Here is a 72,089-nt window from a genome sequence, read left to right as displayed (position 1 = left end):
TGTTCTACCAGGATGGCTTGATGGTAATCTTATTTCTGACATAAAGGATGATGGGGATAGAGCTGTATTTCTTGGTGGCTGTAGGGAGTTTGTTAGTTCAACGTGTGCTACGCTTACAGAAGTATTCGATGATGATGTTTGATTTGATCTTTGTGGTGTTGTGCTACTACTTGCGGAGTGTGGTGATGTTGCTGACCAAAGGGAACTATTAGGTGAGTGTAATGGCTGTGCTCGAAAATGTTCAAGACCAAAATTGAAGTCTTCTCTTTTTTGGAATGTGGGTGGTAAAAATGGGTTTGCATTTAATTCAGATTGTGTGGGTGTTTGGATGGTATTATTTCTAGAATGATTGCTTGGGGAACTTAATCTAAAATTGTGTAATGTCGGTGTTCTTGTTCTACTTGGTGGTTCTGAGTTTCCAGCTTCTATAGGTCTTATTATGTTAGATTCTATATCAGTGGAACCATATAAAACGAGTGTTGAATCTTTTGTTGGAAATGATAGCGATGATCGACGTCGCGCTCTTAGTAGTTCTCTTCTTTTCGGGCGGTCTCGTCGTACTGTATATGGATTTTCGTTTCCGGGGTTATCATCAATTTCTGCTGAAGTTGGTATATTTGTTAAATCTGTAACTTCGTTATGATGTGGTCTTACTTGATGATTATTGTTACTTTGATTATTGTTAGACGACGCAATTTTTGTTGGTTATTTTTTAAGCTCCTGAGCCAGGTCCGTGTGGTGGGACTTGGACAAAGGGTGGTGATAGAAGTATTAGTGGTGTTAATTCTTGTTCTGGTTGTTGTGTTTGTGCTCCTAGATTTGATACCCATATTTCGTTATTTTCAAGTCTGAGTTGTAATTGGTAAATTATGATATTGCCGTATAATGGTGAATTTTCAGGAAATCCTATTTGTGGGTAAAATTTTTGTGAGTGTAGTGTGTAGTATATTGACTCTTCTATATCTGGTAAAGTATCAATTTTTATGGAGTTATAAAATATTCTATTAACATTAAGCACATGCGTAAGAAGAAATAAATTATTATTGCAATTTTTATAAATTTAAAAATTTCCAGTTCTATTATATCTATATTAGACTTGCTTATATGGAATATATTGGAATGTACTTCATGCATTATTTAGTTTGGTTACTGGACTGGTGGACTGGCGTAGATGACTCTACGGTTTCGAATAACTTCGTATGTGGTCACTATAGCTAGATACGTTGAAATAACTACTATACACGGTACAAGAAAGATAGTTAAGAAAAATATTATTTTAGACAATATTAAATAGGTTGCTATTAGTGCGTTAGGGAAATCAATTGTTGAAACTGTACTATTGTTTTCGTTTATTTTTGTTTTTATTTGTATATGGATGTTAAATATTATGTTATCAAATTTTGTCCAGTGGAAATGAGATATAATGCTTCACTGAAGAGTGACAGTTATTTACTAATGTAGCTGACACTTAACGGTGTCGCACTATGAAAAAACTGTAGTTCGAAAAGTGTCTGTATTTTTATGTTATTGATATCGAACGATAACGATGATAGGTATCATTACTCATTTAGTTTTTCAACTTGTCGTCTGACAATGTTACAGCGTCTTCTTTGCAAACTACTAGGAAAACTGTGTGTAATTCGGTTATATTGACACACTTGTCTGTGTTAATTTGTTTTTTTAGTTTTTCGAATTCTGTAATAGTTTCAGTACACGGTGCCGTGTTCTTTAGTATTTCAAAATGTTTTTCTCCCCAAAAGAGTTTTACTTCTTGTCCGGTTTCTGTTTCTCCTTCTATTATGAGAAGATAGTTTTTAGGTGAAATTCTACAGTCTGTTATTTTAATACTGCCGTCATCGAAATGTATATGACAATTAGGGGAATATTCAAATTCAACATAATCGTCTATTTGAACAACTATTTTTATGCATAGTTGTTTTTTCTATTCAATGATTTCATAAACTCTGACACTGAGATCATAGGTGGTTGTTCATTACCATGTTTACTGTAATGATGAATTAGTCTATCAGAAATGAAAATAAAATAATTCAGGTTACCTGGTACTGATGGATTGTTTGTGGCTGAAATTTTGGTGATAAAACAGTTGAAGAAAGAATATTTATGTTCTGTTAGTTTTAATTTCTCAGTGAATATTACGATGTTTCACAAATCGAGGGAGAATGAGATTTGAGAATATTAGGACTATGGAATGAGATTATGGTCTTAGAGATGAAATGGAATGAAATGAGATTATGCTTTGAGAAATGAAATGAAATGGACTTAATGTTTGTATTGGAGACTATGTATTCAAGAATAGAATGAAGTTTTTGAGTAGAAGTTGGAAATTTATTCTGGCTGAAGATTTGAATTTTTGTTGTTATATATCAGTTTTACTGCAATTTTCAGAATTTTCAAATTTAGCTGAGGTTGTGATTTGTACGAGGCAGTTTCGGAGTTGTGATTTTTAACTCAACTGTTTGTTGCCTCTATAATATTCTTGGCATTTTCATACCTTCCGTTTTGTTTTCTTGGTTCTTGAAGTTTCCAATTTTACTAATTTACTGGGTCTAATTAGACTTTTGGATTCCGAGTTTTGGAATTATAAGATTCTTTCTGAAGTTACTTCGGCTTTGTTGCTATGATTGTCATTCCCTTGTAATTGGTATGTTGGTATGTAATTGGTATGTTTGATGGTAGTGTGACGTACTTATGTCATGGTATGTTAGAGGCAGTAATTAGTTACTTGATGGTGTTTTTGTCACTTGTTAGCATTTAGTTTCAAGTAGGTTTCTAATCAATGGGATAATTGATGTAGACGGTTGAAGTGGATAGTGACGCCTGTAGTTTATTCTTTTAATGATTTACCAAGTTGGTATTTGGTGCAAATGGTGGAAATGTCAAGTAGATGGTTGGCTTGCAGACTGCAACTGTTAATTAGTTGTTTGGTATCGACGTCATGTTGAGCGTGTTTGGTTATATTGATTGTAGTGCTTTGCAGATGAAGTGTTTACTTCAACTGTTAAATGATTTTTGTCAGATCTATCCATGGTAATCACCATTTCGTTCATGGCGTTGAATATGTTAATTGTTTTGGCATTTTCTTTTTGTTACTAATTGCGTCTGTAAAGGAACGGTAAGTCCCAGTAAATTCTTCATACTTCCCTTCATCTTATTGATGGAAGTATCGAATTGTTTGTTTCTTCCCTCTAATGGGGTCCTTGTAACTTTTGAACGTTGTTCTTATCTTCGCTAATGATAATACTAATGAGCAAACTAGTTGCCATACTAACGAGGTATCTGTTTACTGACGTCCTGTTTACTGACGTCCGTATTTTTAATAAGGGTTATGACGTATGCATGGGTTTGTATACAGGGGTATGACGTGTTACGAAAATGTCACGGGTAAATGTTACGTGTATATTCAGGTTTATGTCTATTTAGCCGAAGGTCGCTTGGCCGATTTATGAGCCGACGGTCGTTTGACCGATGAATGATCAATGTATTATCTGATAATATCGATGTGTACTGGGTTTCATGTGTTTCAGATATTGAGCCGTTGTGGATGTTTATTTGTCTAAAATATTGTGTGTATGAGTACCCTAGATTGTTACATGGGTTAATATTGAATTGTTGCACATTACTGAATTGTAAAACTTATAGGAGTGTTACGCGTATTAGATTGTTACGCGTATCGGATTGTTACACACATCGTTATACGCATTGTTACTCGTGTTTTATAGTTACTGTGTTCATGAAATAGAAAGTTACTGAAAAGAGGAAGTAATTGAAAAAGAGGAAGTTACTATATTTGTAACCGTTTATATTTATATGTACTGTGTTATTTTTAGCTTCCGTCTTGTTACGATTCAGTCTTGTTATTCCATTTGTTATCTTGTTATTATTTTTTGTTATTCCTGTTATTATTAATTGTTATTATTTTTTGTCCTTTTTATTACTTGTTGTTATTATTTGTCCTTTTGATGTCAATAAAATAAATGTTGATTTGTTATAAATGTTTTATATTAATTTTATGTCTTCCATAATTTTTATGTGTTCCATAATATTGGCCTCTACAAAATGTCTATTCCATTCCGCGAGTCCTCTATCGTTATAGCGGACATTGTTATTTGATTCTTGTTATTTGATTATATTGTTATTTGATTGATTTGTTTATTGTTTGATCGTCAACAAACTCGAAACGCTTATTCCAGTTCCAAACCTGTGAACATCAAAAACCGTTTGTGTTTTGGTCATATTGTGTTTTTTTCTTTGTTTACATGAAATTACCCTGTCTATTCATTGGTGATGGGTTCAAGGGCTACTATCAATACCTATTTGTATTAATGTATCCTGTTTGGATATTTTACTTGTTATTTTGATTGTTTTATTATTTGTTGTTTGTTTTATCCGTGGAATTAAGTTTTTGACAGTTATTTGTTACTGGCTGTGAGAAAGGCGTTGGCAGTGGAGAGGAGTGTGTAGATGGAGGTGACGGTGACAGTGAAGAGTGTGAAGTGTGTTGGTTACAGATGTGAACCTGAGAAAGAAAGTACGGTGAATGAAGATGGTGGAGAAGATGGTGTTAGAAGAAATGAAAGAAGTTGATGAGTATGTTGGTTTTGATGATAGTGATTACGTTGTTATTGTTCGTATATATTTCTTACTTTTATATATATTTCTTCGTTTTGTGTTCACTAGAAGGTGTTAATATTTAGGTATGGCTAATTTTGTTCATTTTCGGTTTGTAGTGTTTATTAAGACATTGTGTATTATTGGGTTCAATTGTAAACAGATAATGTGAGATAGTTACAGATAATGTGAGATAGTCGTAAGATAGTTAGGGGATATGTGTTATTAAGGTTAGTGGTTAGTTGGTTTATATTAACACTTTTTAGCTTTTGATGTGTGTTTAATTTCATTTGTGTCTTAATATTGATATTTTTATTTGTTAATATAGATGAGCCTTTTTATTCTGAGTTTTTTCTGTCCTGGTGGTATGCACACACGTTTCAGGTTAAGAGAGTGTGTTATTTCTTTGCAGTAGAAATACTGGATGTTTTCAAAGTATTAGAATACTCAATGTGTTCAAACTAGTAGAAATACTTATTTATTCGGAGTAGTAGGAATATTTAATACTTAGTATGCCGTATTAAGTTAGTAGGATGTGTAATAAATACGACATAGGATAGAGGACGTCATAGAATAGAGAATGGTATCATAGTAAATGTTATAATGGGAAATAGAGTTCCAGAATATAATACTAAAGTTTTACTGTAGACATAATATAAATACTGAACAGTGCGATATATGTAAAATACTGGATAGTAAAATATGTAAAATAATCGAAGGCTGTTAACATTCATGAATTTAATACAATAAAATAGTGTTATTATTATTATTATTATTATTATTATTATTAGTATTATTTTGGTTGCTGTTTGATTATTTTAATAGTGTTATCTTCCTTTTGCGAAGATTGTACTGCTGTGTATCTTCTTTATCCGATTGTTTTAGTTTTGGTTTAATTGCGGTTGTTCCAGTTGCTACATTAGGTTGTTTTAGTGTTGGAATCTCATTTGTGAGTAAGTAGTTTTTTAGTTCTAATTTGATATGTTTTTCTTTTTGGTAATATGGTACGATGTGATTTCTTTGGATTGTAATCTGTTCTTTATTGTTATCCTTTAATATGTATGTTGTTTCTGTAGGTTTATCTATGATTAGATATGGTCCTGTTTTCAGGGGTAACAGTTTTTTCGATACGCCGTCAACTTGTTGTTGATTTGTCACTAATACAAAAGTGTTCTTCTCAAGTGGTTTTGCGGTTCTGAATCTGAGATTCATTTCATCTGTTAGTTTTTTCCTGTTTTGTAGGATTTTTGTTATCTATTGATATGTGTCGTTATATTGTTCTTCTTTATCTAGGAACCATTTAGCAAATGTTCCTTTGTGTAATTTTGCAATTTTTGGATGCTTAAATTGTTTTTCCAGATGAGTGTGTGCTGGTTGTGTGTTACATGCACTTTTCTCTGTTGGATTACAATTTCCCATTTCATATGTAGTTGATCCGAGTTTTATTTTTGTTGGTTTTCTTGGTTTTTGGTTGAACACAACTTCATATGGCGACATGCCTAGTCGTGTTTGGTATTGTGTATTGTAAGCATATGGAAAGAATTTTGCTTTCCGTGACCAATTATGGTACTTTTCGTGTAGTAACGTTCTCATGAATTGTCCAATTATTCTGTTTGTTCCTTTTACTAGACCGTTCGTCCAGGGTGCATATGTGGTACTTGGTTTATATTTGATTTCAAAGTAGTTACATAAATGTGTTAACTCAGTGTTAATGTATTCCGATCCTTTATCTGATCTAATTTCTTCGGGTAGTCCGAATTTCATGAACCAATGTTCGAATAATGCTGTGAATGCATAGTGTGCATTATTTTTCGGTGTACACATTATCGTTTCGTAGTGTGAAAATAAGTCAACTATGACAAAGATGTAATTGTTTCCTTCAGATGTTGGGTGAATAGGTCCTTTTGTGTCAATCATTATCATTTCGTTGAAATATGTTTTTGTGGGTGCAAGTTGTTCTTGCTTGCTTTTTGTTTTTGTGTTTGCAAATACTTTGTTTGTTTGGCATTGTATGCAATCTGCTATCAGTATTTTGATCCAAATTGTAAGATTTGGAAAATAATATTTGTCCATTATATTTCTTTTTGTTTTTTCAAGGCCTGTGTGACCTACTAGGTCGATGCAATGGTTATTATAAAATGTGCATAGTAATAGAGCTAATGGTAGACAGATTCTTTGTATTGATCTTTTGTGGATATTGATAACGATTTTTATAATATCTGAGTTTTCATTAGTTATAATGGATTTGAATTTGCGAAAGTATGCAAATAATCCTTTGTTTCCACGTATCTCCATTGTTACTGAATGTGGTTTATTGTTATGTTTTTTCCACATTTTCACTTTGTGAAGTACAGAATCTAAGATGTGTGTTTCTTTGATTAAGTTTTCGGTTATTTTTGTTTTTTCGTCGTAAAAAAAATGTCTGAGATTTTTACACTTTCGTAATTTGTCTTTTGTTGTGTTTTTATGTTATTTATTAATCTAAGATATTCATCATCATGGTGTACTGTGCATGGTCCTCTTTGATTTCTCTCAATGATTAGATCATCTTTTTCTACAATCGGTGATTGCCAATTTTTTGTTTTGGGTTTATATTTTGGGATCAGATTCGTTTTTGTTTCTGTATTGTACTTCTCGTATGAGATTGGGTGATAATCATTTTTATCGATATTTATTTCGAAGTAGTTATTGTGTATGTTAGCTAATGATGGATAATGTGGTTTTTCTGTATTTTTGTCATTGGTATTGTTACATATGCTGTATTTGCATTCGAGGTTGTTTGTAAATGGTGTTTTTGCGAGGAAAAATTTTATGTTTTCTGGTATTTCTACTGTTATATCTCGTGTTTTTGTAAAATGTTCTTCGTCTATTGTTCTGCTTAGAAGGTCAGGGAGGGCTAGGTTTTTTCCCTCTGTCCAAATTATGTGTAAATTTGGGAATTTCATTAATATTATTTGGAATCTATAAACTCCATGATTTGGTTTGTTCTTTTGAGTAAAAAGGTAAATTATTGGTTTATGATCTGTGAATAATATAATTGGGTGGTTTGAACGGGTGAGTAAAAATTCATACTCTGTTAGAGCGAAAATGATCGCTGAGCATTCTCTGATTAATGTTGATAATCGCATTTCAATAGGCGTAACTAGTCGTGAATTTGCTGATACTAATTTCATCTTTCTTTCAGTTGGATGTTGCTGTAATAATGCTGCTCTGATGCCTGTGTTTGATGCATCTGTGATGATATAGAATGGTTTTGTAGTATCTGGCATTGTTAGTTCCAATTTGTGTGTTATTGTTCTTTTCATTTGTTCAAAATTTTGTTGATGTTTTTTTGTCCATTTGAACTCGTTCTCTTTGTGTAAGAGATTATACAATGGTTGTAATATTGGTTGCATACCATCAACGTATTTCGCAAGGAAATTTATTGTTCCGAGGTATCTTTGTAATGCTTTCAAGCTTGTTGGTGGTTCCAGTTTTTGGAAACCGTCAATTCTTGATGTTAGTGGTTTTTCTTTTTTGTCTACAATGATGCGTCCAAGAAATTTTATTTTTTTCAACATGAAGTATGTTTTATCAGGTGCTGCTTTAAAGTTTTCTTTTAATAATATCTTATGATATTCTATTAATGTTTCATACATTTGTGGGTATGAAATGGTTTGAATGAAAATGTCGTCGACATATGTAATTACCGTCCTTTTCCTGATTAAGGGATAGAGAAAGTGTGTTAATATAGATGCAAACGCTGCTGGTCCAATTGGGATTCCTTAAAAGAGGTGTTTGAAACAATATTGTTCGTTTCCAATTGTAAAATGAGTGTATCTCATTGATTGTTCGTCTAAAGGTATTTGATTATATGCACTATTGAGGTCAGTTGTCGTGAATATTGTTCCATTTATCCGTGTTAGGGCTACATCAACTGGTTCTATTGGCCAGTTGCATTTAGATTCGCCAATCATGCTGTTTAGGTATCGTGCGTCTAAAACTATTTTTAATGATTCTCCTTTTCGTAGAATAATTACTGGGTTTGTGAATGTGTTCCCTGTAGATAATTGTTCTTTGTTAACAGGTGCAATTATGTCGTATTTCTTCAATACATCTAGTAATTTTTGGATTCTTTCTCTGAGGTGTATAAGTACTTTGCTTATGCTTTGTTTTTTGAAAACTGCATCTTTTTTCATAGGAAAATTCAATTTAACTTTTGTTTTTCCAACGTCGAATTGTTGCGTGCACTTGTTTGTACTCTAATATGATTGTTACTATTCTTTCGAATTCTTCCTGTGTTAAGTGTGAATGTAGAAATCAAACATTTGAATGAATTCTTTTTCTGATCTTGTGTATTTGTTAATATCAAATTTACATTTAAAATAAGGTTTTCTTTCAAATGTTGCTACTTGTTCAATTGTCTCATTTTCTTGTATGTTTAGTATTTCGTTAATGTCATTTTCATTCTCATATGTTAAATGATATAATGCTGAAAATAAGTCTATCAAATTCGTGTGGTACAGTTCTTCTTTATGTTGTTTGAATGTAATGTTTTGATACATAAAATCAATTTGACCTACGTTAATTGTTACTTTATGTTAGTTTTTATTTATTAGGAATATGTCTATAAAGTGTTCTTTTTCTATCGATAAATCTTTTATGTCTGTAAATGACAGTTTTTGGTATTTGTTTATCGGTTCAAAATAGTGCATTGATTTGTAGATCCATTTGATTTTTCCATTTGATTTTTCCATCTGTTTAAATATTGGTATAGGAAAAGTTATGCATTTGTGTTGATCGCGTTCCAAGTATAATGGCTCTTTGTTAAAAATTGGGTATAATCGAGAGTAATAAGGATATCCCTTTGTACTGTTCATAAAGAAGGTAATGTCGTTATCCATAATTGTGTTTGTATTTATTGTTAGTTTGTTCGTATTTACATTAATTGTTTCTATGTATTCTTTGAAGAATGGAGTTCCAAGTATATTATGATTGCATTGTGTTACGTAAAAATGTATACTAGAGTTATGTTGAGGTTTATTTCTGCTGTTTGATGTTTTGTCACGTGTTAGGCTTAGTGTTACTGTTCCGAATGTTTCTATAGTTGTATTATTTGCTGCTGTTAGTGTTTTGTTAGCTTGCTCCAGGCATATATCCGGTGTGTTATATTTTATTTCGTTCCAAATATCTTCGTTCAGAAGATTTAATGTTGCTCCTGAATCTAATAGAAAATCAATTTTTAGTATAGGTCTTTGTTTTGTAAAGTCTTGTTCAATTTTGTTGCACTGGTACATTGGTAGTATCCATGTTGGATTATTTTCTAGTGTTTTTATTACTGTGTTGCACGTGTCTTCGTTAGCATTATAGAATTTATCTAATATTTCTTGGTCTTCATTTGATGATTTGGATGTGTATTCGTAATCCTCAATTCCAAGTGGGTCATCGTTTTGTCTATCTGTATCTATGTTATTTATTCTGTTTTTGTTGTTATTGTTGTATTTATTTCCTTCTGTTCTTCGGTCTTTTGAATGATATCTATCTTTTTGTTCTCTTTGCGTTGAGTGTCTTCTGTCATCCTTATTATTATTATTAATATTAGAATAATGTCTATTGTTACTACCTGATCGTTGTCTGTATCTGTCACTTTTGTTTGAATCTTCACTATAATGGCTTTGTCTATTATTGTTACTGTAACTATTATTATTAATTCTGTTGTATGGTGAATGTTGTCTTGATTGACTGCGGTTTGTGTATCTTGAACTCGATCTGCTATTGTTGTATTTGTTATTATTATTTTTTCTGTTGTAACTGTTAGTTCTACTTCTATTATAATTGTTTCTATTATAACTTCCGCTTCTATTGTTATAGTTATTATTCGAATTACGATGTCCTTGATGGTATCGATTATCTCTACTATATGGGTTATTGTTAGAATTGTTTCTTGATTGTGATCTGTATGTTGTTCTGCTTCTGAAATCGCGGTATACTGGTTATGTTGATGGTAATTGTCGTCCGTTGATGTTATTCGAATCAATTCTTCTATTTGGTGGATTTTGATTATTCCTCAAATGGCTATAAAATGATCTTTCTTTTGGTCGTGCTATGTTTTTTCTTCGTGGTCTTTTAAAGCATCTTCCTTTTTTGTGACCGCGTGAACTGCAATAGCTGAAAAAAGAGTGCAAACTTTGGTCTTCCTTTAAAGTTTTTTCTGTCGTATGTGTTATTAATTCCGTTTAGGACTTTACAGATTGTTCCTTCAAATTGTTCTAAATCATTTTGGTTAAGATCGTTAATGTTGTTACAAGCTATATTCATTTGTTTGAGATCTTCACTAATGTTAGTTTTGGTTTGGTTGACTTCATTTAGTCTTTTGTGATTGTTTGTTATTGTTCTTGTTAAATCCATTTGATCTATTTTCTCAACTAGTGCTTTGAATGGCATTTCTGGTTCTCTTGGCGTTTGTTTATGATTAGCATGCTTTTTCAAGGCTGCTGTTTTTAATTCGTTATCCAAGCATCTAATAAATGTTGGATTCATTACACTATTTCTAAAATCTTCTGTATATAATGAGTATGCTGTTTTTACAAGTGTTTCTATTCTTAGTGCGAGTGATCGTAATGATTCATTTGTGTGTTTTTGTGGCCGTTGTAACACTATTTTTGCTTGTTGTTTTGATTTCTCTGAATCAAACATGTCTGAGAATTCTTGACAAAATGTTTCCCAATCCAATTTGGTTTCACTTGGAAGAGTGGAATACCACTTTTGAGCTGGTCCTTGTAATATATGTAATATTAAAGCTGCTCTTTTCACTTTCCATTGATGGTGTCCTGTTTTATTTACTGGTTCTATGCCGCGACTAAACATCATAGCTGCAACTATACTGTTTAAATATTCTTTAACAGTATATGCTGGATCTGTACCGTCAAATGGTCGTATTGTTGTTAGTACTGAACCACTAATAAAATTTTGTTCTATTTGTGGCTCTTCGTGTACACCCATTGATGTTAATTGTTTATAGAATGGTAAAGGAGGTTCTGTTACTGTTGTTTCTCTTTCTTCTGTTGTGATTGAATTTGATCTTCTAGTACGATTTTCTTGTTGTCTATTGTTTTGAATATTAGTGTTTTGTATGTTATTAGTGTTTGAGTTTCTGTCATTGTTTGAGTTTCCGTTTTCTGATCTTAGATTGTTTTGTCTATTAATGTTATCTAATGTCCTTTCAAGTTTGTCGAATACCATTTCGATTGCTTCTTCTTGTTTTCTTTCTATGTTCTCGTTAATTTGTCTAAATTTGTTTTCTATATTATCAATAAGTTTATTCGTATGGTTTGTTACTTTTTCTGTTATTTCCTCTTTGAGATCTTGATAATCGTACATTTGTTGTTCCCAGGATAGTTCATTTTGTTCACGATTATCGTTCAATGAACTAATATATGTGTGATTTCTGTTATAATTATATTGTGTTGGGTTCTGATATTTTGATTTACTGATGGTGGTAGCAAGTGTCCGATTCTTGCATCTCTATATTCAGAATCAGATATATCTATTTCGTCTGCTATATTCTGTTGATTTCCAAATAAATCTGATGTTAACTGTTTATTTGGTTTTATTGTTGATTTTTGTTTTGATTGTAAATCTGTATTTATTTGGACATCTTTTGGTGTTGATGTTGATGTTAGACTTCTTGATAAGTTAAATGATGAAGAACCTGCTTGTCCTTGGTCCTCAATTTGTACGTAATTTTCTAACCCTTCTGTGTAGTTGAAGCTGTCTGAACTTACTTTTAGTGTGCTCTCAAAGTGTTGTGAATAGTATTCACTGTCCCATAAGTTTTTAAGTTCGTCACTTAAGTTTTCGATTTGTTCGTAAAATGTTTCTCCAAAATGTATTCGTTTGTCATTAATGTGTTCAAAATTATCTAACCAGAATAGGAATGTGAACTCTGAGATAACTTTTATTATGTCTGCTGTTGCTGTTTTTAGTTCTTGTTTTAGTTCTATGATTTTTGTTAACCAATTGTTATAATTTACTATGTCGTTCCTTAGTTTGTCGTTTACTGATTGTATTGGTTTCTTTTGATCGTTTAAGTATACGGTTGTATTTCGTAGCATTTCGTACGTTGTAGATGGTACTGCTGTTTCTTTTGTTCTATCTTGTGAATCTTCGTGTCGTTTTAAGAATGTTTTGAATATGTTAGGTAGTGGCGTTTCATTTTGGAAATTATAGAATGTTTTTCTATTTCCTTTTTTGTCTGTTAAGATAAATGTATAATGTTTATTAAGTTGATCTCTATCCGGTAGTATTACTGGTAGATAGTGTGCCAAGTGATTCCTATGGATGTTAATTTGTTGTATATGTTTTGTTTCTTTGAAGAGGTTATTCTTCAAATTTAATATTATTCTGTAAATAATTTTGCGATTTTCTTGCGGGCAATCGCTAGCAATTTTAAATGGTGTTAAGAAATGTTTTGTTATCGACTGTGGTTGATAGTTGGTGTCCATATTTTGTTTTTATTGTTTGTGATATATTACTGTTCGTTTTAATTGCGTTGTGGAGATTTGAAATTTGTTATTTTCTTAAGTTTAGTTCGGAACTGGTCGCACCAGATAAGACGTGTTCTGAGCTTACCTTTTTGTAGGTTACTTCTGGAACTGTCTTATGGTTGTCTCAAGATTATAGGATACTCTTAAGGCTTACCTGACTAACTAAAGTTCTAGATCTCTAGTCTGTTACTCTTCTATCTGAGCTTCAGTAGACAGTGCACGGGCCCCAATGCTAAAGTCTAACGCATATCTCAATACTAAACAAGAACGGAGTAGAGAGAGAGAAATATACTTTATTATTATATCAGGTCTGAGACTAGTACCGACTAACGGGGTTGACTAAACGGTTCTGAAGGGAAAACAGATAAACATTTAAGGAAAGGTATTTTCACTTTTTCAACCAATCAGGGTTGAGTATTTCAGTCTTTATTTTATTTAAATAAATAAAGTCTTCAAGTCTTTTGTTGGAAGTCAACATTGACTCCACTGTATTGCCTCATTGACAAACGGTATGCACTATTTCTATTGATTAATAGAGATAGCAACATTTTTTTTATGACGAGATGTATCCAATATCAGAGCCCTAGTCGCGATGATAAAACTATCTTGTAAATTCTTGCAATATTCTTGCGACAAATTGTTAACTTGTAGGATCAGTATCAAACATGATAAAAAGTTTACCTTGTAAGAAAAAAAGATTTTGCAAGATGTCATGTTATGTTGCAAGACCATACAACATGAAACCACTCAGGATCGAGTCAACAAAATTGAATAAAACATAAATCGACACATATTTGCAAAATGACAAAAATATCATGAAGAAAGTTAAGTGGAGACATAGAAGAGGAAGTAACTGAGAGCGATATTTTGAACTAGGGATTAAAAAAGTAGGCTCGATTATAAATCAGACTCCATCCGAAATAAAAAGAATAAAAGACGACCTTGCAATTACATTATCCAATTAGAGAAAGAAAATTTGGTACAGTGACTGTACAAAGGAACAATGAAAACAAAAATGGCAAAATTTCCTGTTTATTTTATTAGGAGCAGACCCAAATGACTTGAAAAACAACATTTAGATGTTAATTTTCATCTTGTGGACCTACTAGAGGACCTAGACAAATGACCACACACACAAAACCAGCATTATTGCAAGAAAAACAACTACCGAGAGTCTATCCGACCTTGTATTTCATACACCCGTACAAAACGGTTTACTAGATTATTGAAAAAAACATCCAGCAGTTTTAACATTTTCTTGGTTTTACATATTATCTGAGTTTATCATTCGCAAAAACAAACATTTTATACAACAATTGTCGCGAATTGCAGCTTGTTTGTCATCGTTGTTGTAAGTAAAATCTTAGAAGTATTGGCGCTATTCTGAATAATGCCCTCATTATCATCCAGGAAAATTGTCACCGTTCAAAATATCACCTTCAATTAGTTAGGTTTCTATGTCTCCAATTAAGTGTAACGTAAATGGTTTTGCTTTTTTGTAAATTTATGGCAATATACGAATTACACATTTTATATGGTCATATATATGGCTAAGTATTCACGATGGATTTAACTTTGTTGATTAGATAATTTTGGTTGCAATTTTTCTAAAGCTGATGACTGCATATCCCCCAGTTGATCAGATATTTATCGTGTTGACCTGCCATTTTTGTAAAATTAAAAACACTCTATGTAATGCAAAGTAAAAGAACACAAAAATTAGCTTATCTTGTTATTTCTATAGATGATATATTTGTTAATAACTTAGAAAATCACAATTTTTTTCTGAAACAAGCGATCTCCTGCTTTATTGTACTTGTAGGTTTCTCAGCTAAAATGCCCATCAGTTGGGCATTCTCGTGAAGTCTTCACAGATTCGTTCTTAGAAAATGACAGCTTTATCAACTTCTCGCCATTGAGCTTTGATTTAATGGACTTTCTGATATCCCCAAAAACATGAAGTTTCTCTTTAGCGGACAATTTCATGTTGCTTTGTGCATAATAATGATTAGCATAAGCCACGCTTAATGGGAACAAAAAAGTGTTAAATAAAAAAATTTGCTAGAGGTTTCCTTGGATTGCATCATAGTAACCTGTAATATCAATGAAAAGCTACACCATTTTGTGATCAGGTACTGTACTTTAGGCGTCCGAAAAATGGAAATATTTTTGCTTGACGTTAGCGTGCACGAAAACACAGCACAAGCATTTGCTTGCCGTTAGTACGTTCTTACCCTCTGTCCAAGAAATTAATGAGATTGGAAAAATATATGAAGCAATTGTTCACTAATACAAATTAAATCACATCGTCAGCTGAATAGATCCATTAATACTCAAAATAATAACAGTGTATAGTCAGTAAAGCGAAAACATGTATACAGATCTATAAGTTGGGTTTTGCTAATAAACCCATTGACGATTTTTATGCTGTGAGTCTCGGATAAGAATTTTTAATAAGTTTGTTTGGAGGGACCCCACCTTTTACAACTACTCTCTTCTAAAATACATCCAAGAAGGATGCATGATGAGAATTTGCTGTAAACGCATGTTCAAACTAAATGCAGATCCCTTGTGATCGTTTAAAAATAGCTTCTTGCTACTACAAGAGTGATGTGTATTTTGTTCACGCGGCGTTTTTGTGCACTTCTCGCAAGTATTCGAACCTTTGCAGTTTATACTGCATTCCAATTTTTTAATCATTTATATTAAACTTTTTTTTCAGCGGAGAAAACACATTTCTTGACCTTAATACAAGCTTTCAGGATGTTAAAAATCTACAAAGAGTTTAAAAATCTCATTGATAAATATTGTTTAGAAGCGAAGTCTACTTCTTGAGACCAAGTTTTGTGTTTGACCCAAAAAAAATTAGGAATGCCAATTCAAAGAAAACAAAAAAAATAGTTTATCTTTTTGTTTCAATTTTTAAAGATGTGTCTGAGTGCTGCAAAAACTTAAATTACAATTATTGTCTTAATAAGTATATGGGAGAGCAAAAGGGTAGACGTAGTTAATATTGAAATAGAAAATAAAAACACACAAATTCTCATATACTTTTTATATTTCTTAGTTGTTTTTTCCATAAAGTGATGAGGTACACCCAAACAAACCAATCAGACAATAATAATAATAATAATAATAATAATAATAATAATAATAATAATAATAATAAAAATAATAATAATAATAATAATAGAAATAATAATAATAATAATGATAATAATAAAAATGATAATAATGATACAATAAAAATGATAATAATGATATAATAATAATAATAATAATAATAATAATAATAATAATAATAATAATAATAATAATAATAATAATAATAATAATAATAATAATAATAATAATAATAATAATAATAATAATAATAATAATAATAATAATAATAATAATAATAATGATAATAATGATAATAATAATAATAATAATAATAATAATAATAATAATAATAATAATAATAATAATAATAATAATAATGAAATTTGAATCATTAGCACCCAAAACTGAACCCCCCCACACATTTTTTTTCAAAATCAGTGGCTGTTATCTATAAGAAGTCGACTCAGCAGTGTGTTGCTGTGGGGGCCGAAGTCCCACCGGGTTGAACAACTCTATCAGTCTCAAGTTTCAGATTCCCCGGTGAGATAATTCCAGTTTTTAGTACTGTGGCAGTCTATAAAGAGGAGATTTGGTATATTGTTTTCTTATAAACAGTTTTTCGCACGCTCAAAAATGAAGCACAATTTAGGAGCAAAAGAAGCTTTGACAATTGAAAATTCACCTAAGACAGAAATTTGTTCCGAAAGTGAGGTAAATCCCAACCCAAGCAGTGGTTTAACTCAACAGATGTCCAACCTTACAATAGAAAACAAGTTTCACATTTCACCTGGCTCTATTTTATTTATTCCTGACACAGCCGACGAATTATATAAGATCCAGGTATTAGAACATCTTTTGGAAGAAACGAAAGTTAGTTACATTGCATGGGGCCCTGATTACGACTCCCAAAGAATTAGAACAGATGGTATCTTTCCAGATACAAAAACGTTGCTCTACACTAAAGTCCCGACTATCCGCTATGTCCCTATCAATGTACGGTACAAATGGTCAGAGCTTTTCTCTGACGTCATTACTGATTGCATTGAAGATCCTAATACAGAACTAAACTGGAGAAAACTCTTCGGATTGTCTAAATGCATTTTACGGGCCAGTAAAAGAGGAGAGCAAAAACACAGGCGGAACAACGATCAAAGAATTCTAGAAAGAATTAATCGCTGGAACAGCGGAGACTTTGGACGGCTATGGAACGAAGCTCGCTCTTTGAAACAATCAAAACGATCAAACGATACAAACTCAGAAGAGATTATCAAACGTGCAAAAAATTTGTGTTTCTAGGGCCAATATGGCAGAGCAGCAAAAGTTTTGGCTTCTGATGGTTTTGAACCAGTCAACAAGGCAACTCTCGACAGTTTGAACAAATTGCATCCCCCAGAAAAAAGCTTATTGTAGTCCGAAGTTTTTCATCACAAGCCTATCAATTCAGTGAGGAAAAGGTTTCGGAACTCGTTTTCAAGATTTACAGCAGCTGGTCCTTCAAAAACGTTTCCCGAACATCTTTTGCATGCTGTACAGTGTACCGCTTCAGATCAGTCACAAATTGCTTTGAGAGTACTGACTAAGCTTGTAAACATAAGCTGCCGTGGGTAACTTCCCGAACTTGTTTCACAAGCTCTATGTAGTGCATCGTTTTCAGCGATGCTGAAAAAGAAAGGCGGTATTCGCTCTATTGCAGTCGGAGAAGTCTTGAGGAGGCTAATAGCTAAATGTTTAGCCAAGGAAGCAAATTTAGAAGCAAAGAAACTTTTCCAGAGCCTGGAAATGGGTGTGGGAGTGAAGGGAGGAGCGGAAGCCATTATATATTCGACTAAGATTTCGTATGAAAAAATACTCAGCTCGTCCAGTTCCACGGGTATTTTGCAATTTGACTTTTGCAATGCATTCAATTCGATAAAACGCAGTGAAATGCTGAAAATCGTTGCCAGTTCAATGCCAGGCATTGCCGTTTTTACTAATTCCTGTTATTCACAACACAGTCATTTATTCTATGACAAATTTGTTGTTAGCAGTGAAAGCGTATCCAACAAGGCGACCCATTAGGCCCTTTGTTTTTCTCTCTGACGCTCCGGCCCATTTTAGAGAAAATTCAGGAAACTTGGCCAGAGCTTCAGCAAAATTCCTGGTATCTAGATGATGGTGTCTTGGGGGGGGCTCAAAGGACGATCTCATCAGATCTTGGGATCTTCTATGGCAGCTCGGACCTGATCGCGGCCTCCACGTCAGGGTCGATAAGTGCGAACTTTGGTCCACTGTAGATTTAGACAGACTGGATATAAGAATATAACGAATTAATATTTCGGCTCTTGAGGTTCTTGGAGCTGCGTTAGGAACCCCAGAGTTTGTCTGCATAAAACTTAACGAAAGGGAAAGGATAGGGAAAACAAGGGTACTTTTTGATAAGTTGGACTATCTTGATGACCCTCAGTGCGCCCTAGGTATCCTACGCCACTGTTTTGGGTTCCCCAAAATGTTGTATTCTTTGCGTTGTCAAACGCCCGCAAGTCCAGTTATTAATTCCCTATTAAAAAATGATGCCCAACAGCGCGAAAAACTTGAGAATATCCTTGGAACTGTTCTTCCAGAAGAATCCTGGACTCAAGCCACCCTGCCCATATCCCTTTCAGGTTTGGGAGTTCGCCAATGCCAAGACCAGTAAAAAGCATCATACGTTGGTTCTGTTCTTTCCTCTGAAGGTCTTGTTTCGAAAATAGCCGGTGAAAGCCCAAAAAATTGCCAAGTTTTTCAGGACCTTTATTCCAGTATAGCACAACTGGACATTTCAAACCTCTGGACATTCAATACTGGACATTTCAAATAGAATATAGCTTGTGGGAGAGAATCCGCCCGACTTCTCTCATTGTCTGTTCGACATGCTAGAGCTTGGTTGTCTGCTCCCCCCATTCCAGCTCTTGGGCTTCATATGGCACCAAATGAGTTTAGAATTAGTTCAAAGTACAGGTTGGGTGTCCCTGTCTACGACGCTGAAAGGCAGTGCCCGTTCTGTAAAGCAGGAGTTCTTGACATCTGTGGGGATCATGCCATTGCTTGTCACGGTCGAGGAGACGCAATTGCAAGACATGACCGGATTCGAAATAAAATAGTGTCTGCTTGCTCATCTCCGAATCTCTCACCAGTAGTGAGAAAAAACCTAATTCCAGAAAGCCAGTCACGTCCCGGAGACATCTTTGTCCCGACTTGGGAAGCGGGGATACCTGCTGCATTTGATGTAACTGGTACTTCGACACTGCAATCCAACTCTCTCACTAATGCGGCTACAAAGGCAGGATATTCACTTGATGCAGCAGATGAAAGAAAATATTGTCTCCACGACGATAACTGCGCAGAAATGGGATCACATTTGTTCCCCTTGCAATTGAAGTCCTTGGCGGGATATCGGCAACCTTCAAGAAAACACTCAAGCGGTTGGCTGTGTTAATTGACAATCGTTCCTTCCAAGCGCAGGAATTGTCTGTAGCTTTCTGTAAACTAATGCAATCCTTGTCAATCACCGCTGTTCGGAGATCAGCCGAAATGTTGCTTGCACGGGCTCCCTGGTAGACTATTTTGCTTTTTGGGTGCTCGACCGCTCGGAGGGGAGATGGTTGATCCAGTACTGTTGCAATCATTATCGACAGATATGATCAAGAGATCTGCCTCAATGATTTTGACACGCTGTTTTTGGCCAGAATTAACGAATTCAGAATAAAAAGAGTCCAGATTGGTCCTTAAATGATGAGTCGCCGAAACGATTGCAAAAACGGGAGCCTTATCAATGTGCAGTTCTAGTATTCTTATTCTTACCTGAACAAAGTGGGGAGAATAAAACACACATTTTACATCTGAAAAATAAAAAATGCCGATGAAATGAGATTCATAAAAAGTTGATCTGTTGTATTGACAACCACCGTTTTGAAAACCAAGTTAATTGTTTTTAATAAAAGATTTATCAGTGATATACCTTGATTTCTGTTTCAAAAATAATAATAATAATAATAATAATAATAATAATAAAAATAATAATAATAATAATAATAATAATAATAATAATAATAACAATAATAATAATAATAATAATAATAATAATAATAACAGTAACAATAATAATAATAATAATAATAATAATAATAATAATAATAATAGCAAACATTGTAATAATAATAATAATAACAATAACAATAAAAATAAATCTGCATAAAACTTAACGAAAGGGAAAGGATAGGGAAAATAAGGGTACTTTTTGATAAGTTGGACTATCTTGATGACCCTCAGTGCGCCCTAGGTATCCTACGCCACTGTTTTGGGTTCCCCAAAATGTTGTATTCTTTGCGTTGTCAAATGCCCGCAAGTCCAGTTATTAATTCCCTATTAAAAAATGATGCCCAACAGCGCGAAAAACTTGAGAATATCCTTGGAACTGTTCTTCCAGAAGAATCCTGGACTCAAGCCACCCTGCCCATATCCCTTTCAGGTTTGGGAGTTCGCCAATGCCAAGACCAGTAAAAAGCATCATACGTTGGTTCTGTTCTTTCCTCTGAAGGTCTTGTTTCGAAAATAGCCGGTGAAAGCCCAAAAAATTGCCAAGTTTTTCAGGACCTTTATTCCAGTATAGCACAACTGGACATTTCAAACCTCTGGACATTCAATACTGGACATTTCAAATAGAATATAGCTTGTGGGAGAGAATCCGCCCGACTTCTCTCATTGTCTGTTCGACATGCTAGAGCTTGGTTGTCTGCTCCCCCCATTCCAGCTCTTGGGCTTCATATGGCACCAAATGAGTTTAGAATTAGTTCAAAGTACAGGTTGGGTGTCCCTGTCTACGACGCTGAAAGGCAGTGCCCGTTCTGTAAAGCAGGAGTTCTTGACATCTGTGGGGATCATGCCATTGCTTGTCACGGTCGAGGAGACGCAATTGCAAGACATGACCGGATTCGAAATAAAATAGTGTCTGCTTGCTCATCTCCGAATCTCTCACCAGTAGTGAGAAAAAACCTAATTCCAGAAAGCCAGTCACGTCCCGGAGACATCTTTGTCCCGACTTGGGAAGCGGGGATACCTGCTGCATTTGATGTAACTGGTACTTCGACACTGCAATCCAACTCTCTCACTAATGCGGCTACAAAGGCAGGATATTCACTTGATGCAGCAGATGAAAGAAAATATTGTCTCCACGACGATAACTGCGCAAAAATGGGATCACATTTGTTCCCCTTGCAATTGAAGTCCTTGGCGGGATATCGGCAACCTTCAAGAAAACACTCAAGCGGTTGGCTGTGTTAATTGACAATCGTTCCTTCCAAGCGCAGGAATTGTCTGTAGCTTTCTGTAAACTAATGCAATCCTTGTCAATCACCGCTGTTCGGAGATCAGCCGAAATGTTGCTGGCACGGGCTCCCTGGTAGACTATTTTGCTTTTTGGGTGCTCGACCGCTCGGAGGGGAGATGGTTGATCCAGTACTGTTGCAATCATTATCGACAGATATGATCAAGAGATCTGCCTCAATGATTTTGACCCGCTGTTTTTGGCCAGAATTAACGAATTCAGAATAAAAAGAGTCCAGATTGGTCCTTAAATGATGAGTCGCCAAAACAATTGCAAAAACGGGAGCCTTATCAATGTGCAGTTCTAGTATTCTTATTCTTACCTGAACAAAGTGTGGAGAATAAAAACACACATTTTACATCTGAAAAATAAAAAATGCCGATGAAATGAGATTCATAAAAAGTTGATCTGTTGTATTGACAACCACCGTTTTGAAAACCAAGTTAATTGTTTTTAATAAAAGATTTATCAGTGATATACCTTGATTTCTGTTTCAAAAATAATAATAATAATAATAATAATAATAATAATAATAATAATAATAATAAAAATAATAATAATAATAATAATAATAATAATAGTAACAATAATAATAATAATAATAATAATAATAATAATAATAATAATAATAATAATAATAATAATAGCAAACATTGTAATAATAATAATAATAATAATAATAATAATAATAAAAATAATAATAATAATAATAATAATAATAATAAAAATAATAATAATAAAAATAAAAGTAATGATGTCAACCAAACATAGTTACAACCAGCTTGGTAGTCCCCAGATTAAGGGAAAATCAAGTTTCAAAAATTAAAAATTCTCGAACACTTTCCATCCTGAAGGGTAAATTTTATATTTGAGTCTTTTCACTGCTTCCTCTTCCAAAAAGTTTTTCACTTCGCTTCGAATCTGACACGGATTTTTGTGTGGTGAATAGTGCGAAAAACTCTTTAGTTAAGACAATGAATGATTGAATCGGGCTACTCTGTTAAAGTAATTATCTTCAGTTTTTCGGGCTTCATTAAATAATTTTTCAATTGATCTGGTCTTTGCACAGCCAAACGCTGTTGATCAGTGGTCTGAGACATTCATAGCAGCTGAGCCATGTGAAATCCTGTTAAGCAGAATTGGGTAGTTAAGAACTACAAAATAAAAAACCGGCAATAGTTGATGAGGCTCTGAACGTATTCCTTGTCAACCAAAAATTAACGGCAAGTTATCCATTTTAAAAAATATCTTTGCAGTCTTTCCAAGCGTTGAAGAAAGTGAGATCATCGTTTCCAGATATTTGACGCATAAAAGACCGCAGAGAACTTATGTTTTCACCAACGTGCATTTGACAGTTTCTTTTGTGGAGCGGGGTATTACTCTTCTTAGATGAATCAGTTTCTAAAGTCCTTGCTGATGGTCATATCGAGGTGACAATTCCAAGACATGCTAAACGTGGAAATTAATCTGAGATCTTTAATTTGTTTTCTGTTTTTAATAGTAATGTTAATTGCAAATAACACACCGGACGAATCATATGTATTTTTGTAAGAGAACTCAAGAATGCTGAATTTGTCAAAGTTTATATTAAGTTTATTTGAGGCAGACCATTTGATAGCTCTAGTTGCATCAAACTGAAGCTCTTCTGAAAACTGTCCTGTTTTTTCGCATCATCGGCATAAAGGAAAGTTTTATTAATAAGTTAACCAGGGAGGTCATTTATATACACAGAGAACAAATACACAGCATATATTGATCCCTGAGGACCCCGCATGAGACTTGCGAGAAGGTCGAGAAACTGTCTGCAACTTTTACTCTCTGCTGTCGATAAACCAGATAAAAAGAAAAAAAATTATAAAACTTTCATCAAACCAAAAAACGAGCGAGCTTTTGGAGAACAATATTTAAATTGATCGTATCAAATGTTTTTGCAATATCCAAGTAAACTGTTATCGGGAATGACTTCTCATCCAACGCCTGATATAAGTTATCACAATACAGTAACAATTGGGTTACTGTTGAATGCTCTTGCCAAAAATCATGTTGCGCACTGCAAATCTACTTTTTCTACTCTCTTCTTATTTTGTTTGTAAACTATTCTTTCAAAAACTATAGAATTTCCAAAGAGGATTGCAATTGTTCTGTAGTTTGTAATGTCCATTTTGTACCATTTTTGTGATGGCGACGCACATGTACGTTTTTCCAGACTTTCAGGAATTGGCAAGCATTAATAATGCAGCTAAAAATAAACAAGATACTGTTTAAGACGTACGGCGCTGAGGCTTTAAGGAGTGATTGTGTTATCTGATCAAAAGAGTTGGCACCAGATTAAATTTGTGACATTTTTTCTAAAACAACTTTTGCGCTGAAAGTGATATCGTCTAGAAAAATCTCTGGTTGTGCTTTTTCGGGCACAGCAATGTCCGTCTAATCTTCGACATAAACTGAAGAGAAATGCTTGCTGAAACGTTTTGCAATTTGTTGAGAACCCTTTATATCTTGACCTTTATATATATTTTTTTCGGGGGTAATAAAAAGTTTGTTCCTAATTTAAGTTGCGCAACAATTTGTATGCATCGTTGTTTGTGCAAAGACGCAAAACAATCGATCAAATCTTGTTCGTCCTTATTCAAAGATAAAGTCAATTCCAACTGTAAATTTTTGTTTTTCTCTGATCTTTTGTTTGTTTTACATAGCGTCCTCGACTTGTTTTCTATGTGCACAAAATGAGAAGGCGTGTAAGATGGGGTCTCAAGCCGGCGTTTTGTTACATGAGTTTTTGACTTTACGTAAGCATTATAAAAACAGTGATAAAACAATTTAGCTAGACATTCGGACATTTGTTTGACACTGTGGGGATTGCAAAATGCGGTATGAATAATAGCCAATTTTTCTTGCTGATGTTGAGTTTTTGGAAGAGAGGTTTTTGTTCTTTTCTTGTAAGTGTGACTAACAAAAATTTCTGCTATGAACAATTTGTTATCAGAGAAGGAATTTGTCTCAACTGCTGGATTACACTGCTCCAGATTATTGCATAAAGAGGTATCGGGAGAGCAAGTTGAGTTGAAGATTGAGCAAAATTTCAATATTTCTGCATCTTCTAAGAAATTTCTTTTGAAGTCATTCCTAATAGAAAATGTTTTCCAGTCAGTATGTGAAAAATTTATATCACTATTCACAATTATCAAATTTTTCAGAGTATTGCAGTCGAAAAGTGACTCCACTTTAAACAACAACAAAATTTTTGAACTTCGTCAATCAGTATCAGAAAACCGGTAGTTGTTATTTTGTGGAGGATTATACAAGGTGATGATTATTAATACAAGGTCGTACGGGAAATAAATAGAACATGATAAAATCAAAGTTTGTTTCAAACTGTGTTGCTTATCTGAAACAAAATTTTGTTTTGTGAGCGAAAAGAGTACCGCCTTGAGTTCCTACTTTTCTATCTTTTCTTGACTGCACAAAAAATTGTTGAGATAAGAAAGTTTCTGAATTTCTCACTTCGTCTGTAAGCCATGTTTCCGTCAAGCAAAGTATGTCAATATCATGTTTCTTTGGTATTGTTTTGAGATTCATTCGGCTATTAATTGTTGAAATTGACCGGCAGTTCAATAAACCTATCCTCTGTACTTGTTTTTCCTCTAGTCATGAACGTGAGGTTGTCTGATGACATAACTTCGGACATGTTTTTTAAACTGACAGAGCTGTATCTATGCACTGGTTTTCGATGAGCAGCAGTCCTGATCTCATTTTGATTTCTGGTCTGTTAGTGTTCTGTTTTTGAGCAAGTGTGAAACGATAATCAAGTAGCTTCTTTTCTTTCTCCCAATCTTCCTTTGATAACAAAGCTATAAGGAAAATTTTTTGAGCCTTAATTTTCTTATTCGACATCAGGAGCAGTCGATAGTTCCGGGGAGTTTTCATTTTAATTACAATTAGACCTGTTTTTTGTGCTGTTTCATCGAGTGTCCACGATTTAAGAATGCACGCAATATAATTTAACAATCAAAATGTGGGCATTCTAAGACATCACAAAATTTTCTGTAAAAAATAATGATTTCCTGATTACTGAGCATTTCCACCTGTTATAATTGGGTTTTTGGAGCTTTCGTCCTAACATTTCATAGCAGTAGTTTAGCAATAAACATTTTGATAATATTTGATGAGAACTTGCATGTTTTTACGCCTAAATTTTCATTAGTTGTGTATTTCCAGCAAGATTTTTCAGATTGTTATAAACCGAAAAGCAAAAAGCTCAAAAATGTTGCAATTTAGAAAAAGAAACTTTTTTCCAAGAAAATTACCGTGCTTACCACCCTCAGAAGACAAAATAAACTAAATAAAAGAAACTTATAATGGCACGAAATCGGCATTGCAGACTTTCGAAATAATTCACTTCAAAATCTGTACTCCTGCTTTCTAATTTAATCATCAATCAAAACCAAGTTCGATTCCACTTATAGTGGCCAGTTCGTTGTTGCTCTTTTGCTTTCGCATTGATATCGTGCAACTGTTGCCATCCGAGTAAAAACCACTAATGCCAAATCTTATTGGCCAAAACCTCTATAAAACCGTTTTTCGCTGAGTTTGATCAACACAGCCGCATTAATTTTTTCTCTTCATGGAATGTATATTGTGTAACCTACTTTTTTTGCGATTAATATTAACGGTCCCAAGATAACAGTGTATATTTTGTTACCTTTCCACTCAGAAGCTGATATTGATGAACAACCCTAGTTTAAACTTAATGTCAAATTTGCAATTATTTTTAAAGAAATTTGCAAATTTTGTAAAATAATGCATTAATTTTACAAATATTTGCAAACAAGTCGGAATATTTTTCTCCCTCGTCGTTAGAAGTTGACCTAGTGGGGCAATTTTACGACACATATCATTTACAAGATGCATGTTAAACATTTTCAATTGAATTAAGCAATATCCGAGAAACGCTTAGGAAATTAAACCACATTGCTATACTAAGCAGAGCTCTACCGGAGCGAACTCTTCCAATGGTTTACAAATTTTTGCAAACTTAACATTAATTTGCAAGTTTTTGCAAATTTGACCATGTGAAGAGATAATTTACAAATTTACAAATTTGTCATTTTCGAGCAAAAATTTGCAAGTGTTTGCAAATTTGGCATTAGTTTTGAACAAGGGATTAGACTTTTAGCACTCTTGTAGGTCAAAGTTTGCTTCAAGTTGTTTCCGTAGTGTCAAGTTCCTCAAATTTCTTCAGAGTTATCACAAGGTTCACTAAAAGTCTAAATTTCCTGCCTGTGAAGATCGTGCAAAAATTTGTGCGAGAGTAACTGAAAACTTTGACTTTTTGTTTGGGTCGTCATTATCGATGCTTTACTATTTCTTCCGATTTCGATTCTGATTTAATGGATTTTCTGATACTTCTAAGGACAACCCGGGTTGGAGTCCCAGTGAATCCCATCGACGGATCATAGAAACTTCATAAAAAGTCCATCGATGGGTCATCGATGGTCCATTACCACATTTTATCTGATCATAGAAAATCCATCGATGGGAAACCTCTGATTTTCACTGGATCATAGAAAATCCATCGATGGGATTTCACTGGGCCATAGAAAATCCCTCAAAAAAACGACAAAAATAGGTCCAAAAAACGACAAAAATAGGTCCAAAAAACGACAAAAATAGGTCCAAAAACGTCAAAATTGATCGGAAAAACGTCAAAAATAGGTCCAAAAAACGTCAAAATTGATCGGAAAAACGTCAAAATAGGTCGAAAAAACGACAAAAATAGGTCCAAAAAACTGTTATACTAGTTATACCACCCCCCTGCATCGGAGTTATACTAGTTATATATGAAAGCTCCCAGTGATAGAATAGATCCAGCTTTCGGGGGGTCTGGGTAGATTAGATCCTGCTTTCGGGTGGGGGGGGGGGGGGGGGGGCAGAATATTGGCAGTATGAATGGATATTGCAGTTAAAACCACCCCCACCCCCCGACTTTTACCCCCTCCTGCTCTACATCCTGCTTGTTTTGGTGACACGTTACTGAAAACAACCAAAAAAGATCATTTAGGGGCACGTAACTGCATTTTATTAAGAAAATTGACAAACATGTGAGATTTTCGAAATTTTCATTTTCATGGATTTACTATGATCCATCGATGGAAAAATTGGTTTTCTATGATCCATCGATAGAAACTTAGATTTTATGAAATTTCACTGGCCCATCGATGGATCACGGAGTTACTATGGAATAACCATGATCCATCGACGGGGTTCACTGGGAGCCCAACCCGGGAAATTTGGTCTCATGGGGACAATATTGGTAAACTTTGTGCACATTAAATATTTAAACTTCAAGCCATGCTAATTGGAGAAACAAAGTGAAAACTGGAAATGTTCACGTGAGGTTTACTTGGATTATGTCAACCTGTAACAAAGGGTTTGATTAGCTATTGCATTTGTTTCAGCCGCTCCTAAAGCAAAGTAAAATTTACTAAAAATCAATAGTTGTAACTTGGAAAAATACGCAACAATTCGAAGTTTTACAATATTACTAAAGACCAAATCATGGTTTTCTTGCAAGACGAATGGATATCTTCCAAGATTCTTGCAAATAGGTATGCTCCGCTCTCATTGGTTTTAATAAATGTTTCGTCTCAATTTCTTTTTTTGCAGAAGGTAGAAAAATGATGATATATTTATTTGCTGCAATATTCTAACATAATGGGAAATGTCAGAAGTGAAAAAAAACCACACGTAACCCAGAAGACAATATAATGAAAATAAAAATTAAGTTTTTTTCAATTTGTGTTTGATAGAGAAAACAATCCATAAATGACTTCAATCAATTTTTTTAGTTGTCATCATCTTAGTTGACAAGGATCATATTTGACGTACAAATAAAAACGTATTTCTTAGTACGATCCTTGTATGACTTCAATGAAATCATACATGATCCTTGTACGAAAGCAAAGAAATCATAAATGATAGATACTTCTGCTCGTAGATTACAAAGAATTTTGGAATATTTTTTGCCCTGATAGCAGTTGCTAATGGCAATTATGGTTTTATTTGTTCTTTCTGAAAATCTCTATTAACTTTTCCAATGCATTGCATCAAATAAACATTCATTGTATGCTGCATAATTGTATGTTGCACATTCGTTGCATAAACACTAAGAAATCAAACAAATCATATATGACGTATTATAATTACTAGGAGTCATATATGAATCTATACGATGAGCTACCTCAGGGATCTAAACGAAGTTAGTCTAACAAATATTTTTCAGCAAACTTTTTTTTGGTTCTCTAATGTTTGCTCATGTCCATTTTTCGAAAAAAACATTACGAAAGCAAAAATTTAAAAGCGATCGAAAAGTCCGCAGTGTATTTCATGTTTCTTTTATTATGACATCTCTTTTCATTTTGTTATGTTAAATAAATCTGATCTCTTTAAGATAGCTAAAACTCGCTGTTATTTAAGCATATGAAAAAATCAATCGATGTTGTGAACAGTTCTAGAACGTGTGATGTAAATTTCACAAATATAACCATTTACTTGTTAATCATTCAAATTAACCAATTAGTATCATTTGTAGGGAAATATGATTATTCATTTTCTGCTTAATCTAAACTTTTTTCAGAAAATTGATCAAAATTGATTTTCCGAAACACAGAAAGAGATTCTAACCCCAAGATTCATGTGTTTCTTCATATAAATGGATATTTTTTAAAATTCAATGATCTATTGAAAATTTTCTTTAACTTGCTAATCAGTTGTTTAATTTTATTCTAAGATTCGAGTTTAACTAAAAATTCTATCCTCAAACGAATCTACCACACTTCTTTCAAATCATTAGGCAAGAAAATAATAACCTGTCTTTTGAAACAAAGTTATAACCTAATTCTCAATTATAAATAAAAAATCAGTGGCTCCTGTTGCATTAATCAAGTTTTATTGGCCTATCTCCAGTTTACATTATTTGCTTATTGTAAAGTAAAAGTACTTTATGTTGTTCTATTAGTTTTAGAACAATTCAAATGTTAACAAGGTATAAATTGAACTTAAAAAGCATTGCAAAGCCTTTAATTCGTTTTCAATCATTCATTTAAAGAGAACTTATTATCACAAACTTTAATGAACTCGTTTTGATGAAACAGAGGTTACGTATGTGCACGAGCTTGATGACTTTTAACGATTCTGGCATGAAAATGAAGAACCTCTTATTAAAAAATTAAAAGTCAAGAAACTTTGTTCTACATTAGTACTTCAACTCTTTTAGAACAGAATTCGGCTTTGGTCGTTGTACATGTATCTGTGGGTGGGCATTCGGTTATCAAAGTGAACGTGGAGTGATGGCTTCTCTGGAATCTCAGAGAATTGCAAAATGGTACCTGGGAGTTATCTCTGGCACCACTGCCTATGCCATCACTTACCCTCTGGATGTCGTAAAGGTGGGAAATTATCAATATTCTGTACCCAGATTGAGTTAATTCCTATGGGACAAAGTTATCTTTGACCAAATGTGATAAGCATTTTACAATGTCTGGACAAGTGCAGCACTTAAATTCGATTACAGATCATTTGATCTATGGTTCTCTATCAGAAGGCGGATCTATTTTGTTTCGATCCGCCAGCATAAGCGTCATTTGCAAGAATTGTGCAAGATCTTGCAATATAAGCGTCGGACTTTGTCTAGGGATATCACTTTTACACCCTCAGCGCTTTATAACAAGACATAACTTGTAGGTGAGAGTTACAAAAAAAACTTGAGGGACAGACAAGATCTCAGAGGGCAGGTTGACATAGAGGTCTTATATCGCAAAAATGCCAAAAAAACCATCAGTAATGAAATTGTCGCATTTCAAACTCGCAAAATTCTGAAAATAAAGCTTTGAGCATAATACAAAAAGTCTTTAAAATAAAGATAAAACTTGTGAAAATTTTTATTCCTTATTTAGCAAAAAAAAACGAAGAACAACTTAAATAGATTTTACTTTCAAAGTAAGAAGAATCACTTATTATGAAAAGGCGTTCTTTTGATGTCGGTAATACTTTAAACGTTAAAATTTGGTGAGCAGGTGTGAGCAAAAAATTTATTCTAATAAAGCTGGATTAAGAGTTTTTCTGTTAAAATTCGGCATTTTAATATAATTAATTGCAAAAATATATAGTTTGACGCAAATTATAAGACTATTTGATCTGGCCATTAGCCCGGCCAGAGTTTCATCAATATTGTACTTCAGTTGGTACGAGATTTGATTGTGAGTGCTAACCGCAATGATTGTACCAAAGTGACTACCAAACGGCTTTCAAGAAATGTTTACGAAATTTTCTGCACAATACGTGATAAAATTGCAGCGAAAAGGTATATATATATATATATATATATATATATATATATATATGTATATATATATATATATATATATATATATATATATATATATATATATATATATATATAATATAAGTAAATAAAGAAAAAAGATATAATTATTTTAGAAATGATGATCTACCGTGGTATTTTCCTTATTGAATAACCGAGTTCATTAGGATTTCTTTTTTTTCCCAAGAACAATTGCAGATAGCTGTAAAAGTGAAACTCATTTTGAGCATATTTAAGGCACTTTAATTTTTTGTGTACCCAATTGCTTGAAACAACTTTGATTCTTTCTTGGAAATGATGGATGATGAAATAGTAGGAACCTGACATGTTTTTTTTTAATTCAGACGTTTATTCTAATCTCCTGCAATTTTTTTTCTGAAGTTCAAATTATTTAACAATTTGGTCACGTTAACTATTTCCATTGCTAGTTTTTACAAAAGAAAAAAGAAAAAGTAACAAAAATTGTGCTATCAATGGCCTATAACATAAATTTTTAGGAAAATGTCAAAAAATAGCATAATCAAATCACAAGTCTACTCGCTATAACACTGTCAGTGTCACCAAATTATGCTATTTTTTGACATTTTCCTAAAAATTTATGTTATTGCTATTCAAAATTTCAGAATGCAGAAATGGCATTATAATATCCCACTCTCGAAATTACTTCCCATCTCCATTTTTATTTGATTAGGATTGTGCATTCCCGGGTCGATACAGGAAGATTAAGTTTTAAGTATTTGTAAGTTTATACTGTTTCTTTTAAGTTTTTTCATCGCCATGTAAGTTTTTCTTACAAAATCTTATAAATTTACCTAACACCTTATATGTTCTTACAAATTACTCACTAAATTTTTCAATACTTACAATTCAACCATCCAACTTGCCGGTCCTTAGAAGTCTACCATTCAATCTTAAAATGCCTTTACAATTGTATCTTTTTGTCTTGCCTAGTCTCTGGAAAGATATGAGAACCTCGAACTTGAATATACACAAATCTTTCTATTAACACATTTTCGAAAAAAGAAAACATCATAAAACTATTAATCCAAAGCATCAAAAGAAAAGTTCTTCCATCTTCAATCTTCGTTTTTATAAAAAGTTCATCTCTTAAATGTTCGTGTTTATCCAATTTCTCGGTTGTTTCTTGATTGTTCCTTCATTTTTCTTGGCGTTGTCAAAATTAAAGAAGGTTCCTTTGAGAGTTCCTTGTAGAGGGACCAATATGTTCCTTGTAGTGTTCCTTAGCTGAAGTTTTTTGCATACAAGCGCACGTACACACGCAAACGCAAACACACACACACAAGCACGCACGCACGTACGAGCGCACGTACGCACGGACGCGCGCATACTCACACCATACACCCACACACACAACTACACTTGGTTTTTTAGTTTCAAAATAGTTACTAAAGATTTTTCTCAATGTTCAATTCTTCGGATTTTTCGTTTCTCTTTTATGTTTATGATTTGCCTAGCTGTTGTAGTGTCATCGGTGTTTTCGTTTTTGCAGAAGATACCAATGTAAGTTGCACGGCCTGTGACTTGCCTTCTTTTGAGAAAGATTTGAATGGCGCCAGTTAATGGCTGGCAAAAAGAATCTCTCAAGCGTAAGAAAACAGTGTAGTTCCAAACAATTAATGTTGTCTGTTAAATTTTTAGTTCTGATGCTTAAATATACTTTAGCGATGTTTCTTCTAAGAAAGTTATCTCAATAAAATTGTGAGAAAGACTAGATCCATTTGTGAAAAAGACCATTTGTGCCCCCAGTACGTTATGCAGCCCTCAATTACAGAACACTTGTCACTACACAGTAAATCTTGACGTAAAAATTTTGCACCTGCGTTTGGGGGTACAAGTAACATGCACGAACTAAACAGGGGGCGCAAAAACAAAAAAGTCCAAGTATTCAAATATTTTTGATGTTTCCACACAGGAATGGATCACCTAATAATATTTTACAATTTAGTTTTAGTAAAATCACTATTTCTACCCTTTTAGTGAAGTTTGAAAGAAACTTACAAGATCACCGTCAGACTTGTAACTTCTTACAGGCTACAAATCTGACTTGTAAGTTCATACTTGCTGGAAATGTGACTTGTAATTTCTTACACGTAATTATCCTTCGTACGAAAAATGTAAGTTCTGTAAGTTCTTGTAAATTTGCCATCCTGTCTCAACCCAGGTTTGCTTTCTTTTACTTCATGCCTTCAATCAATACCTTTTTACCATCACGGATATAAAACGGATCTATTCTGTTTTCCCCCCCCCCCCCGGATTAGTGAGCTCAAATTTATTTTACGCCCCCCGTCGCACGTGCTTTTTTTTTTACAATGTAACGTACTATATAACAACAAGTTAGTTGTAACTGGGGGCGTAAAGAAGACTGGGGGAGTAGAAACAGAAAAGATCCAAAAATGCAAACTTATAGGATCTTTTCTCATTAAACGAGGTCAAGACTTTTGCTCTATCGAAAATGACCACTTAGTTGGTTTTTATTTGTCATAGCCACATGCAATTCTTAAAAAGATTTCAACTTCATCTGCAAAAGTTTGATTTGTAGACCATGACAACTTTTTTGCTGGTAAGAGGAAACCTGAAATGTCTTGAGATGTGGGGAACCGGATTTTCTCGAAATGTTTTTTTTTGGCTCAACTGACTGATATTATATTAAATTGCTAAAAGGCATTGGCTCATTTTCAAATCCAAATTTTGAGATAAAGTATCAAAGACGGATATACTCGTGGATGAGAGTATTATTAGGCATCAAACTGTCAGGTTTAATATCTCTCTGGCCTCAAACATCTCAACATTATTACACAAGATATATAAACTTTTACCAAGAAAGAAGCTGAGAGGTATCAATTTGTATGTTTAATTTTTTTGATTTTTTCAATGACATAACCATTTTTTCAATGTTTCAATAACCAATTCTACTAGGATTTGTTTCCTGGTCCCAACATCAGATAATCTTTTAAGAAACCTAATATAGGTAGTCTCCACAAAGAGATAACATATGCTTCAATCAAAATTAATACAAAATTACAACTTTGTAATCTCATTTAGCTGGTGGAGTGCTAGATGGAGAAAGCCACGGGCGCAAAACAATATGCTAGGATGTTTTTCTTGCACCCATGGTAGAATTTTTTTCCATTGCAAGTGTTGACAAACAAATTTCTGCACTGACAAAATTTATATCTCATATGAATTTATACTGGTCATTGCACAAACGTTCTCACCACACGGTAGAGTATGTCCCTCAATAATTGATATTTAATAACTTTACAATGATCATAATGATATACATAAAGATATACAATATTTTTTTCTGAAAATCTTCAATCTTCCTTTTTATAAAAATTTCATCTCTTAATTGTTCGTGTTTATCCAAATTCTTGGTTGTTTCTTGATTGTTCCTTCATTTTTCTTGGCGTTGTCAAAATTAAAGAAGGTTCCTTTGAGAGTTCCTTGTAGAGGGACCAATATGTTCCTTGTAGTGTTCCTTAGCTGAAGTTTTTTGCATACAAGCGCACGTACACACGCAAACGCAAACACACACACACAAGCACGCACGCACGTACGAGCGCACGTACGCACGGACGCGCGCATACTCACACCATACACCCACACACACAACTACACTTGGTTTTTTAGTTTCAAAATAGTTACTAAAGATTTTTCTCAATGTTCAATTCTTCGGATTTTTCGTTTCTCTTTTATGTTTATGATTTGCCAAGGTGTTGTAGTGTCATCGATGTGTTCTTTTTTGCTGATGATATCGATGTAAGTTGCACGACCGTTGACTTGCCTTCTTTTTTTTGGGGGGTACAATTAACTTGCACCCAATAAACTGGGTCAGGCAAAACGAAAAAATGCAAGTAGTTATGTATTTTTGATGTTTCTATCACTGGAATGAATAACGTAATGAATTTTTATAACGTAGTGCAATTAAAATTACTATTTCAAACCACTTACGGAAGTGTGGAAGAAACTTTCAAGATCGCGTCAGACTTGTAAATTTTTTCAGGTTACAAATCTGACTGCTGAGTTCATACATAATGGAAATCTGACTTGTAAGTAATTATCCTTCGTACGAAACTTGTAAGTTCTGTAGGTTCTTGTAAATTAGCCATCTTGTCTCGCCCCAGGTTTAACTTTCTTTCACTTGATGCATTCAATCAATACGTTTTTTTCCCATCACGGATACAAATAAAGGCATCTATTCTGTTTCGGGATTAGTGGGCTCACATTTTTTACGCCCACAGTCGCACGTGCTTTTTTTACGTAGTAACGTACTATATAACAACAAATAAATTGTAACGGGGGGCGTAAAGAACACTGGGGGGGGGGTAAAAACTTTGGCACACTTTCAAAACAAAATTTTTAAAAAAAAATATCAAAGATGGATATACTCGTGGATGAGAATATCATTAGTCATCAAACTGTCACGTTTAATATCTCTCTGGCCTTAACATCTCAACTTAATTATAAAAGATATCAAAATTTTTAGCAAGAAAAAAGCTGAGGGGTGAAAACTTAAATGTTTTATTCTTTTGATTTTTTCAATGTTTGAATATCCAAATCTATTAGGATTTGTTTCCTGGTCCAGACACAAGTCAATCTTTAAAGAAACATAATATTGGTAGTCTCCACAAAAAAAACGTATTCCTCAATGAAAAACCAGCACAAAACAAAATTACAGTTTTGTAATCTCATTTAGCTGGAGTGCTAGGTGGAGAATGCCAAGGACGCAGAACAATATGCTAGGATGTTTTTCTTGCCCACATGATAGAACTTTATTCCGTTGCATGTGTTAACAAACCAATTCTTGGTTCTGCACTGATAAAATTTATGCCTCAAATGAATTTATACTAGTCATTGCAGAACGTTCGCACCACACGGTAGAGTAATGCCCTCAATAATTGGCATTTAACACCTTTATATTGATTTATATGAACTTAAATATCTGACTTCACCTTTTATCAGGCTATGCAAACTATCATCAAAACGAAACACACATCAATAATTTTTGAACTGAAAATATTGTTCATTAGATGGTGTTTGAGATTGTTCGATTTTTTATTTGGTGTTTTAGGGACTCGTCCCAATTTTTATTTTTGGGTAACTGTCGTCCACGTTAAAGAAAGTGATACGAAAACCGCGGCCAACGGTGGCAAAAGAGCATTGTTTGCCTTGCTCATGCTCGCAGATTACTTGAGACCCAGTTCTGGGACTTAGCTGTTTCCATGAGTCGTTTAATTGTTGTTCAAAAGTGATAATTGTCTTCTGTATTGGTTTTTACTTAAGTTAATCAACAATTAGGTGTTATTATTTCGTTCTAATTGACACGTTGTTAACTTTCTGGATTTTTTGAAATTAATCACCAAACTCAATCGATGTTTCCTCATTCCACAATCAAGTGGCTTTTGCTCTTTCAAAAATGACCCCTCGGTTGATTTTTTGTTTGTCATAGCCACATGCAGAACTTGGAAAGTCATCAACTTTATCTGCAAAAGATTGATTTGTAAACCGTGACCACTTTACTTTTTAATCAACAACTGTTGTGATAATAGCAGTTAAACAAACTGCCAGTGTAATATATTTTAATGCCCGATCGACAATGGAAAAACACCATCATTAGACTACGAGTTTATCACACTCTTTTATCGCCACTGTTACAAAGTAAACAGTGGTGATAAAAGCGTGTTGATAAAATCGCAGACTAATGATGGAAACAGTTTGATAAAATTGTAGTGAAAATTTGAGATTTCACAAACTTTTGCTCCCCCCTTTACTCCACCCTCTTTCCCCACCCACCCATCCTTCCTTAAAAAGCAACCATGAGTTTATCAAAAATTCAACAAAAAAAAGAAAGCAATTGGAACTTTTTCCTTTTTATTGGTCCCTCAAATACATTTGAATTGTTGCGATGCTGCAATGTGGTACAAAATTCGTGGTAAAAATTCTTCGCCATTGCTGGTTTTGACTTCACTAATGAACATTTTGAAATAGTTATTTGTGGCTCCTGGAAAATCGTCAAAACGCTGTCCAAAGATAGTTTCAAAAGTTTTATCAGTTGCAGTTTCGAGCCATTTTTGCCAGAGTATACACACCCATAGGTTACTTTCAATTGATAATTTTGTAATCGCAATTAACTGCAGTGCTAGGTGGAGCATGCCACGCGCGCAGAGCGATATGCTAGGATCTTTTTCTTGCCTCCATGGGCATTTTTCTATTTCATATGTGAAAAAACAAATTCTCGGTTCTGCACTGATAAAACATGTACCTCATGTGAAGTTATAGTAGCCATTGCAGAACGTTCTCACCACACGGTAGAATACGACCCCCAATAATTGTATTTAACACCTGTATAATAGTTTACAAGAGCATAAATTTCTCGGCTTCACCTTTTATCAGGCTATGCAAACACCATCATCAAAAAAAAACACACATCAATAAGTTGCAAATTGAAAATTTTGGTTTATTAGACGATGTTTAAGATTGTGCGATTTCATATTTGGTGTTTTTAGGACTCGTCCCAATTTTTCTATTTAGGTAACTGTTGTCCACAATCAAAAAACGGTACGATAACCGTGGAAAACGGTGGCAAAAAAGCATTGTTTTCCTTGCTCATGCTCACAGATTACTTGAGTCGCAGATCGGAGAGTTAGTTGTTTCCGTGAGCCATTAAAAGGTAGTTTCAAAACCGATAATTGTCTTCTTAATCGTTTTTTTCTGAAATTAATCACCAATTAGCTGTTATTTCCCTTCGGTCTACTGGGGCGCGTCGTTAACTATCGTGAAAGTTGTATACACTAAACGTACACAAAAGTGACGGTGTGAATTATCGTGACGGCGAGCTTGAATAATAGCTTTAAAAAATGTTCACTGTTGTCCCCGGTTGCTCAAAAACAGGCATCGTGGACAAAGACGACGGATAATTCCAGTATTGAAGCAATTCTGAACTAGTTTTGCTTTCTGTCACTGCTATCCGAACGGGCTTAAGAATCAAGATTCAAACCATGCTTGTGAAAAATACTGGCGTCTTCGAGTAAAGTTTACCCCAAATATGTACCATTTGAAGCTTACTCCAAATATGTACCATTTGAAAACACAAATCCTATACACGGGGGATAGCTCCGAGTCCAGTTTATATATACTACCATAAAGGTGGAAAATATCAATTATTGACAGTCATAATGTACGTGGGGACAGATGCATGTTTTATGTTTTGATCCCATAGGTCCAGAGACAGGTGCTGGAGACTAGAGGTGAGCCCGCATCTCTCACCAGGGCTCTTATGGAGATAATGAGGAGGAGTGACCGTGGACTGACTGCAGTATACAATGGGGTAGAAGCAGGCATACTACGACAACTCGGATTCCAATCAGCTAGATTTGCAGTAGGTGCAACTTTTGAAGCTATCACTCCCGGGTCGAGGTTTTGTCGAATGAATAATGTAAGAATTGCGGTGAATAGCGGTGAAAAAAATTTTACCGCAAAGCGCCTGCATCTTTTGGCGATGAATGCGGTGAACTTCTGTAAGATTTGCAATTCTTAGCGGTGAATTCTATTTTTTCACCGCATTCACCGCTTTCAACTCTTAAAATAATTGTAATTCTTACATCTTTTCATCGCAATTCTTACATTTTTGAGTGATTTTTAGCGTTGACACTTCAACCGGGGCTGGAGTTGTTGCTTAAAACCATATAGAGCCAACATCAACAATAAAAACACACACGTGCAGTTTTAAAATGCCGAAAATTTTGAATGCCAGAAGATTTATATACATAGCCAGAAGTTTACTTCCATGAACTTTCGGCATTTTCAAAAAATGCAAGTTGCGTGTTTTCTTAAGGCTATGCGGCTCTAAATAAGTCAATTCGAACTTCTGGCTTAGCATGTCGAACTGCCTCCGTGTTCTCGATCAACGCCAGATTCTAGGTGACTTCCTTGCTCATGAATATTATTACAAGGTTTGAGATCGCAATTGAAAACTTATAAAATTACTTCATGTGGGCAATAGCACGCATGTGGCAACGTCTTTAATTCAACCTCTTTTTCCATAACAACATATGATGTGAACTTTAACGGTCAAATATCTCGTTAACATCTTATCAGCTTATGAGTACTACGAAATTCTCCAAAATTTAAGTGTTGAAATTAGACTTGTACGCAAGTCTTTTCTGGCCAATGATACTGTACGTGGAGGCAACAGAAGACTGTCTTATGTACTACATGGTATACAGATGTTATTGCAACGAGAGTTCTTTAAACACATTCCATACCGTTGCAATCAATATCTCGAAATTATAAGACAACAGGGTTACAGCTGGAAAATCTCGATTATGATACCAACCCTACGGTAACATGAAATATTCATTTCTTGTTTCGATTACAACAGTTGCATAACTTATGCCACAGTGCCGTTGATAAAAACTATCTTTTCCGCCACTCTTTACTCGCAACTCTTCATATAGCAACATTGGCGAGAAAACATGGGTGAATCAGCATAGTCTAATACGGAAGCACAGATTTGCCACTATTTCAGATTTTCGTATCAAAAATAAGTGCAAAAAGTTATCTCATCGATTAGTAATCTAAATACTGTTATAGAATCGAGAGTTGATGAATGAAAAATACCGCATGGTTGTTATCGCTATCAAGAAGTTCTCAAACTCCGTTGCAACACAGTTGTTGAATTTCTAAAACATGATAACATGAGGGTTACAACTGTGTGGCTATATATTTTTAATCACCACTCGATGCGAAAAAAAACAGTCGTACAACTTAATCGACAGCTGTTGTTAGCAATGAGGCAATACTTTTCCTTGCGCTTTTCTTGTCACTCGCTTCACATAAAAATAGTAACTGGATAAGATAGGCTGAAGAGGATAGTCTACATTTAATGAACAGTTTGGCAACAGTTTCAGATCATTGCATTAAAAAATGGGCGCTAAATAGAGTTTTCATCGGTAAGTTATTCTATGATTTTTGTCGCAACAACTGTTAATTAATGAATGATACCACACGGTTGTTATCGCCATTGTTAATTTATAAAACTCGGAGGTTAAGACGAGTTGTTGAATTGCGGCCACCTGATAATATGGTGAAAACAACTGGGTTTTGCACCTCCCCTTTAGAGGAATGAAGCCCAAGCCACATAACCAAGAGCATGGGTGCTTCGTCCTTCTGATGTCTTAATTAATTAGAGGGATGTGTCCTGACACCCACAAGTACTTTTCTACAATCTTTTGGGACTACCAAAGAACAGATTGTTTGGACCAGGCATGTAGTACAGCCACTCTTTTAGTTCTGCGATCACAGTTTAAAACTACTCGGCGATGTAATTTTCCGTAGTTTTTACTACATATTTTTGTCTGTCAGATATTAAATGTGTGCAAGGATCACATTCAGATTGCTCATCAACTACGAAAAACTTATCTGTCATACAGTGTAGCAATCATCTGATGTTCCCTAACAAATTAGCACAATTAACCGTGCTCTGGTTGCCTATCATGGCCCCATTTTGATGCTATTTATGTTCGTAAAAGACTTTAATTGAGGAGTTGCCAAATAAACAATTAAACAGACAAATTAATCTACATTTCCTAATTTTATTTTCGCTACTTTGTTGTAATTCAAACCAGTCACGCCCACGTTCGACCATTGAAGACATTTGCACAGTAACAATTCAGTGAAACAAGACTACAAGATCTTTTTGACAGGGATCAACCGAAAACAACACTACCAAACTAATTCAGGTGTAATATTTTGATGCTCTACCTGAACTACTGATTTATCTCAGGCAGGTTCCTGCGCTGATGTCAGAGCCTGACTGGCAAAGAGTGACTGACTGATAAGGGTGACACGTCACACAAAATCAGGGCGCTTGGACTACTGTAACACTTCAATTGAAGAGCAGACGGAAGGAGTCGAAAATTTTTAAAAAGTTTTGAAATCCATTGCTTAAAAGCTCTGGACTATTTTGAAAAAAATTGGACAGATTCAACTTAGCTAAGCTGAAAAAGTCAATGAAATTCTACATTTGAATACGGTTCACGCCAAAAATTGATTAATATTGGTTCTAAAAGTCGAGTAATTACCAAAGAGTGAAGTTTTCTATGACCAAATGTAACTCGAAGAAAAAATAGTGTAAGAGCAACACAAAATATAAGCGTTGAATTTATATAGCGTCCACGTATGGAAACCGAAAAATTATTTAAGATATACGCTTAGAAAGACTCAAATTACGTAGGATCACGGCTTTAAACGCAATAATTTTTAAGGTTGACAATTAGAAGCATCAAAAACATGTAAGATCTAAAATAAGAATAGCCAAAATTATGTACGGCCTAGGCTTAGAAACGCCAAAATTGTTCGAGATCTACGCTTTTAGGCGGAATAATATAAACAATCCACACCTATAGTCAGTGATAATTTGTTTTCAATGGCTTTAAATCCCTAAACGCAACTCTTAAATAATTTTGGGTTTTTGCACTGGTTTTCAGCAACATCCTGCCCGGACCCTAGTCCCAGCACAATTCAGCGCTGAATCTTTACATTCCCATATCAACTCAGAAAATCAGTTCTGAATCAGTACATTTGCAGTCCATTTATAGGTTTTTATGAGCAAGACAAATTCAGAAAAACTTTCTAAATCATGATTTTGTACTTGACAGAATAGAACATTATCTTTACCATGATCAGACCAAAATTCATGCAAAATTGAAATTTACGATTGGAGCAAAAAAATAAACATGAAGAAATCGCATGAAATTGGAGTCCCAAGCCGCAAGGACACGTTACCCATAACCAGTTGGCATCCAACTTTCAGACAAGTTACAAGTACATCTGTAATCTGTAATTCGGGGGGATGCGCCTATTTAGCAACTGTCAACTGTCGAAATTTATTCAATTTATAATATATAAACATTTATATAAAGGAGTCTTGTATCGTTCGCTATCCTCCCGTGCCACTTCAATATGCCAGAAGAATGCCCCCTCAATATGCCCCCTCTTTCTGCCTCGGTTGATCCATGCGGGGTGGGTGGGGGGGGGATCTGTTGTTCTGCCAAACCAAAGCAAGCCACCACGGATTCTTTCCCCCACTTTCCAAGCCGTTTATTTCATTTTTGAAACCTGAAAATGTGAATTATGGACACGGCGGTGTTGTCCACAATTCGGGAAATGCATCTCAAGCTACGTTTAGTTCTCATAGAAAGAAAACAAAATTGTCCAAAACCCTAAGTTTAAAATTTGACAAAGTTTTTGACAATTTAATAGATTTTGCATGCATCTCTGGCTGCGGATTATGAACAAAAAGAGAAAATTAAAATGTAAAACACTCTAAAATTGTCTAGCAAAGCTCAATTTTCTATTGCCATTTTTTTTCTCAGCTCTTACATACCGTTAGTGATGGCTGCTTTTCAGAAAATGGGATGATTTTCAAACTAACGACTGAATTTAACAAAAAAATAAATAAAATGATTACATTGATAGCATTATAGGGTTTCAGTTCGTTTCTTTAAGAACAATTTTGTTGTGGTTACCATTTTAAGGTCTACCATTGACAAATTTTTTGATATAAAAACTGGAGGAGAGAGACCTGAAAGAGAAACACAATCAGAATCACGTATCGTGGTTGCAGAGTATATTAGAAAGTGTTCAAAGCAAATGAAGTCAATCATTGTTTCCATAGTTCTGTATACGTCAAAATCAAGTCTATATTTGATTCAAGCCACCCGAAAAAAGGTTCATTCGGAGCATCGCAAGAGTATCCGAATGTTACCTGTGCTGCGCATCGAGTCAGCTGTAGGTTAAGTCTGCCCTGGATCGAGAAATTCGGAGGGGTCTACTCTGTCCTTTTTAGTTTTAAAACAATTTTATACCCCTGTATTTAAAAAGCAATCTGTATCTTGTTGTTCAATTAGTCATTGATCAATATTGACCATATCAATATTTGTCTTTTCCTTTCCTGATCTAATGAACTTTAGTCCAGACGTATTTTTCATTTCCCTCTCATTCCAGCTCTTTAAATTGAGGAGAAGTGCCCCCCCGTGCAAGTCTTGCTTGAGGACATATGCAACCTCCCGTTGTCCCCATTTTTTGAGATTAGCTGCGGCTGCATTTCAATTTGCCGTGTGCTCATTCCAGTATAATAATCGATCGTGCAAGAAAATGTTGCCAGTGAACTCATAAGTGACTCTATTGTGGTAGGTTCTATAGAAAGTGCGACAAATATCACGTCATCAATGCAAACTGCAAATAGAAAAAACAGAGAAAAGTTATAACTTGAGAGTTCAACTACATGAAGTAATTAAAGCTGCTAATTGAAGCGGCGTTATTTAAAAGAGAGTAGAAATCGCGATCAACAATTAAAACAGAGAGATGGCGGTCGTAGCAAGAGCGAAAATGAAACCTGTAAAAGCCTGCTGAGCGCCATATTTTCGACAATAAAAGGCACAAGATGAGATTTAAGATTTCAAAGAAATTCGTTCAATTTCTGATTTTCAATGACTGCGAGATCCAGTATTGTGTATAGCTTCATGAAAAGGTCACACCATCAATGTTTTTTTCGGTTCCCGCCAATTGAATAAATGGAACTCAAAAATGTTGCCTGTCAAACCAAACCCACTTTTTTGTGTTTTGATTCATCTTAGGTTGATATATTTATCATGTTAATTTCTAACTAACAATCAGTCTGTTTGGAACAGATGTGACTCTCATGTTTAGTGCTCTCAGAATACGGATGCGTATTTCTCGGGCGAGAAGCATTTCTCGAAAACCTTCGGATCCTAATTCCACTGTAGAAAATTAAAGCGATAATCTTGTAATTGCCTTGTTCATCGAGTTAGGCAAAATCAACAAGACATAAATTTGCTCAACTACACTGCATCCACATATAGGGTAATCTTTTCAGTGAAAAACTTTGCAACTTTTGCCCCCACAGTTCTGGTTGTTGATTGCGCCATAGAACACTTGAATGATAACCAATGTATGGTAGTTTCTTTGAGTATTTGGAATTTTTTTCGTGTAATTAGAAAAAGGGAGGAAGAATAAAACAAGAATAGGAAAAAATTTAGACTGTTCACAGTATTACATTATAATGTTTCGGATTTGCAAAAGAAAATTCATCCCTATATTTTGTTACCCATTTAGTAATTGGTGTTTGTCTTTTCTGTTCTTGATCTCATAATAATAATAATAAATTGTTTCCATCAGTCATTAAGTAGCTTCACAATTACCTGTACAATCACATATTTGACTGTGGGAGAGCACTATTGGGCCGATGGCCCGTTCTCAAGTGTCTCATTCAGTTTATCTGGATGAAAGTGATTCAAAATGAAAAAAAAAGAGAGGAAGCATTGTTTTTCAAGGTACCACTAAACCTAGCAGTAAAAACTTTATACTGGTTTTGGAACGCCTTTGAGTAGTGATATTAAAACTCATACAACAGTCTGACTATGTCCTCATTACCCAATATAACATTATCTAGAAATTGATGACAGAAATTTTTTGTTTCGGTATAAGACATGTTTTCAATCTTTTCGATTTTTTCATCATCGTAACCTAAAAGCATTTTTAAGACCCGCCTTATCCTAACGATTACTGAAAAACTGTGAAATAGATTTTTACCTAGAGTTGTTTTGTTTTTAATCAACCGCTTGCTTTTTTATAGCAGTTTTGCATTGAGAAACCTTTTGAAATTGCTGCAATATTACATTGTCCCCTTATGTTTTTAGTGCTTGCTTAAGTACCTCATAGGCATGTTACTCTGATGCTAAATAGATCCTATGTTTTACTCTTTCTTCGTAAGTGCTTTCACGATACGTTTGACAACTTTGTCTATTTCCCTAATTGTTGTGATTGTTGTTGACCCGTATATCAAGACTCCGTATTGTACTATTGGTTGTATGTATGTTCTAAATGCTTTTATCATGTGTGATTCTCTCAAAACTTTTCTCAGTTTTATAAAAGACAAAACAATTCGACAGAACAAATTCGACATTTGTGACCACATGCTTTGAGTGCTTTGAGAAACGTAGTTCATTATCTGTCGTGATGCCCAGTTATTCGAAACTTTGTTTTTCTTCAATTTTAGTGTTTTTTATGAATGTTCTTGACACAGCTTTCTTTAATTTTTCTTTACAAAAAGCATGCTTTTTGTTTTTTCCTTGTTCAGCGTTAGTCTATTTTTTATGAGCCAATCATTGCCGTTATCTAGTGCTTTGTCGTGATCATCGTCAATTTTCGATGCAGAACTTCTGCTCTTCACAACAGTGTCATCGGCGTAAAAAATAACATTCGATTTTTTCTGGGACAAACTCAAGTCATTCATGTAGATAATAAACAAAAGAGGGCCGAGAATTGAACCCTGTGGCACGCCTAGTTCAATGAGCTTCAGTTTGGATTTTTTTCTCCAATTAAGGTATATTGAATTCGATTGGACAAATATGATTTTAAAATGTTGTATATTGGACCGCGTAGACCATATCTATAACATTTTTGCAATAGAATGTTGTGATCGACAGTATCAAAAGATTTCTTTAAGTCTAGAAAAGTGCATTTGGTTTTTTTGCTGTTGTTGTGGAGATGTAATCTTAGTTCCTCTATTAAGGTTGCAATGGCATCAACTGTGCTATTCCCCTGGCTGAAGACAAATTGTGAATCTGAGAGAATTTCAAAAACGCTTAGGTAGAATGGAATTCGATCAAATATAATCCGCTCAAAGACTTTCCCTATAATTGGTAGTAACGAAATGGCCCTGAAAATTGATGGGTCATCTTTATTTCCATTTTTGAAGAATGGTGTAACTTTTGCATTTTTAAAACTCTCTGGGTATTGTCCAAGTTCTATGCATCTGTTAAACATTAGTTGTAAAGGAGCTGTTAAACAGTCAGAAACTTTTTTAATGAAAAAATAGTTCAAATCATAGCAATCAAGGCTAAATTTGCTTTTACAGTTGTTGATAGCGTACTTTACGTCATTTGCGGATATCGATTTTAGAAACATACTTTGACTCTGGTTTTCTATTGTAGGGGCACTTCTTGTTGAAAATTCCGCATTTAGTTTTTTCCAAACGTTTGAGGAGAACAAGTTAAATTCTTCTACTTTATTTTGTGAGCAAAAAATTTCAGAGGACTCTGAATTGCCGCTTAAAGAACTATTAAGCTAAAAAAAAAAGTTTTTCTGTTTTTACGGAATCGGTTTTAAATTGATTTTGATAAAAATATTGCTTTTTAGATTTGATGAGCGATTTAAGGTTTTTACAAGTCTTTTGAAAATTTTCGTTAATTTGTGGATTTCCAGTTGCATCTGCCAGTTTCTTAAGACTACGTTTTTTCGTCGCTAAGTTTTTAACCTCATTGTCAATCCAATTTCTGTTGTTTTTTTGTTTACGATGTTTTTCAGGGAGGTGACTGTTTAATGCTTCAGTGAGCATTTCGTGAAATTTTTTGAAAGCGTTGTCTATTGGCAAGAGTTCTAAACTGCTTTTGTAGACCTCAAATTGATATCTGAGATCCTTTTTGAGTTTTTCTCTCATAATTGGATTATCTAGGTTATGCCAATTGTGGCTTTTTAGAGCCTTAAGATACTTTTCTGGACTGCCATCGAGGTCAAAGAAACCTTCTACCGTGTGATGATCTGTTATACAGGTTGATGTAACTTTTGTTTCTATCAAAAAGTTAGAAAATATTGCGTCAATGAGCGTACCTCTGCCATTTGATACCCTCGTTGGCTAATTATTGTTTGATATTCTGAGACCGTTTCCGGCTTAAAAAAGGTTAAAAAATGTTTTTTAAACTTTCGGCTTTTTTTGCTGTTTATTAAAAAATTAACATTAAAATCCCCACAAAGTACGTGTTTTGCTTCTGGGTCAATCATTAGGCTGTCGAGATATCTTTCAACCGTCAGGAAATTGGCTTCATTAGTGCAATTTGGTGGCATGTAAATAAATGAGAACCAGATTTGTTCTTTTATGGTTTTGATGGCGACTTTTAGTAGTTGAACGGAATTCGTTTCTAATTTTTTAGCTATTTGACAATTTATGTTGTTTTTTTAAGAAGAATGCAACACATCCACCTCTTCTTTTACGATTGCTGGATATAATTGTTTGATATCCATTCAATGAAAATTAGTTATTGTTGTAGCTAGGATTTAACCAAGTCTCATTAAGGCAAACTACTTCGGGTTTCTGAGACATGCTATTAATGTAAACTTCCAACTCGTCTAGGTTCCTAGATACGGATCGAATGTTTTGAAGAACAAATTGGAACTGTCTTGGATGACAGATTCTTTTATTTGTCATTGTTGACGTAGAAACGCTTTTCGTTATCAATTCCTTGCCGTTGCAGTCTGGTTTTTTTCTTCTTGCATAAAATTAACAACTATTTTGATATAACAGTGCTTAATTGTTTTTTTTGATTTGTTGCCTGCGGAAATTACCACCAACAACAACAAATCAAAACATTCTGTTTCTTTGCTCTCCTGCACATTGTCTGCATGGTTGCGTAAATCACATCCGACAGGCCACCACCTGCGGAAATCACAAGCAGAGTGCTGAAACAATTTTTAAAGACTTTTAGTTAGTTTTGAGGTCATCTTATACATATATAAGCTGACTTTATGAAGTTTAGAATAAAAGAAATGAGCAAAAAAAGTTTTAAACATAGTATCAAAAAGTTACGCACCTAAGGCTGGCGAAAAGCTTCTACCCTAAATCTTGAGTTGTGATCATATTATACATATAAAGAAACCAAAAAAAATAACTGATTTATGTTTTAGCTTTTTATTACAGTTACTGAGTTCATGAGATGTCATTTGTTCTATTCCTTTTGAATATTAAGTCATTTGTATGCAGGAGAGTTGACAGCGTCGTCGGTAGAAGATAAGTCGAACTGTATTTTTAGTTTTATAGCATTGATTTTGTCCAAATCTTCTATCTCGTTAATTGTAACGAATTTTGCTTTTTCTCTACCCTTTTCAACTAAAACCCAGACCGCACAATTGTGTGTTGCAGTGATCATGTTTCGTTTATTTGGTTCATTTTTGATCTGAGCTTCATATTCTGGAAGGCGCTCGTTTAGATAGATGAACTTGTTGTTTATCCTGTTTTTTGTTTTTCTGAGTTGTCTTCTATTTTCATAGACACTTTGTTTGTCGGCAAAATAAATAAATTTGCTAATTACTGTTGGCTGTGGAAACTCGTTTTCCCAAGAATTTCTCAAAAAATGTCGTAATTTCGACCCCCAAGAATTTCTCAAAAAATTTCAAAGTTTCGTGCGTTACATTACAAACTTGTCGAGCATCGAGGGGCTGATTAACGATTAGCAACGAGTCCTTGCGCGTGTATCTCTATTGCGCTCTTAGACGATCATTAATATTTTTTTGCTTTGCCTTTAATTCCCTAATTTCTTCGTCCTGTATGTTATTTTTGCTTTCAAGAGCTCGATTTCTTTTTCATTACTTCTGTGTCTTGAATAGTACTCACGACAACCTCTGGAGCTATGGGTGTTGACGTTGATAATGTGGCCTCCATCTCCATTGCCTTGTGATAACAATTGAAAAAAAATAATAAATTAAACAGCAAATTGAATCAAAGATAACACTCAAATTGGAATCTTGTGCGATAAGACTGCAACAGCAAAGAAAGATTGTTCTTTTCAAGCAAACATTTAGAGTTTTAAAGTTTTCTCACAACGTTTCACTCAAGGTCAATCTCATGAGTTTCAACAGTCGTTCTGACGGTTTTTTTCAGTTAAATTTCTCTTTCCAACTGTTTAAATTAGGGACACGTCTCCCCTGAGTTCCTACTCAAAGACAGATTTAGCAGATTTCCGCTGTCGCCGTTTTCCACACAAAGGATCTGTTGAAATTCAAAATCCGATGTTCAATTCAGTATAGTTATCAATCGTGCATGAAAGGATTGCGAGAGCATGCTTAACTGACTTGTTTCATTGTGGTTTCAATAAAAATTAGGGCAATAATCAAGTGCCACTGTAAATTGCAATTAAATAAGAACTGGACATGAAAACTATAATTTCAAACCCAAATAGATTCTTTAAAGTCCGAGCAAAAGTGGCGTAGTGTAATTATAAAAGAGAAACAAAAACGAACGCAGTAATTATAACTGAGAAATGTCTATCCTAGCGCAAGCAAAGATAAACCCAGTAGAAACAAGCTGAGCATCACTGTTCTCGACACGACTGTAACCTGTTGGTGATAACCCCAGTGATTCTGGAATTTTTATTGTGTAAGATCTGATAAGATGCTGATCAAAAATCTTTATCGTGTAAGATCTTATCTGGTCTCACACGATAAAAAATTTTCCCTACGTGAACTTTAATCTTGTAAGATAAAAATTCAATTTTGCAGAATTATTATCTTATAAGATCTGATAAGTATCTTATTAGATCTTACACGATAAAAGTTCGCGTAGTGTAGAACTTTTATCGTGTAAGATCTGATAAGACATGTTTTAATGACTTCAAATTAACCGTATAACGTAGTCAAGTTCCTATGAAAAAAAATAATCGGTCAACTAACCATTTCTGAAACAAAAAACTAATTGCTGATTCTATTTTGGCGGCAGTTTCATGAGTGTTAACTAGGTACTATGACTAAACTTAGCAGTCCAATATAGTTTTTGTCTTTGAAGAAAGTTTTTCAGCCTATTTTGATGATCACCGTTTGAGTAAAAACCCCTAACACTCGAATAACTTTTTATACAAAATCTTATAAGTCTCAAAAGACAATATGAGATAAATTAATCTTTGTTGCTCTGACACTTAATTGTTGCAAGCAGTAGCTTTTTGGCTCCTGCTTGAAAGCAACTCTGAATTGTCTTCAATATGAAGAACATGCCATTTTTAAAAAATTTTCACCGTATAAGATCTGATAACAATCTTATCAAAAATATAAGTCATAGTTTACAAATGTTTATCTTACAAGATCTTATAAGATTCTCATAAGATCTTACACGATAAACGTTTTCAGGCAAAAATTTTTTCGTGTAAGATCTTGCAAGGTAGAAATTTTTCTGGTATGATCTGAAAAAAAGTGAAATTTCACCGTGTAAGATCTTATCAGACCTGCTAAAAATTTTTTATCGTGTGAGATGTGATAAATTGTCTTAAAAAGTCTTAGTCAGAAGACGCATAATCTTATAAGTACTCATAAGACATGTTTGCTAGAAATTTGTAAGATCTTACACGATCGGGAAGCACCAGAATTTCAAAAACAAAGTTTGCCATTCTGAGTGGACTGAGAAATCCGGGATTAGCTACATTAACGAGAAAAATAATAACGTTTTCATGGTTGACGCGTATTGGATGAAATGAATGATTTTTTGCCTCTCAAATTATTTTTTATAAAACTCTGTCAAACAAAAATGTTTAATTTTAAGATCTACTGACCTTCTGGAGCTTTGTTTGTCACGACCCCCACTTTAGTGGGGAGGAGGAACTATATACTCAACTGGGTTTTTTTTGTTCAGTCAATTTTGGCCGATCGATATATTCATCGTAGAGAATTGTGAGTGGTATCATTGAAAAGGCCGTCCAGCGTAGAATACGGAATTAAAAAGATTTTTTTTTATTTTCGTTTTTTACAGGGAGTTATCGAGGTTTAAATTTTTGTGAACATTCGACTGTTTTTGTTCACATTTTCAGTAATTTTTGCTAAAATTTCGCACAATTTCGATAAATAATTCAAAATAAGTTGAAATTTCTAACGGTATGGCGTTGTTGTTACCGTTAGAGATAGAAAAGCGTTGCTGAATTGTTTGATTGAATTTTTTTGCCTAAAAGGTTTGATAAAATTTTCAAAATTCAAACTTTTTTCAACAAAAATGGCACAAAATATGTTTTTTTGGTCCAATTCGTTAAAGTTTGCCAGACTTAGTGACCTAGAAACCTTAAAACAGACTCCCTAATCTCATCAAGAGCGCTAGTTGCAATAACGCTCCGTGAAAGTCTTCTGGAATAAAAACTTTGCTATTTTTTGCAGATTTGTCTCGATGCAAAATGCATCGTTCTTTTTATTAATATTTGAAGAATTCCACGCAAAAATTGGTCTCATTCGCAAACAGTTGGAACACTTGGTCGGTTTGCTGGGCGAGCGGCAGAATCAGGGAGAGGTTCGACAATATCATGGATTCTTAGAATCAGAGACTTTTTGGTTTTTATTTTGATGCTGCCTTTTTTCAAAATATTTTGCTTTTGTTTTTAATGTTAATTACCGACAATATTTTTCATATTGACGGCGCCGTTAATGATCGCTCTAATTTAATTCAATTTGATGCCGATTGTAGTTATAGTTTGTTTTTAGAGAATCAAAGGGATTTTATGGCTTTGAGGAAGAGTTTTAGTAAATTTTAACTGAATTCTTGTCTTTTGCCTTCAATTGCTATTCTTTCGGCAGTCTGATTTTTAAGTTTAACCCCTCAAAGTCCTAAGATTCCTCCTCAAGAGGTGCACGTGAACCTTTTCTATTCATTCGGTTGTTACCTAATGTTTCTTATGTTATTGAATGTATTTTCTGGAGGAAATTTCTGTGATTTTTTGAACTTGTCAATTTTTTATATTATTTTAGTCAACATTTTGCTTATCTTAGTAAGTGAAAGTCAACTTTTCCTCCTTATAGAATACAATCCAAGGCCGATTGTTTTAACAGAAGGTTTTCTTGCTTTTGGTAATACGAGTTTTCATACAAAGTTTTCTGATTTTTGTGAATAATTGCCATTTCTGCTGTTGTTCTTGTTTCTTTTGTAAACAGTCACATTATTCAACAATCTAACTGAAAAAACCTTTAAAACATTTAAAAATGAACATATTTTTTGTTTTTCTAACATATGGTTTGCGTGCGACACCGTTCTCTTCAAGAAATTGTTAGTGTTATTTTTTTTGCCCTTTATTTGTTGTTAATTTCTGTTGTCATATGCCAAATATTGTGTAATTAAAAGTCTCAGTGGCCAACTATAGATAAAGAAAGGAACTTAATATTTGATATGGGTAAATAGCTAATGGTTGTTTTGACTTTCGAATTAAAAAAAGAGTAATAGTATTCTTCAACTTTTTGTTGTGGTTTTTTTTTCGTATCTTACGATGTTGTATCATTTTCGTAAATTTTCCTCATCAATTTTTTATAATATTTTAGTCAAAATTTTTGTTAATTCTCAATAAGTACAAGTCGAGTTCGCCTCCGTATAGAAGACAAACTAAATTTGTGGCCGATTGTTTTAACAGTAGGTTTTCTTGCTTTTGGTACTACGGGTTTCCATACAAAATTTTCTGATAATTTATAACTTCCCATTTTTGCGGTTGTTTTTGTTTCTTTTGTAAATTGTAATATTATTTAAAAATCTAACTGAAACAAACTTTACAATATTTGAAACTGAACTTCTTCTTGTTTTCATAACATATGGTTTGAAGGGCTGCGACACCGTTCTCTTGCAGAAATTGGTAGAGTTTTCTACTTTTGCCCTTTATTTGTTGTTAATTTTTGTTGTCATATGCCAAATTTTGTTTAAATAAAAGTCTCAGTGGCTAACTATAGATAGACAAATGAACCTCGTAACCAATACCAGTACATAGCTAATGGTTGATTTGACTTTCGAAATAAATTTCCAAAAAAAAGAGTAATAGTATTCTTCAACTTATCCCTTTTTGTTCTGGTTTGCGTTTTTTCGTATTATACAATGTTGCATCATTTTCGTAAATTAGCCTCACCATTTTAAGTTCTTTTTAATGTTTTATTGAATCAAAAAATAAAATTTCTGTTGTTTAAACGTTTTAAATGATGTCTTCAGGCTTAGACAATTTGTTTCAGAAGAATTTTGTGAAGTTTAGATTTTTTTCAGTTTTAATGGTTCTTTTTGTTGTCATTTTGTGACAGTGGTTTTACAGAAAAGCGTTATAGATGTCAAAGAAGACACAAATGAGAATGTTATATTCTCGCGGTTAATATCTTAAAATTTAATGGCTTCAAAACTGTGGTTTCGTAAAGTTGTTTGTGAAAATTATTGGTTCAGCTTGTATTGAATGTTATTTCATAGTCTTATGATTTAGTCTCATTAATAACAGTCGCAAATAATTTTCTGAGTAGTTGCAAGACAAACTGTCTACTCTTTTAGTCGAAAGCTTTTGTTGGCGATGAATTTCGAAATTTTTGTTTCAAATAAAAAAAAGAGATAGATTTTTGAGATCAGCCAATATTGTTTCTGTTAAATTGTAGCTAAGCATCTCAATATACAATTCACATCATTTATCAATTGAAATACCATTTGCTCTTCATAACGGTTTTATTTTCCTCAAATGGTCTTTCTTCTTGGAACAACAAGTTTTCATAAAACCATTTTTTGTGATTTTTGCACATTTGCCCCTTTTTGTAGGTTTTTGTTCTCTTCTCACAGTATCACAAAAATGGGCGTCATTTGATTGACAATATTTTTTGCTTTTAAAAAAGGCAAACGGAGTTTCTTGTTTTTAGTTATCAGCTTAATATTTAATTGATTGGGGGGACATCGTTTTCGTGCATAGTTTTTCGTGCAAAATTTTAGTTCTTGCCTGTACTTGTCGTTTTTTTGTAGTCGTTTGACATATACTGGATAATGAAAGGCCTCAGTCGCTCTCTATTGAGGTACTACTCAGTTCGAATTTAATTCTTTTTTTTAAAAAAAGCAATGTTTATATAAACTTTGCCCCTTTTGCTTATTTTTAGTTGACTGGTTGCCAAGTCGCATTGAGGAAAAGTCCCATATTTTGTTCCAAAAAAGTGCCGGTTAATCTTCCGAGTATAAATTTTATCTGATGCAATTTTGGTTTGGTTATTAGTGGTTTTCAAAAAATGGACAAGGAAATTTTGTCGTAATTAATATTTGTATCCGTTTTATTTTTTTGCCGTCTTTTCTGTTAGTCATTTTATGGTAGCTACATGTCTCATAAACCCTCTAGAGTAGATTGTTTTATTCTTTTAGTAGTTTGTTGAACATTATGTTGATATGTTAATTTTTTTTATCTCTTCCTCATTTGGTAGACAATTAAGTGAAAAATGTAGATGAGCGGGGTCGGAACTTAATGCGCGAACGCACATTACCGAGCATCCTTGTTTTTATCTTAGGTTGATATATTTGTCATGTAAATTTCAAACTAACAGACCGCTTTTAATAACTTTGATTCTCGCGAAAAATTTTTCAAATTTCAAACGCTTATGAAACATTTTTCCAGAGTTTTAAGATTACAGTCCAACCGTAGAAATGTACTGCAAACAATCTGTAATTGCATTGTGTATCAAGCTAGGAAAAATGTACAAACCAGCATTGGATGCAAATACTCTGCTGCTACAAATATGCTAATTTTTTATCGATAACGGTTTGCAATTTTTGCACAGATTGTTCTGATTGTTAGTTGCCCCATAGAGCAATTGATGATATAGACTGTTTGTCGGTTTCTTTTGCGCGTGTTTTGCTTCCAAAATCTAAGGAGAAGATCCATTTTCTGTTTCTCAAAATCTTATAGTGAATACAGAAAAAAAAGAAATGAAATAAGAACAATGAAAAAACGTTTTCAGAACTGAGGCAGACATGATTTAGAGCATAAAATGTTGCCACGGAGAGTAAAATACCCGGGCCCAAAATATGTTCCAATTTAGTTACTTCTAGTCATCTTGCATCAAGAGAACCTAATATTGACTTTATTTCCACTAAAATTCTTATATTCTCTGCTGCATGCCTTTTATTTCTTAAAACAATATTCGCACGATTTTTAAAAATTTCGTTATAGTTTATGGACTGTTTTAAAAGTCTGATCATCTTAATTCAGGCGTTAAAATTTTGTGAAAGTGATTCAATAGGCAGGTCTTTCCCATTATAGCCCCCTCCCCAGCTTAGTGGTCAGACAACCTATAGCCCCCCAATCATGGTAAATATACAATAATGGGGGGCTATAGTTACATAGGGGAGGTGAAGTTAACGGTACAGAAAACTGTTTTGATTAAAATACATTTTTCATGATAGCTACGTATTGTCAATGGAATGGCTTCCTGCTCTATAGAAACCAAAAATTTGAAGGTAGTTTTTTGTAATTTATTTGAAAGTGATAGACGAATTCCAATTCAAACAAGCGGATTAATTATAATCGAGCTCATGGTACAATTGATCTGTATTATATGAAAACTAATAATTCATCTCATTTTTGATTTCTAATCATATAATTAACAAACTAACAGAGTGTTCATTTTTGACTTCTGAAGCTTAGTTTGTGTCATATAAAGGTAAATCTAATATCGGTCAATTCATAAACGATGGCTACTCAACAAAATTTAAACTCATTTGGAACCCCATTTTCAACAATTTAGTAATGTGCGCTGTAGCAAAAAAATAAAAGCAGCCTCAGAACAAAATCGGAGGTAAATATCAACACTCGAGGTCAATTGATAACAGGTATATTGGTGGATATCTAGTTATAATAATAATAGTAAATTTGTTTTCAGTACCAAATATTCAAGCTTCGAATAATTAAACAAATTAGGGTCGAAAATTTCGTACTGAACGAATGCTAGGAGGCAATTTGCCTGTTGCAGCACCGATTCAGAGCTATTCAAAAATAAACTATTTGTACGAAATTAATTTAGCTACTTATACCTTGACCATTCAAGAGGAATACAAAAAAAAAAGGCTTAATAAACCAATTTTACGCAACAACTATCTATTTTAACAAAAACTTCTTCGTTATCGAGCATACTACATATACAAGTTTCCAAAAAAATCGGAATCGATTACGTGATTGTCCAGGAACGAGTGCAGCAGTTTTTTCAAATTTATTTCTTTGCAGTTTCTCAACATTTTTAATATCAAAATCAAAAGTGGATAGGCTATTGCAGAGTATTCTCAATCGAACTGAGATTAGTTTTCGTTTCTTGCGTGTTATTTTTTCTAAGAGAGGTGACGTTTTGATAAAAGTTTCAGAGGTTCGTACACGTGTAGCTCAAATATTGATTGAATTTTGTTTTTTAATCTGCTAATACGAACTTCTGTATGTTTTGGGGACCCGAAAAAGAAATGATAAGGAAGTTTTGTTGATGTTGTAATCTTTCAAAAACACTTTTGTTTGCCATGCCATATATTAGAACTCCGTATTGATAATGTGGTCGAACCTGTTGTTTATAAAATTTCAGAAGTAATTCTTTTTGCAAATATTTCTCTGTTTGATGTAAAATTAAAATGCATTGGTTAACTTCATTTGAACATAGTCTATGTGCTCTTCAAATGTGGATTTGTTGTCAATTTTAACACCTAAATGTTTAACACATTTGCTCTCATCTACTTCTTCCCCTTTCCAAATACTTTACAGATAAATTAAAGGTCCAAGCATTAGTTGTTCTTTTTATATTGGCTGTCAGTTTGTTACTCACTGGCCAGCTGGAAATCAATTTCAGATCATTTATATGTTCAGTTTGCTCATATTTGCCGAATATGTTTGTCAAATATCTTTATTAGAAACAGAAATGCTCCTAATGATGATCAATTGGTATGTTTGGGCTCATTTGGATCTCCATGTTTGAAAATTGGCACATTTTTTAAACTTTGAAGTTTTTGGGATAAAGTGATTCATCTATTATTTTGCTGAAAATATCTGAGATATCCACTAATGACTGGAACAATTGTTTTTAGAAGATGATTTGTTAAACCCATATAATCGGAACTTTTTCCCAACAAGTAGAGTTAATTCAAACGTCACTTCGTCGTTTTGGACCGACTTTAAAACAATAGAGTCGACAGCTCGATTAATCGTATTCCCATCATATAGTTTCTCAATTTTCTTAGCAATTGAGAAGCCAATATTTACAAAGAAATTATTGAGTGTTCCCGAGTCAATTGTGTTTGTGATTTTTGATTTTTTTTGTACTCGGATGGCAAATTTGAGTCAGATGTCTATGAAAACTTTTGCCTTTGGAATCATTTTTATTATCGAAAACGTTTTCATAGTATTTTTTTGCGATTCTTCCTAGTGTTTTTGTTTTGTTATTTTGTAAGATGTATCGTTTTTTACTTCTTGTGAATTGTACTGCATAAAATTATTTCAAAGACGTTGTTTTTGGAAGAGGCATTTTTGAATTCGTTGGTAACCCGGTTTTTTAATTTTTTTTTCGGAGTTATAAGATCCAGGGTTCTAGGTATAAAATTCTCGAGATTGCCAATTCCTTCATCCGCTGCTCATAATCGAAAAAAAAAATCTTTTGACGGTGCAACATTTGACTCCAGAACGTTCGTAAGCTTGATGAGAGCATTCCAGTTTCTCTGTTTTGCTTGTTCATCTTCTCCTATGGCGTTTTTTGGATTATCGTTAAGGTCACTTAGTTTCAAAAAACTCCATAATGGTCTAACATTTTTGTTCTCAGAATGTCGGTTTCACATTCAAAATTTGAGAAAAGACATCTAGAGTTGAGCTCCTTCTGGTTGTTGTTTTTGTGAGCTTGTTTTTCTTTGATTTTAGGTAGAGGTTTAAGGAGTCGATTTCCCTCCAAAAATTTTTGGTTTTATTATCGTTTTATGGGAAATCTTTATTCCAGTCCCCGCATAACATGTGATTATTTTTGGTCCCATTACAAAGAAATGTTCGAAAAAAATTGGAATGCTAATACATCCGTTTTTGGAGCCTTGTACACAATCGTTACTATAAAACACAGATTTTTTGAACTGCAATTTGCCATTAAAATTTGTATATCATTTTTTCAGAGGTCTTTATTGTTGTTAATTGTTATTCTCTGCTCGCTAGCAGAAATACACTTCCGCTTTTTTTTAGGTTGGTTGCATGTAACAATATTTTGTAATTTTTCGTTGCAGAACAATTGGTTGATTGAGTAATCTTTCAACCAGGTCTGTGTTAGTGCGAACAAAGGTGGCATTATTTGTTTGGCATCGAAAGTTGCTATAAGCTCATCAAAGTTTGCACCCAGTGATCTTATGTTCTGCATGAACAGCAGCATCTGTAGTGCTCTGATGGCATGGTTTGTTTGTTTTTTTTGAGAAATTCTTCCTAAAAGATTTTATCATTGTTTTCTAATTACTTTTTTGGTACTAATGTTGGGCCTTCTTGGCGTACGAACGCAGATTGCCCACTAATTAACCTTTTTAAATTTGTTGTTGTTTATTCAGCGTACAGTCAGCGAACATGTGTAATTTAGTTATCTACAGTGCCTTATTGTTCTAGTTTTGCGCTTAACTAGTTTTGTGCTTTTTGGCTCCTCTGGGCCTGTCTTTTGCTAAGTAGGTTGTGCTTGTACAAACAGATTAACCAATCAGTACGTGAGCATCAAACTCAGGACATGATATCTTGTAATTCATTATTGTCAAGAACGGAAAGCATTTTAAGTGCTTGCGTTACAACCCGAGTCGGAAACAAAGTTAATCTTGCAAGATCTTGCAAGAGTTTCTGCAAGATTCTTGCAAGACGACATTATGTCTTGCAATATTCTAACTAGATCTTGCAAGATTAACTTTTCTGGAAGATCTTTCAAGATTATCTTTATTGGAAGAAAACAAAAATAGCTAAAAATCATAGGAAAAAGCGAAAAAGCGTTCAGTAAAAGCCGAAGGCCGCTGTCCTAGCTCCTATCTTATCCTAAGTCCTGTCGTACGAACAAAACATTTTGGAAGCGTCAAGAATTGAGTGTGAAAAAAAAATAAAAATGAGCATCACTAAAAGAAACAAAGCATCGTATTATCAATCTATCACATGAAAAAAAGTGATTCTTTACCCCGAGATTAACATTTTCATTAATGATACAAATATCGTGTATGGTTCCTTTCAGGCATACAAATCATTTGTTAGATATAATTATGCAATGTTTATTGTGCTTCATAAATAATCTTAGCATGACTACTAACATCTTATATGAATGGTAGTAATCATTCATTATGGTATCAAACAAACTTGTATGTCTGATATGAAACCATATACAATATTTGAATCAATAAACGAGAATGTTTACCTCGGGTAACTATGATTTACGTGACGCTACTTAATAACCATATTTGGTTACTACGAATTACATTTCCCTTATTTTCATTTCTTATTACTATGGAACCAAGTTAGCTGAATGAATTAAAAAAGGAATGCACGTTTTTTTTCAGGTATACGAGAACGCAAAGTACTACATGCACACATCGGGCAAGCCTGTGGGCTTTGGGGAACGTGTTGCCTTCTCGGCCCTCGGGGGTTTTCTAGGCGGGTGGTTGATCACACCAATTGACCTCGTTTGTGTCCGAATTCAAACGGATCTGAAATTTCCAGTAGAGCAGAGACGCAACTACAGGAATGTATTCGACGGTCTGTTCCAAGTTGTGAGAAAGGACGGATGGGTCGAGACTTTCCGAGGATCCACTTTGTGTATGGCAAAGGGTTCTCTTATGACGATAGGTCAGTTGGCAACTTATGACACAGTTAAGGAGAAAATTCTGAGAGAACAATGGCTCAAAGAGGGCCAATTCTGCTACATAATTTGCTCCATAGTGGCTGGTACCTGTGCCACATTCCTCAATATGCCAGTGGATGTGATCAAGTCTAGGGTAATGCATGCGAAGGCTGGAGAGTTTGCAGGTAATGTTAACATTCTAGAAAAAGTTTGGTTACCATAAATGAAAAAAAAACACCTCAATTTACCTGAATTGGTTTTTCAAATAGTTTAAAACAGAACTAGATGCAGCTGAAATTGTCTGAACTCAGTGTGAACTTTAACTCTAAAAGTTAGGGTTTTAGTGTTTAAACATTGACCGCTGATATAAAAAGTATCCAAAGCCCATACTTTTTGTTCCGACCCACTTTAGTGGGGGAGGAACTATATACTCAAATGGGTTTTTTTTTTGTTCAGACAATTTTGGCCGATCGATATAATCATTGTAGAGAGTTGCGAGTGGTGTCATTGAAAAGCCTGTCCAGCGTAAAATATGGAATTAAAGAAATTTTTACTTATTATAGGGAGTTATCGAGGTTTAAATTTTGTGAATATTAGACGTATTTTAGCCTTTTTAATTCACATTTTGTGTAATTTTGACCTAATTTTCGTCAATTTTGCTAAAATTTGATCAAATTGTTAACTGTAGTGCTATTAATTTTCTCTCTAAAGACAGAGGAGGGTTGCTGAATTGTTTGGTCCAAGTTTTTTGGCTACAATTTATGCTAAATGTTTCAGAATTCTAATTTTTTTGAGACCAAAATTGGGACCAAATTTGCTTTTTTCAGCCGACTTGCTTTAAATTCGATGGAAGTAAATACCTTAAAACCGCGGTCATATTCTGTTTGAGCTGAAAATTGAACTAATTGCACACCCACTGGCTTGGAGAGTCTTCTTGAGTTATAGTTTTGCCAGTTTTTTTGCAAATTGAAACTCATTGAATATACAAAATGCTTTTTTTCTGACAAACTGAAAGATTTTGTTAAAAATTGATCTATTTTGCAACCATTTTAACAAATGAGTTTTTTTGGACGGGCCTAAACATCTGATTTGATCTTGATCTCGCCATAGATCCTTACGATAAATTTGAATCGAGCGCGACTTTTTTTTTAAATATTTCCTCTATCTATATGATTGTTTTTACTTTTTTTACATACATGAATTTCATAACCGGGTTCAATTAATGAAAGATACTATTCAACAAAAAAATGAGGCTCCACGAGATTATATTATATTTTCACAGTTAAGAGCGTGGTCTCTATGGCTCTGACCAATTAGTTTCGTAAGAAAATTTTTATGTACTTCTTGAATTTTGCTCTCATTTGTTATCTTTTTGCACAATCTTTAAGCCAAATAACTTATTGTTCCCCGTCAAAGATCCAGTCATTTTTCCAGAAGGTATAAATGAACCTTGACACTTGTTTCAGTTGTTATCTAATGTCTGTTAATACTTTGAATATATTTCTTTTATGAAAACATAGTTTGATTTTGGAACTTTGCGACTATTTTACCTTGTTTCGCTCAACTTCGGGCGCAGTCTCGGTAAAAACAAGCAGAAACAGGTTTGTTATGGGTTATAAATTAATGTCCGCATCGATTTTATGTTCAACTAAAGGCCTCTTTGTTTTGATATTACGCCTTTTAAATTTTCTTGATTATAACTGCATATTTCATGAGATCAGTTTGTTTCCTTGTCGTATTATCGCATTATTGACTTGTGCAATTGAAGGAAAACATAGTAGAGAAAATGTACAGCAATGGAAAAACACGTATCTGAATATTTAATTGTTTTTATTATATAGTTTATATGCTTTTTGGGCTGAGACACTGTTATCTCGCTAAGTTTTAAGGTTTTTTGGCCCTATATTTGTCTTGCTTTTTGCCGCTATACGCTAAATACCTACTAACAATAGGTCTCAATTGCTTGCCTAGGACGTATAACTGAACCTAGATAAAGAATTCAGTTCACGGATGTTTGTTTTAAAGAATTTCAATTTGAAATAAAAAAGAAAGTTTTTTTTTTTCAACTGTATCGTTTTTGCTTTCATTTTCGTAACCATGTGAATCAATCTCACCAATTAGAAGTCTAAATTATTTTTGTCAATTCAAACGTTTTTTTGCGTTTCTGGTTTGTTTATACGTTAATACTGATTGCTGCGACCAATAATTTCATAAAAAAAAAAACATTCAAAAATGCTATAGTGTTCAATTCCTGGGTATCTTTGTTGTTATGTCTACTTAATCCTAATAGAAGGCAGACTCTTTGATGCAAAAATGAGAAGAAGGTGACGATATACAGTTCTCGCAGGTAACTTCTTATAATCATAGTGCCTTGAACAGTGTGATCTCGTAAAATTATTTGAATCTTTGGCTTCTTTTTATATCTGTTGTCATTTTTAGGGCTCGTGACTTAGTCTCATTGTTAAGAGGCCCAATTGGCTTCCTGAGGTATTGCAATTTAACCCGTTGCTGTTTTTTGAAGTCTTTTTGAAGTCTGTAGTGGGTTTTGAAAATGCTTGTTTTCATAAACATCGATGGGTTTTTGAGCTCCTTCATTTTTAACTAATTTTTTGGTCGATTTGTAGCTCAGTCTCTGTAAATACAGGTCACATCCCGTTTCCAGTGAACTATAATTTAATCTCGATAATGGTTTTAGCTTCCAGCGTTTGTTTCTTGGTTTTTAATGCTGTTACTACGAGATTTCATTAAAAATTTGAGATTTTTTTGTATTTGTACCTTTTATTGGATTTTTGTTTTCTTTTTATTTATAATAATCATATGTGCCTTTGGCTTTGAAAATTTGCGCCATTAAACATTGGATAATGACATGTCTCAATTGCTTCATTTGGAGATATAAAGGAACATTTTAGGGATTTCAGTGAAATTAATTCTCTTCAAAAATAGAACGGTTTTTTCGAACCCAGCACTTATTTGGGCTTTTTCGTCGACCTATTAACCAGTGACAATGAAGACGGGTTCCATATTTTTTCTAATGATGTATAGGTTAAATTGTTTTGTTTAGATTTTATCTGATGCGAGTTTGATTTTGTTATGATTATATTTATTATAGAAATCGAATTTGGTCGTAAATAATGTTTGTTGTTTGATATTTATTATTTTCCTCTCTAGTTTTCATATTATCAACCACGATCATCGGCCCTCTAGGGTGGCGTTATTGTATTCCATTGGCTGTTTATGGAACGATATGTATGTTTTTGAAAGTTTTCTATCTCTTCATCATTTGGTAGCCAATTAAGTCAAGAATGTGGATGAGCGGGGTCGGAACCTTATGTGCGTACGCACATTACCGAGCCTCCTTGTTTCATATTAAGTATCCAGTGAACCGTAAAGCTAAATTTGCAGGCTTAGGTCCTCGACCTAAGACGGCTCTGACCATTTCAGCGCCATTTTGTAGGAGTTACCATTTTCAGAGTGTGTGCTCCTTGATAGTAAAAAATTAAACCAAGTTGTTTGCTCTTGGGATAATCATTAAGACGGACTATTAGGTATATTGCAGAATGCTTTTCATAGCGTAGCCCCACTCTGGTTAATTTCTCTCAAACAAGCTCGGAGCAATTGTATTAGTCCTGCGGTCATTGTACAACTCTAAGAGGAATAATGGGTTTTCTAGAGGTTTTTTTAGAGGAAGCAAGTTTCTTCATGACCTGAATTTTTTAATGCTTTCTTTTCGAACATTGACTTCTGTTTTAGAATGTTGATTTCTGTTTCCGGACCTTAACAGTACTCTAGTTTCTACTTGATAGTTAATAAAAACTGCTCTACTCAACCTACCGCTCCCCTCCCAACACTATCATCAACACCCGACTAATAAATCGTGTCTCCGTCTTTTGAACGCTTTCATTTAGTTTTACAAGGCAATTAATTCAGTTTTTTGTTTTTTTGTTATTTGCTCTTTGCAAAGTTGTGATTTAAGCAAAATTATTTTACGTTCGCATTGCAAAACTCATTTCCGGTACTCTACTGGCTATGTTTATGAGCTTTTACCAGACCGATTGTTTGTCTTACACTTTTAGATTTCCTTCCTTATAAACGGGATAAACAGAGGGCACTAATTGGCGGAATACCTCTCCTAGAGCACTACGAATTACTAGTTTTTTGATGTGAAGAGCGGTTTTCATTCCCCTCCCCCTGCTTTTATGCTAGCATCCCTAAGCTGCCGCTGGCTAGCGAAGCCAACCACTCGCCGGTCATTTGAGAACATTTCGCCTGACTTGAATTGGTTATGTTTGTGCTTCTTTTGAATTTCCCACAAACGTTAAAGCAACGTTCAAATTCGCCTTTGTCCAGACCATCGTACATCCATCCTTATTTCTCAACCGTGTAATTTTGAATGCACGACGCCTTCTGGTGCATTCGATTTCCGGTCTGGAGACCACAGTGCGGGTATGTTTTATTGGCTGTCATTAAGAGCGTTTTCGGTTTCAATTGATAACAATGATAATAAACAGGTCGGAGTATATGATAGTTGTTAAAATCTACTGTTTTTCCGTATACCTTCGTCTATTGTAATAGCTTTCAGAAGAAATTTAGCCCTCCGGTCCGTATTCTTGGTTAGCCATAATGAAGAAATGATTTGGTAACATTTAAGGTATTCGAGAGTGCATTGTGCATACATTCAATGAAGGTGGCATTAGAGCCTTCTTCAAGGGGTTTTACCCCTCATTCGTCAGAATAGCCCCAGCCACCATCCTCACATTCGCTATCTTAGAGCCACTCAAGAAGTTCTTCACTCCTCAACCAACTATTTACGGTACGAAGCCCCCCGGAGGACGAGGAATACCCCGCAGCAACACCGTGTACATACAAGAGGGACTCAAACTTCCCAACCCGGCTGGGAAAGTTGTGATTAAGAAAGATTTGTAGCTCAAGTATTCCTTTTGAAATTAGGAGTTTCGAGTAGACGAATCAAAATTCGGTTAAAACAGCAAATGCGCTCACCAGGGTCGAGGTTCTTACAGAAAAATATGGAAGCAGAGATGCGTTGACAGTGGTTGAAATTGTTTTTTTTTTCAGAGGAGGATTCTTGCGTAATTATCCGCTTAGGGTGCGGTATTTGCAAAAAAATTTTCTCTTTCTAGTCCAATTAAAAAATTACGGGTATTAACACCTATTTTGCAGTGAGAAATGATCTTCCAAAAGTTTAAATACACTATGGTACCAAACAGCTACGCTACGTACACCTAGCAAATTTTTAAAAAAGTGCAACAGACTTCAAAAAATACAATCTGAATTTAAATCAGTTCTCTAGTAACGAGACAGTACGTTTTCGGCTTCTAAAACATCATCTAGACGGTTTGTTTTTTAACGACATCTCAGTCAACTTCTTGACACTTTTCTTAGAAATTAGGCAAAAAACTGTCCATTTTGTAATCGTTGCTTCGAAATCGCCCGTAACTTTTAAATTGGATTCAGATCGGGACTATTTTCTGGCCGTTCTGGTACCTCCCGCTATTTTTCGTTGAAACAAGTGCTGACAATCTTTGATTTATTTAACACAGGAATATCACCCTGTTGAAAAATACAGGTCCTGAAAATGCATTGCTCCATAGTCATTTTAAAAAATTCTCAAGTAAACTAAAACCACAGCTGGTTTGTACATATGATAAATACATTCCACCTATGTGATTGCATTTTACCCCAATATATAAGTGATCGCTTCTCCGAGCTTTTTTGTGTTTTTGTTTAGAAGCCTTGTTCCATTTCTTCAAAAAACTCGCACAATTCCTTTGCTGGTGACGCCTTGACCCTGTTACGTTTTTGATATCGTTTGTATGCAAGGTGTTTGCTAGATCATGATTTTAAGCTGAGTTGCTTTGGATTTTGTCCCTGAAAAGTGAACATTTCGAATGACAACAGCGTGACAAACGGCAATAGATTAAACCAGCTTTTTTTCTGTGTAAGCGGATAGAATTAGAATGAAATATCGTCTAAAACTTCAAGATTTCACGCATTTCTTCACGATTTAGCGCAAATTAGATGTTTTGAGCGAAATTAACGCTTAAAGAGCACAAATTGTGCTATACGTAGTTTTTTTGGTACCATAGTGTAAAAACGGTTTTATTCTACGTTTCCCACCATTTGTGTCAGTTCAAACACCTACTTGTACCAGAAGAAATGCTGTAAAGTTTGGGGCATTTCCCATTATAGTATTTTAAAGGTAATTGGAGGGCAAAACTATTCTATCCAAGAAGTCTATAGAATGGCAAAACACCAAAATTTGTACCCGAAAAATACACCCGAACCATAGTTTTATATCATTGCATGTCCAAGGGTATCTTTCCAATGCATGATGAGCCCGCCAAGTTGGAACTCCACTTTTGTATGCATTCCATTTACCTATATAAGAACATAAATTGGCTCACTTACGCTACAATTATCAGAAGGTCTGAAACTAAATAGCTTTGAAGTTGAAACTAAACTCATACAACGCGCGCATTAAAAATAATCTATCCGTACAATGTTAAATTTATGTGCCGAGCGCATTTGCTTTTCTCAGCCGTAATTAAATTCGCTATTCATAATTGACGCCATATAACTTTTGTCTAGATAATCATAGCTGTACAATGGTTTTTGATGTATCGATAATTTTCACGTATTACTTTGTATGTATTTCAGTTGCCTTATATTATTGCATTTCTACTGTACACTTTGTATATAAGGGAACCATGAATTTGTTAATTTGCCTAGTCTAGAAGTACTTATTTACGTTTTTGTTTTCCTTGTTCTAACCCTCCAATTTCCCGGAAGTTATTGTTCCAACCATCTAAACTTACGTGGAGGTTCTAACCTATTATAACTCCTATAGGAACATTATGAAGTCTAAGATATTTTTTGGTCCTAAAAGGACAAAGCATATTATTTGAAAGAATCATTTACCTTTAATTTTTAAAGAAAAATGCTGATACACTTCATCGGTGTAATTATCAATCAACTTCAGTTTGCTACTTTGTAAAAAATGGTTTTTATTTAATTTCAACCGGGAATGTTTTCCATTTGTGTCCCCTTCCAACCACCCCCCCCCCCCCGCCAGCTTAGTGGATGCATATTATTTCCTCTCCCTAGACATGATGCCATATTTTTACATAATGATTTACTATAATGTTTCACTCAACCTGGATGAGTCAATTTTGGCCAATCAATATATGTTGCAAATGCTGGTGTTATCAATTAACAAAACCTCAAAACTTCGGCGATGCTTCAAACAGGTTTTGAAATTCTTCACTTTTTAACTTTTGGGTCTTGAAAGGTTCACAATTTTCACGATTCTTATTTTTTCCATCTTCAAGTTTCGTGTACGTTTAATGTTGATGAAATAACCAGTGATCATTTTTAACGCTTTCAAAGGCTCCCTCTAGGCAATTCCCTTACTATATCGGGGATTGCCTTGAAAATACGAAATGGTTAACAAAAACTATGTTTGGGTGTCGTGGGGGTACTATGATAGAAGCTACGAAATACCTCAAAGCACCATTGGTTATTTTACATTTGCGTTTAGTTTTTTAAGCCCTATATTGAGCTCATAAAAAGTAGATAACTTGAATTTTAACTTAAAATATTGTCAATTTGAAACCAAAGGGATCTTTTTTGTAAACCCCGTCTGTTATCCCCCCGACCAATTAAAGAGAACGTGTCATTACATAGTAAATCATTATGTAAAAATGTAGCACCTGCTGTTGGTGTAAAATAATATGCACCCACTGAGCTGGGCTGAACAAAAGAAAAAAATCCCACAAATCTTTGCAAAGGTCTTTTCATCATTCAATTCGAAAAATTAGTTTGAGACACTATCTTTGCAGAAAGCGTTTTGAAATGATACCTTTTTATCACGCCATTTGTGTGGAAAAATTTGTTATATCAAACCAATCCTGAAATCTCCTCATAAAATTTAGATAAAGATTTCAAAATTTCGAAATAAAACACTTCGGCATTGATTTTGCTTAAAAGCACTTTCAGCACATCAGCAATGGAAGACTGATGGTGAAAGCAAAGTAAGCCGAAGTAAAAGTAAGCTGACATAAAAACAAGCCAAATGTTATGTAATAATTATGTAAACTATCAGAAATAAAATATTGTTAACCGTTACAATCAAAATTGCGCATATCATTATAGTGCATAGTGTATTCCAATGCACCAAAGAAAAAATTACGTCATTTTTTACATCTAAGGGTCACGCGCCTCGGCGGACCACTACCCATGGCCTTGCACCTCGGAAACAGCAATCCGGAAACAGCAGGCTGGTTATCGCGGCGAAAGCGCCCAGCCGCAGCTTTGAGGACAACTTACTAAACGGGTGTCCCAAAATTTTTCGGCTTACTTGACCTCATTTTAAAAATTCGGTTTGTTTGCCTTTCGGCTTATTTGACCAAATTTTAAAAATTCGGTTTGTTTGTCTTTCGGCTTACGTGATTGCCACCGAGATTGACATGGAACACAATTATAACCAATGAGACGTTAAACCTATTTCCCTTCTAAGCTTATTTCGGCGCCCTACTATAGTAACACAGAGAAACCAAATATAACGACTTTGATTCAAAGCTGGCTTCATGATGGTCAACAAAATAGCAAAAAAATAGCAAAATAGCTCAAACATCAGTGAAAATAAAGTGAAACTAAAACAATTTTAATTGCGTTTAACCGATGCTTTTTGTACTTCACAAATTTGAAACAAAGCAAAACGAGTTGAAATGGTCAAGCATTTTAAATGAAGCATTATAATTTTTCCGTGGAATTATTATGAAGCTCACTGAAATGGCTTTACAAAACTCATTTGAGCAGAGTAAATTCACGTTAAGCAATCTGAAATCTATTGCTTAAGATAAACAAAATATAGTGAGGAAGCACAAATGTTTCATGAAAAAAGTTTGTGTCAACACATTTAAGCTTGAAAACTGACTGGCTATAGTTATTGAAAAGGACTCAAAAGGACTTATTTGCAAGCTGCCTCCACTTTTCAGGCAACTGTCAATTATATTAAAGCGTAGTTATTTTTTCAGTCCAATAACATAACAATTTTTTCAAAGCGTTATTAGAAATTGTTCACTAGAAATTTCGTGTGATCGTGACACAAGCTTAACAAATCACAAAAATCCAGTTTGAAATAAATATTACTGTTGAAATCTTTTTCATTGTTTCACCAGCATTCCTTTAACTCTATAATTGGCACGCAACTCGGCAAAAGGAAGTCCAATTAGTAGTAATTGTAATAATTTTGCATGTAGTCATTGATTAGCAAAATTATTAGGGTAAAGATGAGACCAGGAAAAACCCAAGTTAAAGTGAAGCTCAACACCTAATCAGAAAGGCATTAGGGGAAGTTCTCCAACTGTTTCGAACCAAGCAAGAAAAAATTAATTATCAAACACTGTGTTTAATTCTGACCAGAAAAATTGCTATTTCAAAGAAGTAAATTGCTTAGGTTTAAAAAGCGGAAAAAATGGAAAAAATGGACCTTCGAAGACAATTAATTTTTGGCAAAAGAGAACATCCCGAGTTGAAGCAAAACTGGTTTTTCAAGTTTGTACCACACTTAATGGTCACTTTCACATTGATGAAAACTTTTACAATGTGTTTTTTTTTCAGAAAATTGAATACGCCACATGATCGGAATATCAAACAAATTAGGTTATCTTAATATCAAAAAATCAGAAACTGAGACAGTTGCCCGGTAAAATCATATTTCCATAGCGTAAAAGTTTTCCACGTGAGTTTCTAAGACTTGAACGACTAATTTGAGTTCTGTGGAAAAAAAACTGCCACTAAATAATTTTTAAGGCCAACTGAAACAGTGACAGTTTACCGAATTCTGCACGATGAAAAAAATTCCCGGAAATGAGTCTCAGAGCATTGCAGCGCTAAGCCAGCACATTTCAATCATAAAAATTCAATTCAGTTCTTTGCATCTCCAGAATATTTTGAGTTTCTTTGTGTGCAGTTTGTCTTCATTACGATTATATTGAATTCATAGAGTTCGCCCAGACTAAACTTATCCTGTATAGTCTGAAAATTACTCATACCACAAAATTAAGTCTAAGCAGAATAACATCATACATTTGTATCTGCTAGTTACTATATTTGTATACACACTATATATACAAAATTTACTGTGTAGGCAATTCCCACAAAGCCCATTTAGGTGAATGGTTAGTTCTTGCAAATAAAGCAAACATTGTTGGTGGGAGTCAAGCTGAACGTTTTTTTTTTCATTTATTATATTTTACTCAAAAATCCAGATTGGCCAGTGTAAATTGTGGCATGAACAGAGGACTGGCAATCCTAAAGAACAGAAGGTCTTTACACTGATTCAGCGCTGATTTGCTCCGCCAATCAACCTGCGGGTAATTAACTAAAGAAACAATGCTTGAAACAAAATTTCAATTCTTTCATGCACTTTTAGAGTACTCCTCTTTGAGCGCAGAAAAATCATTAGAGTATCTGGAAAGTGATGCACCGTTTCACTGAAGTGCTGATAAATCTTGTGTAAATGTGTTCTAATCCACATTTTATAGGGGAGCGCTGAAACGACTTTTAGCATTTCAGTTCTCTAAATACTTTGACCTCTCTAAAATCATCTTGAGATTTTCTATGCGTTTACTTCTCCAACTACAGTTATATGCAGATTCTTGCTCCAGTGAATAATCAACGATTGCTTTTTCATGTATCGAGTTAATAATGGAGTGAAGCGAGGTTAAATGATTGGGTGAAACCAAAAAAAATAGGGGATCTTTTCCGTTTGTGCCCCCCCCCCCCAGCTTAGTGGGTGCATATTATTTGCAACCCCCAGACGCACGTGCAATATTTTTACATAATGATTTACTATGTAATGACACGTGCTCTGTCACTGGGGGGAGCATAACGTACTGGGGGGGCACAAACGGAAAAGATCCAAAATTGGTATCGCAAAGCATTAGACTAACGTGATATAATTTACATGTGCTTATGAGTTTTCTAGAAAAAAATTGAGCGTACACTACGTACTCTAATTGGATAGTTGACTTTTTGGACAGTTTTTTTCATGTACGTCTGTGACTTGAAAGTTTTAGAATGCTTCTTTTGATACTGGTTATTAATGTTTTTGTCACAACTATTAACAATTGTCACATCTATGTTGGGTGGCTATTAAGGAAAAGACAGATAATTTGGAATTTTAGTAAAAGGGATGGCATTTTTCATTCATGCTTGAATTATACAAATCTGCTTCTAGACTGATTTTCTCGCGAAAAAGAAATATGGAGAATAAACATCACGAAAAGCCACATTGAACAGCGCAAGTTAACATTATCAAACGACAGCATGTCGGAGTCCACATTGTGCAGGCATTTAGTCTTATCTATATGGATCAAGTTTCACTGGGAAACTTTTCTAACCTTACAGCCCGGCAGTCATTAGAGTGCCATTTAAAGTATATTCTTTTTGGTGAAGTGCTGATAAATCCTGTATCTAATGTAAAACTGTTCACTGAACGTATTGGGTGGGCATCATTATTTCATTATTGCCCGTGTTGTTTAATTAAAGGACCCAAAAAATGCGTACTTTTGTAAATATGTAGTTGCAGACAGAAGAGAGTGCAGTTACCATTAGTTTTATGATGAATTTTACAACAATAAAGCACGCGTTGAACTTATATGAGCAGAAAGAGCGAGAGAGACGGCACCTGGAGAGACAAGAGGAAGAACGGCGAATCAGGTCAGCTCTCGGTTTCTAGATTGTCACACAATAATCATCTTTCATAAGTTGAAATACGACTGAAAAAGGCAACTTATGAACTGACGGTAATTAGTAGCGTAACAAGAGATAAGTCTTGAGTACCACAAAGACGTCTGCGACCCCAAACATGTGTGGGCCAGACGGACTTTGGTCCCGGCTAGGGCTGTCTGGTGCGACCTTGCTCAATAGTCTATGCAGATTCGACTTCTTCTTTGGAAAAGTAATGCTCATATTTCCCTATTGTACCAAATTTTTATTGTTTATCAAATTTCTGACAAGTTGATCTCATCATTGTTGGACTAAGCATTGCCTGACAAAAACTGTGCAAGCAGTTAGATGGTAAGAAATTTTTAAGATCTTGCATGATAAAAATTCAGTCTCATCAGATCTTACACGAAGTTTACAGACGAACTTTCTCCTTGTATGATCTGCAATAACCTCAGTTAGAAAAAAATATTTGTGAGTTCAAATAGTGGTTTCCAGAAACTGCAGCGAAATTCAACATTAAATTTTGTGAACATAAGAAAATGTCGTATGCGATCAAGAATAAAACCTCAAGGCAGTGAGCTCATCTCAAATCCTATAGGATCTTGCACCAAAAAATTTTAAAACACAATTATTTTCTTTTATGAAATTTGTTGGGTTATGGGTTATGGATTTTTGCAGCTGGAGTAAAAGCATTTTTAGCTAAGTTCGAAAAATGAAATTGTCAAGAACGAATAACAAAATTATTTATCCAGAACAATTCAGAGATTTACAGGAGAGCTCTTATTAAGAGATCAAGAAGTGGTTATGAATTTGTGAGATAAAGAGGCCTAAAAAATTGACAGCATTTATATATCCAACCGCGTAGGTATATCAAACCAAATAAGCAATAAAATTGTACGGAATTGGAAAGTTGAACACAGAAAACTTACAGCTATTAATAGGT

The 72,089-nt window shown here is 34.1% G+C and overlaps 2 protein-coding genes across 4 annotated transcripts in view; both read left to right on the top strand.

Moving 5' to 3' along the window:
• Window positions 1–29,723: 29,723 nt before the first annotated feature.
• Window positions 29,724–64,476, top strand: LOC142339997 (mitochondrial dicarboxylate carrier-like). Its single transcript, XM_075390385.1, has 4 exons — window positions 29,724–30,047; window positions 38,223–38,381; window positions 59,115–59,580; window positions 64,044–64,476. Exons 1-4 carry the CDS (start codon window positions 29,949–29,951, stop codon window positions 64,316–64,318), a joined length of 999 nt encoding a protein of 332 aa, XP_075246500.1. The 5' UTR covers window positions 29,724–29,948; the 3' UTR covers window positions 64,319–64,476.
• Window positions 64,477–70,977: 6,501 nt separating this feature from the next.
• Window positions 70,978–72,089, top strand: part of LOC142339996 (uncharacterized) — a 35,788-nt gene continuing 34,676 nt past the window's right edge. For all 3 annotated transcript variants that reach the window (XM_075390383.1, XM_075390384.1, XM_075390382.1), the window contains exon 1: window positions 70,978–71,137. In XM_075390383.1, the coding sequence (XP_075246498.1) occupies window positions 71,037–71,137 (101 nt within the window). In that variant the 5' untranslated portion in view covers window positions 70,978–71,036. The remainder of the gene's footprint in view (window positions 71,138–72,089) is intronic.

Source organism: Convolutriloba macropyga, chromosome 5 (assembly GCF_964194025.1).
Source record: "Convolutriloba macropyga chromosome 5, txConMacr16.3, whole genome shotgun sequence".
Classification (NCBI taxonomy): domain Eukaryota; kingdom Metazoa; phylum Xenacoelomorpha; order Acoela; family Convolutidae; genus Convolutriloba; species Convolutriloba macropyga.
The sequence above is the reverse complement of the archived record's forward strand: the minus strand, read 5'-3'. Positions and strand labels throughout refer to the sequence as shown.

Coding starts and splice junctions, on each gene's coding strand:
- LOC142339997 (XM_075390385.1), top strand. CDS start 29,949: ATGGCTTCTCTGGAATCTCAGAGAATTGCAAAATGGTACCTGGGAGTT. Junction 38,382..59,114: donor TCCAATCAGCTAGATTTGCA/GTAGGTGCAACT, acceptor GTTTTTTTTCAG/GTATACGAGAACGCAAAGTA. Junction 59,581..64,043: donor GAAGGCTGGAGAGTTTGCAG/GTAATGTTAACA, acceptor GTAACATTTAAG/GTATTCGAGAGTGCATTGTG.